This window comes from Marmota flaviventris, chromosome 15 (genome assembly GCF_047511675.1).
Source record: "Marmota flaviventris isolate mMarFla1 chromosome 15, mMarFla1.hap1, whole genome shotgun sequence".
In the NCBI taxonomy this organism is placed as follows: Eukaryota; Metazoa; Chordata; class Mammalia; order Rodentia; family Sciuridae; genus Marmota; species Marmota flaviventris.
This window is the reverse complement of record NC_092512.1, coordinates 36,378,527-36,439,474: the sequence shown is the minus strand read 5'-3', so window position 1 is coordinate 36,439,474 and position 60,948 is coordinate 36,378,527. Positions and strand designations below refer to the sequence as shown.

Below are 60,948 nucleotides of genomic sequence, written 5' to 3'. Positions count from 1 at the left end.
CATGCTCAGCCCAGATGCCATAACAGAGATCAAAACTTGGCAAGCCTCTTTTAGATGGTGGTATCACAGTATTCTGTCCTCTGGGTTCTCTAGGTATCACCTCTTTGGGCTCCAGCAAAATCCCCATTCCTACTCTTTCACTCCCAAGGAATGCTAGAGATGCTTCCAAAGAGCTTTGCCAATATTTGGCAGATGAAAATAATAAATGCCAGCCAGGACTCCATTTCGCATGAACTCAGACTTGAGATAATTTTATCATTTCAACACTGTTGCTGTGTGTGTGTGTGTGTGTGTGTGTGTTTTCTAATTAGTGCTTTTCTATTGCCTGTTCTTCCCTGTTTTCTTGTACAGCCAGGAAGCTGAGCAGGGCAGCCTGAAGGAAGGCCTGCTTCCTGCCTTGAGTGCTTTTGGTAAGGAAAAACCTTGTTCCCAAGTTCCTGAGTGCCTTGGGGGCTTCCAAAGGAGAGTCTGTGAGAGAATGACTGCTTGGTGATTGAGCCAGCAGATGTTCTCCAGCGCAGGAAAGACCCTGTCCGGAGCTTTGTCACCTTGTTAAGAGGCAGCTGTCTGGTGAGGGACAGAAGGAAGGAAGGAACACTGTTCTCCTTCCCCAACTGCACCACAACGTGTCCCAGGCAGGGCTTTCTCCCGATGTCCAGAGGTCCAGAGTGACCTGATTTCAGGAGTCAAATGCATTTATCTCATGCTTGTTAATTTCAAATTAGACAAATGATTATGGAGAGAGGAATACTTTTCTCATCAATAATATTGATTAGGAATGTAATGTCCTAAACTACAATGCAGGTGTTTATAAAATAGCAGCTAGAGTTGGAGGCACCAATGATGTTTGACATAGTCCCAAGGCAGACACACCTGGATTTAAGTCTAATGTTACATGAAAGCACACAACGTGGACTCTGGCACATATTAGATTTGGAATAAATAACAACTCAAACATGGTACTAACTGTGGATCTAGTGTTTAGCTTGTATCAATTTATTTAATTCTCACAATAACTCAATGATGCAGGGAGTACTATGATCCTCAATGTGCAGATGAGGAACTAAGGCACAAAACCATTAAAGAAGTATGCTGAGGTTCCACAGCCCTGAGTGGCAGACAGGTTTGAGCCTGGGATAACTAGTCTGAGACTGTGCTGTTAACCATTGTTCATGCACTTCTGATATGTGTTTTCTTCGTAATCTTCACCTTTGCCCAAGTGACTACAAAATGCAAATTTTCAGGCCCTTTCAGGACACAAAAAAGCAGATGCTGCCTCATGAGCATATCTTTTGCTCACATGTTCTATAACTCTGACAGTATGTCACACAGCCATTTGGCAGCAGCAGGAGCCCCAGGATGAATGAACCATTTGTTCTGGTCTGTATGTATCTGGTCAGGTCAAATGGCCAAGGTCAAGATGATATAGCCCAAGATAAAGGAAGCTCTTGTTCTCCTGTTTGGGGCTTCAGACTCTGCCCATTTGCCTTCCCCATACCTGTTTCAGGCTACCCTCTTGAAAAGTATAGTCCTTAATCACAAAGGTACAGTAGTGTATGGATGGGTTCATTCAGACTCCTCAGCACCAGAGACTTCTCTATGAATCAAGAACTCCATAATCTTGGTAAGATATCCTAACTCCAACCTCTGCTTACAAAGAAGGGTTTCAGGAAAAGCTCTGACTACCTCATCTTCTGATTTCCTGTTATTTTGTTTTGATGTGTGTGTTTTTTTCCCGTTCCTGCCCCTCTATTATAATTTTTGTTTAGGGATTTGGCATCTGTGTCTATGATTTATGAAATGGTGAAGAAAACCCTGGTGTTTATTCCAAGGTTACATAATGGCTATCAGAATCCAGTGGGGATAAAACAGGAAAGGACTTAGCAACTCAAAAGACAGCACGTCTGAGTATTCCTGACTTGGTGTCTAAAATTAGGTGTCATGAAAAGCTTCCTCCTTTGTAAAATGTTATTATAGAAAATTATCCTAATACAGAAATCTCCTGGGGAATGGACAGGACTGAAACAAAGCATGTCAGAATCAGGCAACTATAAACTTCTCAAGTTGTATTGTGAAAGTAATCCCACGATCTGAAATTCAATGATAGAAAATAATAATATGCATACAATACTTATAACAACTGTTTAATGTCTAAGCATTTGAGCGTTGTATAGACAAAAACATGACTCTAAGGGAAAATTCTGACTAATGCCAGGTTCAAGTATGATAAAGTGTCTTCACTAGCTGCCTAAGTTATTAAAACTTAAATTTAATCTATGAATCTCTGACTATATTTTTATCTTACATAGCATGAGTAGGGAATTTCTCTACTCATGCTATGTAAGATAAAAATGAATTTTTGTTTTATTTTATATTTTCCTATTTGTACACATAGGAAATTATAAAAACAAATTGATGAAGTTTTAGTTTGTAAAATAGGGCTTACAGTTTTTGTAAAACTAAAATTTATAGTTTCCAGATGGAAATTCTGTGATTGTTTTTAAAAATCTTTTTACTCCCTGAGGTCTTGGTCTTCTAGGCCGTGCCTCTGTGATGTTTTTGCCCTAACTCACTGTTGGCTCCTGAAGGATGGCACTGAGCTTCACTCTGCCCCATTATTAAAGGGACTGGATTTCCTAAAGTGCCAAAATCCATCTTCTCTGAAATGCCCTAATGGATATTACTGGGAATGAATCCATTTCTTTAGAACACTTTAAAAAGCATTTGCAGGATCCAGCAGAACTCTTAAGGATAGTGTCCCCAATTGTTTGCAATTTGTTGCTCAGTGAGATAAGGAGGAGATGCTCTTATGCAGAACACCAGCAGGGTCTATGAAGGTGGGAAAGCAGATAGAGTAAGCATCAGATCTCAGTTTTAAAAAATCCTTCATGTGTCACTGATCCTATATACAAAATGAACTGCCCCCATGATATTTTCTAGGAATGGAAAACAGAAGAACATGTATTTTCTTTGATCACACTTGCATATTTTTCAAAGAATTTCTTCCAAGGAAATTATCAAGTCAAATTCATTCACAAAGGGATTCTCCATTCAAATCTGAATCTGCGGTAGGCCTGAGATTCCTTAAACTTGAGTTATAAACCTATTTCTTAATTTCTAGTTTTGGGAATCATGATAAACCTTTTCTTTTTTATCCTTCCAGCTGGAACTAAACAATTATTCTCTTCATACTAAGATTTTAGACCCTGCCAAGGTGGTTGGATGAGGTGTTGGGGAGATGGAGGGAGGAGGACCAAATCAAATAGGTTGCAAGTGGTCCAGCGAGGATGTCCCAACTAAATTACTGCTGTTAGGCAACACCATTGGGAGACAATGAGATTTACTTACATCTCAGATACTTACATCTTGCTATCTTTCTGCTTCATGCAGGAAAAAAAAGAAAAGAAAAGAAAAAAAGCCAATACTCAGATCCAGGCCCTAAAAGATGGCCTATGAATAAAATATATTCACTTAAGTGCATAAAGTCGATGCTGTGTGTACTTTAGCTGTCTTTACAGGATTTCCTGGTACTTGGCACCACTCTGGATTCTCCAAGCTACTGCCTAAGTGTTGGGCAAATAGCCTTGGGTGTAGTTAGATAAAGGTCAGCCCTGTTTCGGATGTCATGGAGGGAGCTGGGGTGAGTTTCTTCTTATCAATATCTTTCCTGTACACTTGGGATGGTGAGATTGTAGCTACAGACCCTGCTGGTGGGCTGTGTGGATTTCACAAGACACCATATGGGGAAGCACAGGGAATCTCAACCCTCCTCCCAGCGTTATTTTACCTGAACAAATGCGGAAAACACGTGTTTGAAGTCTAGATGCAAAGAAGCTGATTGACAAAAGGCTACAATTGGTGTTAACATACTCACACTGGTGCTTGTTTTTCCCTATTCAGTCAGGTTTACAACAGAGGCAAAGGCCAGGTAGTGTCCATTCCTGAACTGCAGTAGGCTAGTCACTGTGCAAATATGAATGTCCACCTGCTTCGGTCCCTCTCTCCCACCCGGGCAGAGCACAGCTGGAGATGCAGTTTGGAGTTCTGAGACGTGTCCCTTCATCTTTCACCTAACTTGCATGGGTGGCCTGGAGAAGTCATCAGAACCTTCTTCCCTGGGGTGGACACTGGGGGGACAGAGTTGCAGGAATAAAACCCTGAAGATCGTCCCATAGACCCTCAGGGGTATTCACTATGTATCCCCCCACCACTACCACAGGGTGAGAGACTTCCTGACCTTATGTCACTCAAGTCATTCTCTCAAGAATTATTTGGGGAGCCAGGAGCGGTAGCATTGAAATCCCAGTGTCTTGGCAGGAGGATCAGGAGTTCAAAGCCAGCCTCTGCAACTTAGCAAGGTCCTAAGCAACTCAGTGAGACCCTGTTTCTAAATAACGTGTGGAAAAAAAAAAGGCTGGGGATGTGGCTCAGTGGTTAAATGCCCCTGAATTCAATCCCCAGTTGAAGAACCCTCTGGAGAAGGTGGGTTCAGAAACTCCCAGTAATTTTTTCATTGTCCATAATAAGTAAGTGGGTTCCAGGTCTGAGCTGGCTGATTCTAGGAGGCTGCGCTCTTGACGCAAGAACTGGAAGAATCAAGGAGTGCCATGCGAAAGCTTTCCATAGCTTCCCTCTGCTGTATTCATTTCTTTTCCTTTTTTTCTCCCTTGTTTGGCTGTCTTCTCATTTTGCATCTATCAAAGTACTCTGCATTTTGGTACCTTTATTATTTGTTCATATTTTTTTCTCAAAACCATCTGCTGGATTTTTGGACAGCCAGAATCCATGCACAGTATCAGTTATTTAGGCAACTTACACAAATGCATTTTTTTCCTTGTGTTAAGAAGAACTTGACTGGCAGGGTGTGATGTTGTGCATCTGTAATCCCAGCTACTCAGGAGGCTGAGGCAGGAAGATTGCAAGTTCAAGGCAGGAGGATTGCAGGTTCAAGGGCAGCCTGCGCAACTGAAGGAGACTGTTTCAAAATAAAATAATAATAATAATAAAAAGGTCTGGAGATGTAGCTGAGTGAGAGAGTTCTTACCTAGCATATGTAAGGCCCTGGGCACCAATTCCCCAGTACAAGATATGTGTGAAAACACACACACACACACACACACACACACACACCCTACACAATTTTTTTTTCCTACTGTAAGAACATTATCAGTTTATTGCAGAAATTTTGGAAAACTCAAGGAAGAAAAAAAAAATCCAGATTTTTACCCTCCTGAGAAAGACACTGTTATCAGTTGGGGAATTTCTTGACAGTTTTTGCATAATATATTATAACAAAATATGAATCATACTGCAAACATGGCCTTGCAGACAGCTGATGCAGTATTTTTAGGTAACTAAGCTCATCTCTGGTAGACACAGTACAGATGTTCTACTACACTAGATGGAGAGCTCCATCCTGGGGGTTTGGACAGGAGAAGGGAAAGCTGAAGCATCCAGTCAAGGTCTTTGATCCCAGTCTAAACAAGAGCTTCTCTGGGTGACTTCACATTTATGGTATAACTCAAGTTCCCCAGAAGTGGCAGTGGTTTTAGAAAGGATAAGAGCTGACTTGAAAAAGAGCTCCAAGGAATAGATAATAACAAACATTTTAGCTCATACAGACCCATGGGAAAACCAGATCCCTTCCTGCCAGATGCTGGGATGCAATCTACAGAGCCTCTTCTCAGAGGTTGATATAGCCTTTCAGCACTGAGGGCTGAGTTGAGAAAAATTGAACATTATGTGGTTTGGAACTCGTGTCTCTGAAATGCACACTGTTGACAATGGTTTCTTCCCACAGTCGACAGAAATAAGCTTGTACAAAGAAGCGGCTGGCCTAGTTTATTAAGTGCAAGGTTGGAAGCCAGAAGCTGGGATGGACGCCTCTCCTGAGTCTGCTTTTGCCTTCCTCACTTAGCCTGTTCCCAGTCTCCTTTCCAGGAAAGCTGTAAGAGTTGATAAAATGATCCCCCGTGGGTGGCTTGGCTCTGGGAAGGTAAAGTTCTGTGAGGGGGTTCAGAATCCTACGGCATGGGTTCCTCAAGGCTGTGTCCAGATGGTGTGTGGTTTTGCACTAACACAAGATCTGGACAAATGAAGCCCGTGGCTGTGCCTTGGAGGTGGTTTTGGCCAAGGCCTAAGTCATAAGACTGCTAAGGTTCAACGCAGCAGCCCTCAGCTTTCTGGAGCCTTTCTCTGAGAAATCCGTACTCAGTGTTATCTCGAGGGGAGGGTTTGCATAAACAAAAAGGCCCCTGGAGCCTCAGCCCATGAGCAGTTCCTATAAGCAAAGGGGGAAGAATTCTCTTGGGTCCTGCCAACTCCTCCACTTGCTGGTGGAGACCTCAGAGTCTCCTTTCCCAGTGATTGCTTGAAGCAATGTCCACAGATGAGAAACGCAAGAAAAGCATCTGCCCCGAGCCAGCCTTTCAGTCAGTTACCGATGACGGAAAATGTGCTTGAGGTTTAAAGCTGGGGAAATGTGTTTTCGTTCCCATGATAACCACATCTGTTATCAGCGGGGCGGGCTGTGTATTAATAGGCACAACTTTCCTGCGTCTTGAGTGTGATGTGTGAGAGCATTAAACAGAGAAGGCTGAGAAAAGCCAAGTCTCTGGGCCTGCTGATCCTGCCCCTTGTATTCTTCTAGAAGGCCTGACTCTGGGGCCTAAGTGTGTTTATATTCTCTCCACTTTAGAAGCTAATCTGAATCAGGAAAAAGAGCTGTCTTATCTTTTGTTCCTGGCTTCTCAGAAACACTACCAAGTTTGATCTGTTCAAGATGCCCCACTTTTTAAACTTCTTTCTCCCCAGATGAGCTGAGGGTTCCTTTGACGTTTCTTTCTCTAGCATTTTATGGCCCAGTGCAATACGATCATCTGGTGTGAGAGCTGGACAAGACCCCAGGGATCCTCCAGATTGTGTCTGTCACACTCTGTTTTTTGGAGGAAGTGACTCTGGGGCCACCAGGGGAGGGGAACATGAGAATGAACCAAAAGCCCAGACCTATCACAACACACCAGGCACCTCCACTCAGCCACCTTAGGCGTTGAACTTCCAAGTAGTGCTTCATTTGCACAAGGGGCGATATGGCTAAATAAACTTTGAAACCCTAACAAAACTGACCCCTTAATTTTACTGGTTAAGAACTAAATCCCAGGGAGTTTAACTGACCTGCCTAAGGCACTTGGTTACCTTTGTGAAAAGCCAAGACCAGAACTCAAAGTATCTGCACTAATTTTGAGTCAATGATTTCATTGATTCACCAGAGTTCCCTGCCCAGCCTCTGAGGAAATTGCTATACTCCCCTCCCCAAGAATCTTATTTAATGATTTAAATAAGTCATATCTATTTGAAAAAAAATTGCTTTCCACTAACTTGAGCATTAGGTTACATAAAACCTTGTCTTCCATCAACTTATTGAAAGGCCTTTCCTCATTAAATATCACTTTTCTTCTGATTGCAACAGAGGAATTTGTGGTCAAGTCATATTACCATTTAAAATATGTGGGATATATTAACATTTGCAAGTTGCATTCATTTTTGTAGTTTATGTTAATGGGGCTCTGGTTGGCATATATTCAACTGTATAATACTGTTTGGTATTAAGTTTCTTTCAATAAGAACCACATTAAAAAAATTTCTTTTCTGACCCTTTTTGCTTTTCTGGGTTCATATCTTATAGTCACCCTGTTTCACGAATGCGCATCCCATGGCCACAGTATCTTACAACTATTTATGTCTATTTCTCCCAGTTAGATATGAGCTACTTGAGGGTGGTGACAGGGTCTCACACATCTCTGTCTTTCCAGAACAACTCAGAACAGGTCCTCAATAAATGCTGGAGAACAGGGGGTCCTGGGGGTTGGGGAAAGAATAAATTGTGTATGGTGCCTCTCTATGGAGAGATTTTTTTTTTCTAACAAGGAAAACTTTATGACAGATTGAAGCCCTGTTGAAGCCAATCCTTTTAAAGTTCTTGAACAAAAGAGTCTTATAATTAGCTCTTTTAGATGGAGATCAACCTTGTGAGCCAAGCCTGTTAGCTTAGGGGGAGAAGAGGGAAGGAACCTCCAGAGGGTTCTCTTCCCCCTTCCTCTGTGCTCCAGGCATTCCAACCTCAAAAAAGAGAATGTAGCAGTCTGTTCTCCTCTCAAAAAGCGATAATATATACATAAAAGCCTTTTTATGGTGGCTATATTTAAACAGGCACAGAAGTAGAGATAATAGTATAATGAATCCCCTTGTACATACGACTTCAACAATTATCAACCATTCAACAACTTCGCCACCCTGACTTCACCCCTCCCCCTCCACTGCTTAAAAATGCCAAATTAATGTGATAGAATATCAAGTGGATATGAAAAACTACAAAAATGTGAATGAGGGCTGAATATGGCCATGCTTATTAGATGTAGACTTTAATTACTTCCACTCAAATAGCAAATGGACATTATTCCTACCACTATAAAATGATACATTTAACATACAGGAAGAAGACTTGGAATATTTAAATTTGTTAAATTGTTCAGGATTTATTTGGTCTGTGTCTGGTATTCTTTATTCTCTCTCTCTCTTCTTTTTAATCTCTTATCTCTGGGTGTGTGGCATTACATACCTGTAATCCCAGCGACTCAAGAGACTGAGGCAGGGGATTGCTGGGGTTGGAGGCCAGTCTTAGCAATATAGTGAGGCCCTGTTTCAAAAAAAAAAAAAAAAAGAAAGAAAGAAAAAAGGTTGGGGATGTGGCTTAGTGGTTAAGTGCCCTTGGGTTCAATCCTCAGTATAAAAAAAAAAAATTTGTCAAGATATTTCAATGTTTCAATCTTATTATAATATGAAGCTTTCCAATTGTCTGTGGTGCTAAGATTTCCATTTGCTCCCAATTTCCTTCCTTCTTTCCTTTATTCTTCCTTCTTTTCACCCTCCCTTTTTTTCTTTCTTCCTCAAATAACCCACAATTTTTAACTGCTTAAAAAGCCACCAGTCTGCATTTCCCTGCTTCTCTTGCTGATATATGTGGACACATAATTAAGTTTTGGTCAACAGAACATAAATGAAGTATCATGTATAAATTTCAGGAAATGTTCTTATAGTGCAGAAGCAGGTACTTTGCCCTTCCTCCTTCCGGATAGCTATAATGCAGATATGATGGCTGAAGGTGAAGCAGCCATTTTGGACCAGGAGGCAGAATATGCCAAGAATAAAAAAGCAGTGATAAGGGGTGATTCCTGAAGCCTTTGTGAAGACATTTTTTTCAGCTCTGAGCTACATTCCCTGAGATCTCTTCTACATGAAAGAGAAATGAGCATCTATCTTGTTTCTTAGGCCTTTAGTCTTTTTTTTTTTTAATTTGAAGAAAAACACTAACTAGGATACATAGTGTCATTTGAAACTAAGATAATTAAATGATTCGTTTCTTTGTTTAGCTCTGCTTGTAGACTCTTTATTGGACCACTTTCTATTCTTCCACATTTGATTTTTAAAAGAAGCAATCCTTTAGACAATAGCATTAAAAAATACTTAACAAAGCTGGGGAAATCCCTGGATGTGAGTAAAACTCAGGTTAAACACTAACAGCATCCTGAGCCATTTGCCATTGCAAATGATTCACAGAAAAGCCATCTGGTGGGCCACGAGTCCCTGGGTCACTGGACATTCTGATTTCCTATCAGCAGGGTCACGTGATAATGAAGTTGTATATTCATTCTACCAACAGGCATGTGGTGCAATAGGTAGGAAGTGAGAAGAGCTTAGCTGCTAACTCTGGGAGCAATGGATGGCCCCAGGTGGATGAGCTATTCGAGAAGGGGATACCTTCCTCTGTGCTGCCTCTGTCCTGCCATCTGCGCCCTCTCACCAGTCCCTGTGCTCATTCGGTGTGAGTAGAGAATGCACACTGCTGGCCTTCCCACTTCCTGTTCTTCATCAGTGTCTCGCAGGTCCACCTGTGGCCTCTCATCCATGTGGTCTGGGTGGCAGGTGGCCCTTGGGTGTGCATCTGGGTCCTGCCTAAGCCAATCAGTGCATCTCACTTCCTTGGCCACAAGTTTTGGTTGGGTGCTGGCTAAGCCACCAAAGCTGATCTCATCGGAGTGAAACTTCATCGTTTTGTGGGAGAATTGGGAAAAACAACTCTTCCTGCTTTGCCAACTCAGGCTTTAAAGAACACGAGGCTGGAGGCTGCAGCCACCCGGTCAGCTGAACCTCATCTAAGAATACAGGCAATCCAGAGGAGGCTGACCAGATGCAGGGAAGGAGGGAGTCGTGTTCTTGGCCACAGTACTTGGGCCCCAGCGTCAGGTGTGCCGACGCCAGTCCAGCCTGCACAAGTCTCAGACACCTGTCAATAAGTTGCAGTTGATTGTTGTCGTCACTGTGTGCTGTAGATAAGTTCTGAGGATGTGTTCCATACATACAAAGTTTAGTCATTGCTGATCTGAAATTGAAATTCAACTGGATGGTTGTATTTTTATTTGCTAAATCTGGCAATCCTCCTTTTAAAAAACTTGTTCTTTTTAGTGATACATGACAGTAAAATGTATTTTGACATATTAAAAATACTTGGAATATAGCTTCCCATTCTCGAGGTTGTGCATGATGTGGAGTTACACTGGTTGTGTATTCATATAAGAACATAGGGAAGTTATGTATGATTCATTCCACTGTCTTTCCTATTCTCATCCCCCCTCCCTTCCCTTCCTTCCCCTTTGTCTAATCCAATGAACTTCTTCTTCTTTTTTTTTTTTAAGAGAGAGAGAGAGAGAAAGAGAGAATTTTTAATATTTATATTTTAGTTTTCGGCGGACACAACATCTTTGTTTGTATGTGGTGCTGAGGATCGAACCCGGGCTGCACGCGTGCCAGGCAAGTGCGCTACCGCTTGAGCCACATCCCAAGCCCAAAGAGAAAACATTCAGCCTTTGCTTTGATTGGCTTATTTCACTTAGAATGATAGTCTCCAGTTCCATCCATTTACCAGCAAATGCCATAATTTCATTCTTTTCTATGGCTGGCTAAAATTCCATTATATATATATATATATATACAATGGAATATATATATTGTATATATATACACCATATTTTGCTTATCCATTCATCTGTTGTAAGGCACCTAGTTTAGTTCAATAGTTTAGCTATTGTGAATTGAGCCACATTGATGTGGCTGTGTCACTTTAGTATGCTGATTTTAACTCCTTTGGGTATAGACCAAGGCATGGGATAGCTGGGTCAAATGGTGGTTCTATTTCTAGTTTTCTGAGGAATCTCCATACTGCTTTCCAGATTGGTTGCACCAATTTTACATTCCCACCAGTAATGTATGAGTGTGCCTTTCCCCCCACATCCTTGCCAACATTTATTGTTACTTGTATTCTTGATAATTGCCATTTTGACTTGACTGTGATAGAATCTCAGTGTGGTTTTAATTTACCTTTCTCTAGTTGTTAGTGACGTTGAATATTTTTTTGATATATTTGTTGAGTGATTGTATTTCTTCTTCTGTGAAGTGCCTGTTCAGCTCCTTTGGCGACCCTACTAGTAAACAAAATGTATCAGTGATTGATAGTAAAGTACAGTGTCCATGAGAGGATCAGAAAATTCATCCAGGTAGATGGGAGATTGAGTCCTCGGCTGGGCCCAGATGGGACAGAATGACAAAGCCTAGGGATGTTTCTGCTATCAAAGTTTCCAAAACAGGGAGCCACATCTGGGTGTTAACCGTGCAGAGAGCGGGTGGCCGAATGGTTAGAACAATTGCTTATCCATTCAGCTCAAGGTCTGAGCTGAACTAAGAATCAGCAACCTGAATACCACAGGGGTAAAAAGATAAGGTGAAATTTAGGGCAGACACACCCAAAGTGTACTTAATGTACTCTGTATTCTGTAGTGTAGTCAAGGAAGGGGGTGGGGAGAAGGAGAGAGAACAATAAACAGGAAAAACACTTGAAGTAATGTGGGTGATGGCAAAGTGAGAGGTCCTGATGCGAATTTACAGGGTGGCCTGAGTGACCTGGTCCCTCACTGACTTTCACACAGTGAGCATCCCTCTGGGGTGAGTGTGATTCAAAGGTCACCGGGGTGATGGTCAAAATGTTTAACAACCAGTACCAGCAGACTGATGTGGACCCACCAAATATGAGCTCAGGCTTTTGGTCTGAGCAACTGACATCAGCGCTTCACTTGGGCACAAAGTTCACACCACTTGGGAGTCTACAGAGAGCAGAGGTCACACAACCTAGCAGCATGGGAGGGCCAGGAAGGCAATGTCCAAGTGCAGGGTCTGGCACTCTCACAGGGCTGGGCCGACGGGCACTCTTTGGCAGTGATGTGCCCACCCACATTGCCTTCCCTGTCACAATCTGAAACAGCTCTCTGAGCGAGCTCCTGGGGGCCTGGGGACGTCCCCTTAGCATGAATGTTCCTGCTGTGCCAAGTGTCCCTGCCCCAGCTCTGGTTCCTGGGCACCTTGGCTCAGGTGGCTCCCTTCGCTGCCCAGCCCTGTCAGCACTGTTAACACCCTACGTGAGCCACCCTGCCTTGGAAGCTCAAGTGTGATCAACCCTTTCATTATAGTTGTGGATTCCCTCACCAAAAACCCTTTCCAAACCCTCCATGTCATGCTGGGTGAGAAAACCCATCTCGCTCTTCAGAAGTAAACTGAGAACTTTATGAAGAAATCATAAAGCAAGCCTGTTGCTTGTGCCCAAAGCACAACTGTGGAGTGGACCCCCAGTTGCTGCTCATCGCTGAGTGGCAGATGGTTGTCAGCAGTGAACCGCGATGGTGATGGGTTGAACCTGGCAAGCCTGGCACTGAGGCTCCCGGAGCAGAGGGGTTCACATCCGCAAGTGTGGGCGGAGGGACAGCAAGGTGACTGCTTGCCAGGCTGGGCTCTTACCCTCGTGTGTGTGTGTGAGGTGTGTGCAGGCTGCAAAAGATCAGGGAACACGCTTCAGGTTGTAAAATAGCAAGACAAAGTCATGCGTATTTAGGTTTGGTGTGTTACCTAATGTCCCCAGACCTCGCTAGCCTGTGGGTACCAAAGAGCCCACAGGAACAGCAGACCTAGAACACTCCTAGGCTTGAGAAGGGTGTGGCTGGGAGGACAGGAGGGTCTTGGCTACATGGAGCCAATATTCCTAAGAAGTCCCTGGTGTCTGATGATGCTGAAGTGCTGGAGCCTGACAGAGACTTATGCAAGAAGGACCTGGCAGGGTTACCGCAGCAGCAATGGTGGCCTCCCTCCTCTCTGGCTTTCAGAGGCACGAGGCATTCTTTCTGGAGAACCTTTTTATTGGTGCTGGGGGATTGAATCCAGGTGCTGGGGGATTGAATCCAGGAGCACTTAACCACTGAGCCCCATCCCCAGACCTTTTAATATTTTATTTACAGTTCGGGTCTCACTGAGTTTCTTAGGCCTTGCTAAGTTGCTGAGGCTGGCTTTGAACTTGTGATACTCCTGCCTCAGCCTCCCAAGCTGCTGGAGATTACAGGCGTGCCCCACCCACCATGCCCGGCCTGGCTGGAGCACCTTCTTCACCTAGCTAACTCTATCTCCTTCAGAGAGGAATGGCCACTTTCCCAGAAGTATTGTTCCAATACACTATAAGTGTGTGTGTGTGTGTGTGTGTGTGCGCGCACACACACACATGGGGTTTCCTGGATAAGGAAAATGTGGCAGTAGATGTCTTACCCACCAATGTCCACTGCCACTGCCCTCCTCCGGAATCCCACACACCCGGAGACCCCTGTTGGAATTCACCATCAGGAATTCTTCAGGGCTAACAATTATGCTTTATTTGGGGGCATGATATACTTCCTGGGTAAGAGATAAGTCTACAGACTGTTCTTCCTTGATCTCATTATCCTTCATCACACCTCAGCTGAGCACAGAGGAGGGAGACAGGAAATGAAGAAGTGGAGAAAGAAGAAGAGAAGGAGGTGTCAAGAGAGCCAACGCCATGCGACCGTGAGGCAGCCCCATTCCTTTCTCAGGGGTGTCTTCTTTCCCTCCACATCTAGCCTCTCTCCATTTAGGATGAATTCTGGAAAAATCCCTACTCACAGGGTTCCTTCCTGATGGCAGAACAGACAAGCTCTCTGGCTTGAGATTCATTTCAGACTTTTGTCACCATCTCGGGTTGGAATTTTTTGTCCCCCAGTCCAGTCTGTCCGGCTCTTTTTCTCTCTGTAGTCTCTCTTGCCAAGGCAACCTGACTCCTCCTGAGGTGTCCCAGCCACAGCCCACACATCTTGGGCTCTAGATTACCTTCTTCCCAGTTCTACTGCACCTCTCTCCTAGGTGCCTTGCCTGATGAGTCCTGGGTCAGGATTATGAGCACATTAGAAGGTGATGAGTAAGGTTGAAAACACACAGAGAAAAGGGGGTGTCCAGATGAGGGGGACTGTTAAAACTTAAGATCACAGTCTCCCTAGGGAACTGGGTGTCAACTGTCTCCTCTTCGAGTTCCTTCCCTAGAAAAAAACCCAGTTTGCAAATGCAGAAATGAACACAGTAGACTTTCCGTCTAGGTCAAAGAGGAGAGCATTTAGGCCCTCTAACTCCAGAGTCATATATGGTGTATGACTCCCAACACCTTTCCCAGTGTTTCTTCCCTGTCTCCCTGGCACCCACCTGCTACCAGACATGCCACCTGTTCAGTTTTGTGCCAGCTCCCATTTTTAAAAATTTATTTATTTATTCTAATTTGTTATACATGACAGCAGAATGCATTTAAATTCATACTACCATATAGAGCACAATTTTTTTATGTGTCTGGTTGTACACAAAATAGTCACACCATTCGTGTCTTCATATACGTACTTAGGGTAATGATGTCCATCCCAATCTACCATCTTTCCACGCCCCCTCCCCTTTGTCCTATCTAAAGTTCCTCCATTCCTCCCATGCTTTCTCCCAGCCCCCATCCCCATTATGGATCAGCATCCACATATCAGAGAAAACATTTGGCATTTGATTTTGGGGGATTGGCTTACTTCATTTAGCATAATATTCTCCAACATCCATTTACCTGCAAACACCATGATTTTATTCTCTTTTATGGTCAGCTCCCATTTTTAAACAGATCCTCATCCCTCCTGACAATGCCCCAGAAGACAAAGTCCCGCATGTTACATTTCAGATGGGTTGAAAAGTAGTGGTTGTTTAAAAGCAGAAGTTCTGGACCCAGTTTGCCTGGAACAAGTCCTAGTTCAAATACTAAGTAGCTGGATGAATTTAGACAACTGTTTAACCTCTCTGTTTTCTCATCATTAAAATGAAGATAATAGTATCTGCCTTAGAGCATTGATCAAAGGAGATAATATAAAAAACTGAAGGCAGAGCTTGGCACATGGTAAATGCCACATACAATACATATTGAGTGTCCATTATTTGAAATGCTGGAGACCACAAGTGTTTCAGATTTGTTTTTTTTTTTCTGGGTTTGCAGATATTTGCATATTCATACTAAGGCATCTTGAGTATGGAACCCAAGTCTAACCACCACAGTCACTTGCTTTTCATAGATTCCTTATACAGAGCAAGAAGGTAATTTTATAGCATAATTTTAATAATCTTGTGCATGAAACAAAGTTTTATGGTGTAGAATTTTCCACTTGTAAGTAAATGTTGGTGCTCGAAACATATTCTGTATTTTGTATATTCGGATTAAGAATACTCAACCTGTAGTAGAGTTCTTCCTTCAAGGTCTCTTGGGAAATAACTTAGAAACTGTCTTTGTTCTTTTGAGCACACCCTTTCGGGTTGAACCTCCTCTGGAACACATTCCTTCTAAGAAGAGTTATAATGAATAAAATTTTCTTTATTGCAATATCTTTAAGTCAACCTTAGTTCATTTATTAACTAATCCATTCGCTCATTTAGGGTTAGAGATTCTTCCTCACCACGACTTCTTAATTTTTTTTTTAACCTTACTAACTTCAATTCAATTAACATACTCTGTTTAGGCTGCCCTAAAGCCCTTCACCAGCATCAAATCATAGCACGTCATTCCATGGTTTTTCCATACAACTTCCCCAATTTTTTTTCAGCACAACCCCCAGATCAATTGACGCATCGTTGATCTAGTTCCTGGCTCACACTGAGTTCCCTCCTGACAAATGATGGTCACCGTGACATCAGCACATCACAAAAAGCACATTTACAATTTTTTTAAAAAAAATCTACGGGGAAACAGGCACAATACAACACATAATAAATTGTAAAGCCAGATTGTTCTAAAGATAGATCTCAACCTACGTCTCCAAGGCCCAGTTGTAGGGTTTCGTCAAGCTTTTCGTTCCCATGGCAACCAACATACGTGCAAAGCTTATGAACATATATTCAGGGAGGCTGTGAGTGGAAAATGTGCTGTGCTGGTGAGAGCCAGGTCTGACCCCAGCTCTGTGGCCCTGATCAGCTGGGTGGGCTGGGCCAGCTATTTATATCTGAGCCATTGTTTTGACTAAATGTGTGCTTCAGCTCACCTGCATCAAAATCAACAGTTATGTATTTCTGAAGCATATATTCTTGGGCTCCCTCAAGGACTACTGAATCAGAATCTCTGGATCAGGAAACCAAGAGCTGTATTTTTAACAAGATTCCCCAGGTGATTTTTGAACACTCAGAAGCCTGAGAATCACAGGGCTCCCTGATCCCCCTCTAACATGTTGTGGTTTCCTGCTTATTCATACAGGTCAGAATTTGGTTTCTTTGGACACAAAGAATAATTGCAAAAATCTTTGAGCAATACCAATACCCTGGCCAGAATATATTCATCAGAATCCTCTTTCATCCAACAAATATTTACCCAGTACTTTCTACATGTCAGGCACTATTCTAGGGATACATCAGGTAAAGTAAATCAGGTAAAAATGCCTGCCCTCACAGGGCTTATATACTAATGTGTAGGAGAAGAGATAATAAAGTGTTGACCAACATAAAAATAGGCCAATTATTAGCATTTGAGAAGGTAATGGATGTGGTAGGAAGAAAAAAAAGTCAGAATAGAGAGTTGGTAAATTTCTCTTAAATTATATGCACCCACAGAAATCAGCTTGTACATTTATTTTTTTTATTTTTATTTTTTAGAGAGAGAGAATTTTTTAATATTTATTTTTTAGTTTTCGGTAGACACAACATCTTTTTATTTTATTTATTTTTTATGTGGTGCTGAGGATCGAACCCAGCGCCTGGTGCATGCCAGTGAGCGCGATACCGCTTGAGCCACATCCCCAGCCCAGCTTGTACATTTATTGCAGAGGCCTGACTGGCAGGCCCAACTACATCTTGAAGTGGACTTAAGAATATAGTAGGACCTTCTGGTGAGCTGGCCAAATCTCCATGAGGCTTGTACATGGCCCTTCCTTCCCCTTCAAACTTCAAATTCCCCTCACCCTTCCACCTCCTGCCATGGCTCAATGCCTGGTCACTGATGGCCCCTTGCCTCATGGTGAAGTCAACTCAGTTGGCTCGGTTGACTCGGTGGTATCATTTATGCTCTTGGAGCTCTCAGGGAGGCCACATCCCTGCTTGTTTTTCCTGTTTCCTTCCCTCCCCTTGTCCTGGTAGCCCTCTCTTAAAAAAAAAAAAAATCACTTGAATACCACTTGAATAAGAATAGAGAGTTCTGTTCTCCAGTTCTGTTCTTCTAAGGAATCCAGCCTCAGATGTGTCCCTAGCAAAAGGAAAGGATCCTTCAGGGTGGTCTACAGACCAGGAGGCCTGAAGGGTTCATTCTCACCCAAGTCTTCATTGTTCCATTTTTATCCTCAATTTCTTTTTAACTCTTCTGGGGCAACTGACATTACCCCACAGAAGAAAGCAGACAGGCAAGGCCCTCTGAGAGCCACCTGCTATCTTGTTTGATATTTCTCTTTCCTTTCTCCCTCGGCCACAGACATTTCCATAGTGCCTATTAGGTAGATAAGTGGCCACCCCCAAAATGTTTCTTTGGCATAATTTGTGTTGGTTCTTCGGAAACTCTGCAGGCCTCTGCAGACACAGCAATGGCCCCCAAAAGCTGCCCTTTTGTAAAAATGAATGTACATTCAACTACGCTAGTAAACAGCAGACATGGGCACCGGACTTTCTACCCATGTACCTGGAATCTCTCTTTTCAAGGAGAGAAGAGATGGGGCGGTCTGACATCTGGCCCAAGCAGAAATGACAACAGGTGGCCTGATGGCTGTTACCTGGGCGACATATCCGCATCATGGAACATTTGCCTCCCCTCACACTTCCAGAACCTGTCTTCCACCTCCCTCTAGGAGACCCATATTTCCTTCTGTAGGGTCACAAGCTTCAACTCTCTGCCCTTTTCCTGAGGCTAGTCCTATTTTGTGTAGGTCTCCCTGTTTCTTCATATTAATTAATTTTTATGCTTCCCTGTCCCCACCATTATTCATTTCATATGCTAAAATATCAGACCTTCAGAGGGTCTGATAAATAAGCTCCTCAACATCATACCCGAGTACACACCTGATTTTCTGTCTAAAGCTGTTAATATCTAACACTCGGAAATGACCTCACTTTGTGAGTAATCAGATTAGCTGCTGAAAGATAATGATTGTGTAACTTCCTTATCGGAATTACTTTTTTATTAAAAAAAAAAAATTTGACACATCTTTGCTCAAAGAAGTGAACAAGCAATCTTGGTGGCCTCCTAGAAGCACTAAGAGAAGGGCAGATGGGGGCAGAAGCAACGGGGACCAGAACATGTTCTATAGTAACAGGAGATGAATATGCATACCCCATGGTTGTTTATCACAAAGAGAGATGCTGTCCTTTTCCTTAATATGTTCGATTTTGCTCCCCAAGTCAGAGATTGATGGATTTCTTTCATCATGCTGATGGATGCTGAAGCAGACATCCTTCACGGGCTTGACAGCTCACATTCTTGAAATATTTGCAAGATTAAGAAGAAAATGCTTGGGAGGTTTCTCTTTCAAATAAATTTTGTAATGCAATCTTTCTGTGCTTCTAGCATCTGGTGTTGGGGTGGAGGGCATCATGGGAAATATTAAGTGGGGCCCATCTGTGGAAGTTGCCAAGGCTTCTCAGTGCTCAAGGCCACCCTGCCTGCTAGTCCTGGGGAGTGCCTGAGCTGCTCTAAAGAGGGCTAAGCTTTAGAGGAACTTTTTAGACTTCACCGTGAGGCAAGGGGCCATCAGTGGTCAGGCCTTGAGCCAGGGCAGGAGGTGGAAGGGTGAGGGGAATTTGAAGTTTGAAGGGGAATGAAGGGCCATGTACAAGTCTCATGGAGGTCTGGCCAGCTCACCAGAAGCTCCTACTATATTCTTAAGGCCACTTCGAGATGCAGTTGGGCCTGCCAGTCAGGCCTCTGCAATAAATGTACAAGCTGATTTCTGTGGGTGCATATAATAATGCCTGAGCTGCCCTAAAGAGGGCTGAGCTCCCTCGCTTTGATGCTGTCATAGGCTCCATGAGCGCTTGACAGACTTGGTTGCCAACAGGCAAAAGAGAATCAGCCATTTTCATAGATAGGGGGTGAGGCCATTGCACCCTGCTGTTTTACCTGTCTGGAGGGAGGAGGGACCCAGTGGAACTTAGAAGAGTCAAGTGACAGTGACTCACTGCTGAAGGTTCCCAGCAGGCAGGAAGAGCTGCTTATTACTCACTTTCCCCCTGGGCTATTCACAGGCCCACAAAAGAAAGTGGTGGCTCCTCTCCTGGGTCTGTACCCCACATCTCTCTCCTCACAACCTAGAGGGAGGCCTGGGCCGCCCACTCAGCTGGCTTTGCAGAATCACCAGGGGAGGGTGTTAACATGCAGACTGTGGCACAGTAGCTCCCTGGAGGGACCCCCCAGTCTGCATTTCTAGTAAGCTCCAGGCTACTCCAATGCTAACTCTTGGATAGCAGTGGCTTAGCTGATTCAGAACCACCTCACGCAGAGGGGAGGAGAGTTGGCTCCTGAGCTGTTAAATTGATAAAGGTGGAGTATTTTCCTGGTGACAGCAAATCCCCAATCTTATTTCTGGAAACGATTCCAGGGATGAGAACTGCAATCAAATGTCTCTTTCTCCATCCCCTCTCCATCTCGTTGCTCCCTTTCTTTGCACACAGGAGGCAATAACTGATGCTCCTATGGGCATCCTTCCCACTCCAGTGGCTGAGCTCAGGATAGGCCCCAGGAAGAAAACATTCCAGAAACACACAGAAGAAAATGCAATCTTGCATTCATCAGGGATGCTGGGCTCCTTCCCTCCTCCGCCTCCAGCTGCTTTTACCAGAGGGCCCAGCCAGGCAGCCTTTGCTCTGCAGCTGCTACAGAGCTCACTCCTTACTGGAGCCCGCTGGCCCCTCCCAGGCAGAGTGTGCTTTTCATTAGACAGCCACTCCAGATGAAAGGGCCATTTGCTTCTAAATTGCATAAATTGCTATTTCTTTATTGCTCTCCTAACAGGGGCTGCCCTAAAATCCCCGTGAAGGGCTTCCAGTTTGCAGCTTTTCTCATTTCCCAAGCACCCCCGCCCAGTTCTCAACTCTCCCTGTCAGCCCTAGCCTGCCTGAGTAGGTGGCAGAACTGAGACTGGGTGGGGGTGGAGGGTGCTAATTAACACTGGCTAAGAGCAGCCTTGGCAAGAAGCCAGGAGGGGAGGCCTGGTGGGGTGGAGCTGGCACCCGGCTTATGCAGAAGATGCCCCAGGGACCGTAGGAAAGAACCCGAGTAGGGTATAGTTTAGGTAGCAACAAATATCTGATTTGAGTCATGGATGGATGTTTACCTACTATTTGGAAGGAAAGTTGGAGCCATATGATTCCTAACTAGGGAAAGCTATCTTGATGCAGACAAGTCAGAATAGGCGACCCTGCCAGGTAACTTGCCATCTGGCTTTTTAGTCCTTTAATTCATGCCACAGAGGATGCAGCAGTACACAGACTGATGCCCAGAAGCATCCTAGCATCAAGGGACTTGGAGAGTGAGCTACTGGGTGTGGAGGGGAGAAGGCCAATTGCTTTGAGAGGAGTAATGACATTCTCCCCCTCTTTGAAGCCACCTCAGCTCACTAGCACTGCTTTGGACATGAATTCTGAGGTACAGCTAGGTGGGGCTTACAGGTCCTTCAAGAAACTGGGATAAGCCTCATTTTCTTAACTGGATCCTGCAGGATATCTTGGGGGCATTCTCAGGAGAACAGGTTTGGACTGGGATCTGTCCAGGGAACAGGGCTCTATGAGTAGATGGGGGAGTTAATTATTTAAAGAGCTTAGCTCATCATCCATGATGGGTATCCATCCATATGGTTAACCCTATAAAAACAGGAGCTATTAGCCTGGTATGGTGGCACATGTCTGTAATCCCAGTGGCTTGGGATACGGAGGCAGGAGGAGCACAAGTTCAAAGCCAGCCACAGCTACTTAGCAAGGCCCTAAGCAACTCAGTGAGACACTATCTCTAAATAAAATACAAAATAGGGCTAGGGATATGGCTCAGTTGTTGAGTGCCCCTGGGTTTAATCCTCAGTACCCACCCCCAACAACAAAAATCCCCCAAACCCAGCAGCCATTATTGTTAGGCAATTTGATTCACCCCAGAGGTGCTCTACAACATACCTGGAATTGAACAGCATTAGCTGGTCAGAAGTAGGCATCTGTAGCTCAGTGTGTGAGTGCTTACCTAGCATGTGCAAGACCTTGAGTTTAATCTCCAGTATCACAAAAACAAAAACAAAACCCAAGTATCCTTCTTGAGACGTCTCTGCCAGCCTATCATGATCAATGTCATTTATGCTGCAACAAATTTTTTTCCTGATGAAAGAATAAACATTTTGCATTAATTTATGCCTTTTAACAAAATAATTAAGTTAGGATGGATTTAAAGTTCTCTCTGAATGGTAGAAAAATTCATCTTAGCTGACTCTCTGGGAATTACCCATTTGCCAGTTATAGTTTGCAGAGTGTTTTTCTCAGAACACGCACTGAAGCCACACCACCTGGGTTTTGCTTCTGAATCCACCAGTTACTCTCTGTGACCTTGGGAAACCAACTTTACCTTCTTGACCTCAGTTTCCTTATTGAGGGAATGAGTGCCTCCCTTGATGGTGGACTAAACTGGTTCATGAGTATAGAGTGCTTACCACAATGTCTGGGAAATCATTAGTGCTACTAGACCAGCACACTGCTAGGGGTGTTAGGTGTCACTTGTTGTGTGTCTACCAGTAGAAAGACCAGGAACCACTGCATTGGAATGTATATAGGTCATTCAAGCACACATTGGTCAGTATATATCCAGGACTTTCTTGATGAAAACTCTGTTTTTCTTCTAGGAAACTAATTCTTCATCTTCAGGCTTTCAAAGATAATGATTTGGGGATTAAATGGGTACCAAAGGCTTATCCGCTCATTTTACAAAGATGTAATGTAATGTCCTTTCTAAATCCAGCTCTTATGCATTCTAAATGTAACTCAATTAAAGCATTGACTTCATGGAATGCACACAAGTATCCCCAAAATCTATTCTTTCTTTTCCCCATAAACTAAATTTCAGAGCAATCAAACCCTAGGCAGATAAAGGAGAAGTTCTTCTGTATCAACATTATGGATAAATGTGAATTATGGAGGAAATGACAGTATTGGAAAATTGCCATTTTGCCATCCTTTATGAAAAGGCTAGAATAGGTAGTTACTAATGAAGGATGAAACCATATGACCTCATTACAAGGGAGAGAACAGGCTTTTGGCATCGAAAGCTGCTGGTCAATCTTAGCATGAATTAAAATGCACCCAGATGTATCTCCAGATATGATGCCAAATGAAGTAAACAGCATCATCAATGAAGTATGCTGGGAGAAAAGCTGAACTTGAATCAAGTCAAAGTATTAATTCTAATTTCTGGTCTACAGAAAATATAGCAGAGAGAGGTCCTTGCCAAAGGACATCACATAAAGGAATCAGGGAAAATTCAGCTGTGGGCATTCTATAGAAACTGACTTGTAAGAGGAAAATTTAAGAAAGACACTTCTAGATTAAAGGAGACTTATAGAAGACATAAGAAGATGTAACAGCCGAACAATGAATGGACCATTTGGATCCTGATTTATACAAAAAATAGTGAAAATAATTTTACTATGGACTGGCATTAGACATTCCTGAAGAATTTTTAATTTAGGTAGGTGGGATAGTGGCATTAGAGTTATAAAAGAAAATGTTATCTTTTTTTGGAGGTACGCGTTGAAGTTTTTAGGGCTAGAATGACATGATTCTGGAAACTCTTGAAAACATATTCTAGCAGCAAATAAAACACAGAGAAGGCAGGCAGAAGGCAAATGTATTATGAGACTGGGTTTTGTACTTTTGAACAGGTTTAGAAATTTCCATAATAAAGAATATATCCCAAAATTAACAGTAATAAGACAAAATTAGATAGAATTGTGACATCTGATTCTCTTGTGCTTCCTCTTCCTATTATGGGTTGAATTTTGTCCCGCTGCAATTCATATGTCAAAGTCCTGACCCCCAGAACCTCAGATGGGTCCTTTTAAGAGGTAACTGAAGTAAAATGAGGTTATATGGTTGGGCCACAATCCAATATGACTGGTGAAGAAGAGATTAGGACATGACACACAAAGGGACATCGGCTGGCTCTCCAACACCTGTAACAGGGCCTGACCATGGATCATTGTGCTACGTACATCCATGTGAGAACCTGATTCTCAGGTACTTCATGAACACCTGCTAGGTGGACAGTATCCAGGGTGAGATTGTCACCCAGCTCACCCCATTTCTGTTACTCCATGCTACTATGGTCTGTCCCAAGTGTCAGAACTTTACCAGGGGATTAAGCATCAGAGGAGTTTGTCCACTCTGTGTTCTGATTCTCTTCCAGCTAAAGTGAGCCTCATATGCCTCTGTGCATCTAGACATAGAGAAATTTGTGGGAGGCTCCAAACTGTTCTGGTGTCTAAAGAAGTGTGGCATAAATGGAGCTTTGGAGAAGAAAAATGTGACTAGGAGGAAAAAAGGAAGGAGCAAAATCAGGGAGTATCCATAGGGGACATTTGTCATATTTCCTGGCTGCATGGTACCTACTGAAAATGCTTCCTGTGTTTGGAGAAAGCCCTGTCTTAGGACCTCTGGCCCCCTAAGATAGAACAGATTGACGGATAAAGAATCTGTGGTATATATACACAATGGGATATTACTCAGCATTAAAAGAGAATAAAACTATGGCATTTGCAGGTAAATGGATGGAGTTGGAAAATATCATGCTAAGTAAGCCAATCCCAAAAAAAACAAAGGCTGAATATTCTCTCTAATAAGTAGATGCTGATCCATAATGGAGTGGGGGTGGGGATGGGGAGAATGGAGAAACTTTGATTGGGTAAAGGGGAGGGGGCATAGGAGCAGGAAAGATGGTGGAATGAGATGAACATCATTACCGTAGGTACTGCACATATGCATTGTATACAACCAGAGAAATAAAAAGTTGTGCTCCATTTGTGTGCAATGAATAGAAGTGCATTCTGCTGTCATAACTAATTGGAACTGAGAGAGAGAGAGAGAGAGAGAGAGAGAGAGAGAGAGAGAGAGAGAGAACGAACAAACTAACTCTGAACACATTTTCCAAGACTCCCAGACCAGGTGCCTGATCTGGGCTGCGCCAATCTAATTCACTCACATAAGATCTCAAGAAAGAGACTTAATACTGAAAGTGCACACTGTAAGCCACACAGTGACACTGTAAGAATACCAGTGCTATCCAGAATCTATTTGCTGGTGAGGAGATTTTTGGCAGTGGCTGTAGCTAAAAGGTCAAGTTCTTATGCAGAAGTACTACTGGTGCTGAGGGCAGCAGCAATTATGGTAAAGTAAGATACTGACTTAAGTAGGGAATTGCAAACTGTAGCAACTGGTGACTGGTGGCAATGGTGACAAAGTAGTTCTGTAGCATGGTTGTGAATATTATTTCTCAAAACGCAGCCCTTGGCCTATTTCTCCATCTTCATTACCGTAGGTACTAATAATTCTGTGGGTTAATCAACACGCTTTACATAAACTTCTTTTCTACTTAGCCAAATAGGTTTTAGTGAAAGAGGTGCAGGTTGGTGAATCACAAAATATATATTTAAGGAAAGAGAATGAAAGCAAAGTTTTTGTGTAGTAATATATACATAAAATTTACCAATTTAACCATTTTTAAGTGTATAATTTAATAGCACTAAGTACAGTCACAATGCTGCACAGCCATCCCACTACCCATTTCTAGAACTTAAAGAAAAATTTAGCATGGTTCATATCTTTGAAGATTTTAGGTTTCTTGGTCAAATTTCTTTTTTTGGGGGGGGGGCGGGGGGAGAAGTGGTTTACCAGGGATTGAACTCAGGGGCACTCAACCACTGAACCACATCCCCAGCCCTATTTTGTATTTTATTTGAAGACAGGATCTCACTGAGTTGCTTAGGGCCTTCCTTTTGCTGAGGCTGGCTTTGAACTTGTGATCCTCCTGCCTGAGCTCCTGAGCTGCTGGGATTACAGGTGTGTGCCACTGTACCCGGCTCTAGGTCAATTTTAATGCCAACAAATAAACATAAAAAATTATAGTTTTTTAAATTTTTACAATGTTATTTTTTATTATTTTTACAATGTTAAGAAACACTTTTTTTTTGTTTATTGCTGCATAGCCAGAATAATACATTAGGTGCCTGAAAAATATCTCTTTGATATTGAATGATCAAGTGTAATATTCTTTAAAAAAAAAAACCCTAAACTGTAGGGAATTGAACCAAGGATCTTACACATGCTAGGCAAGTGCTCTACCACTGAGCTACATCCCCTGGCCCTTTTTAAAATTTTTATTTTGAGACAGGTTCTCGCTAAGTTGCCAAACTGGCCTGGAACTTGTGATCCTTCTGCTTCAACCTCCCATGATATGGAACATTCTTGAGTCCAGTACTTGGGCAGTGCCTGAGCATCTGGATGGGTGTCCACAGGTGTATACATACATCATGTGTGAATACATGCTCCTTTAGGGAAGAAGTGGTTGAAGAAGACTCCAAGAAGCAAAGTCTCAATTGTCTCACACTTGTACCCTGTGTGGGGGCTGGAAAGACTAATGTAAATTAAATGTCTACTTTAGATGACACTAACAAGGGTCAGTATAAAGACCTCTGTGGCTGGAATTGCAAGAAGTTAGTGAGGGGACATGGTATAGTTCAGACTGGCTTTCAGTGATATAATAAGAGTGTCTTAAGGTTTTAGGTACAAAAATTAATAATAAAACAAAATTTGTTGGTGAAAGAATTGATGAACCATTCAATCATTCCTTCAACAATATTTGTTGAACATCTGTTTTGGGTCAAGTTCTTTTCTGGATACTGGGGTCTCTGCAGCAAAGAAAATAGTCATTTGCCTGTTGTCTAGACTTGATATAATGGGAAGAGACAGAAAATAAACCTTAGAAATGTCTTGGTGGGGAAAGTGCTAGAAAGGGAAATTAGGTTGGGTAAAGTTGTAGCAAGTAACTAGAGATATATGTTAGTTTTGATAGGGTCTTCATGGAAGATCCCTGAGAAGGTGACATTTGAGTAGGGACCCCAGGGAAGAAAGGGAGGATGCCACATGGATATCTGGAGTGATCCAGACAAAAAGAGCAGAAGGTGCAGAGTTCTAGGGTAAGAATGTACTTGGCAAATCCCAGCATCAGCAAGGAAGCCCATGTGGCCAGAGCCAATGGAAGAGAGTCATGGGCAAGAAGATCAGGGAGGAAGCAGAAGAGACCCTGGGCTCTGAAATATCCTGAATGAGTCCTGTGTGGCAGACATACCTCCAGGTCTCAGATGAGACATTTTCCAGAAAGCATTCACCATCATCATGTTGGATGAGGGGCTTGAGGGGACCACCCACTCTTTCTTCCCAGGCTTTTTGAGTGCTCTCTGTCTTACATCCTAGTTATCATGGTGACTTGCCATTTTCTCAGACACAATTTGGCTTTTTCATTCTCTGGCCTCCCGGATACAATCTGGTTTTTCCACAGTGAGATGGGCATCATTTGTCTATCTGTAGCAAGCCCTGAGCAGAATCCGACCCTCTCCTCAGTGAGTAGGATGGGAGTCTTATCCTTCAGGCAAAGATGGGCAGAAAAAGAAAGATCCAAGGTGGAAGGACATAGGGAGCGGGGAAAACTGCAGAACAGAAAGGCCACGAGAATGTGAGAAAGGAAAACAGAACTGTATCCCGCACCACCTCCCAACAGCATTGGGCCTCGTGAAAATGATCACTTTTATTTCCGCCTCATAGCTTCCCACTAATTTTCCTGATATGAAGAGAAAACACTGCTGGGGCTGAGTGGGGAGTCTAATAAACACAGCGGTGCCCTGTGTTCCTTCCTAGGTCGCCCAGGCTGTAGGTTGCTGTAGAATGTGTCAGATTTGAAGCTAGCATGGGAGCGCCAGCTGCAGTCCTGCATACCCCCTGCGCAGCTGAACATCTGATTAAACACAAGCAGATTGTGCTGTTTTCTTTCAGCCTGCTCTCCATTCACACGAATAATTCTTTGATACAAAATTAAATCTATCAGAATTAGCAGACCCTGGATGGGAAGGGCCATGAATTCTTTCTTTCTAAGATGTGATCTCAGTTCTTTTAATATCCAGCTTTTTAAAAAATGACATGCATTAAAAAAACTTTTTTATATATGTTTTTAGTCGTTGGACCTTTATTTTATTCACTTATTTATATGCAGTGCTGAGAATCGAACCCAGTGCTTCACACATGCTAGGCAAGCGCTTTACCCTGAGCCACAATCTTAGCTCTTAACATCCAGCTTTCATAGACCATATCCTTCCTCTTCATGAGTTCAGGACCCTAGTGTCCTCTGGGTGGCTCAGAAGATGTTTGGCAAGTGCTTATATGCCCTGATGCGGCCTGTTACCAACCCCCCCCCCCATCTGTTCCAACTGCCCCTTCTCTGTCCCATATTATATCTCCTCACCCTTTTCCATACTACTGACTTCTCTCTGCTCTGCTTCAGTCCAAGTGTGAACACGGCCTTTTCCTCTATTCCCTGATTACCTCTCAAACCAAGCCGAAGTGTTTGAGGCAGCAGTGAGGGCAGAAATATTTAACAGCTACCATGGCCAGAAAATGGCCAATGAATGCTAAAAGATTCCTGCTGGGTCAGGTATAACCCATAAGTGTCTGAGTCACTGGAAAGTGAATGGGTCCTGACATTAGTCTGGGCTACTCAAGGTGATGGTGGGTCACCTAGAAGAAAAAGCCTCAGATCAACCAGAATGAACTGTTTTAATATTTTAATACCTAGAACAACTACACCTAGCATAGCTACACAGTAGGTGCTTACTAACCAGCCTTTTGTAACTATTTGATGCATTGCTGGCACAACTTAAAATGAAACTTCATCATCGTAAGTCTCTCAGTGGTGCCATTAGGAGCCACCTTCCTGCTCCCCATTTGGCCACCATGATTCTATGGTCTTTTCCCTTCTCAAATCTGCGTTCACTCTCAAGCCCAACATTCCCCTGGGATCCAACTCAAACCAGACTTTTGTATTTTACATTCGTCAGGGAAAACTGACAGTCCCTTCAAAGACACAACCCAAAACACTGCCTAACAAAGTCATAGTCAAGATTTTACTTCATTTATAAAGAGCAATCTCAGCCCATCTTCCCCTCATTTTCTGTATAGCCAAATTCCATTACATGTTTTCTTAAACAGTAGAGCAGTTTTATCCTCAGGGTGGATTCTGTCCCTTACTCTTTAGAGCAAAGGGGACAACCTGCAGTCATCTTTTAAAACAACATTTCGACTTCTCTCTTTGACATGAAAAGCCCTTATCTGGTTGATAAAAGAGGGTGGATAATGTTTAAAGATATACCCAGGGAGAGACCTAACACAGTTTTAGACACATTTTTTTTACTTTATGCAAGATGGTGCACAAGATGGTATACAGGCTACATAAGAGATTGCAACATAGTCTTGACTATTGCTGCAAAACCTATGAATATGCAAATTCCTGATCCACAACCGTATAATTGTTCACCCACTGCCTTCCTTGTCACTCTGTGGAATGGCTGTTTTGCTGCCTGGCTACTCTGTGTATGGGGTAGCCACTACTAATCAATGCAATAAATGAGTCTTTCAAAAAAAAAAAAAGAGCTAGGTAAATGATATTTTCCTCCATCACGACTTAGTCTCACCCCTGAGTAGTTTCCGGATAACTTTAAGAAATGGATTCATTCTTTCATCCATCATTCATTCAGTCATCTGTTCAATTAGTATGTGTTGAGAGCCAACTATGTGCTCAGCAATGTGCTTGTTTGAGGAAACAGGAGAAAACAAAAAAGACAAAGACTGTTGTTCTCACAGAGCTTATATTTTAACAGAGCAGACAATGATAACACGATAAATAAGCAGCAGACAGATTATGTGAAATGGCAATGAATTCTAGGAAGATAAAAAGCAGGAAAGACATACAGGTAGCATGGAGGGGAGTGTGTGATTCAGATAGAGAGCTAGGCAGAGTGCCACAGACAAGGTGACAGATGAGTGAAGACCTGAAGGAGGGCAGGGTGAGCCGTGCTGATACCTGTGAGTAGGGAATAGAAACCCATTACCACATGGTGGACAAAACCAATGACCTTGAGAAAGCCCAGTTTGTAAAAATGGCTAAACTGAAATATGCACAAATGTTTCAGGTAGTCCTTGGCTGTCTTGTTCATTGAATAGGATTTTTTTTTGTTTTTTTGGTACCAGGGATTGAACCCAAGGGTACTCAACCACTGAGCCACATCTTCAGCCCTTTTTGTATTTCATTTAGACACAGAGTCTCATTGAATTGCTTAAGGCCTCGCTAAGTTGCTAAGTCTGGCTTTGAACTTGTGATCCTCCTGCCTCAGCCTCCTGAGCCTCTGGGATTAGAGGCATGAGTCATTGTGCCTGGCAAGATCTTATTTTTTATTTTTATTTTTAAAAGAAGGAACTCCTTTCCTTGCTTAGCAGTGTTTTTGGCAATCATTGCACTTTTCCTTTCCTCTCATTCATCTATAGAAGGACAAATACATCGGTCAAATTAGTGTCAGACTATTGAACTTCTGGTTTGCTTACGGCAGGATATAAAAACTAAGCTTGACATTTACACTCCTAGCAGCCTACATTTTTCCTATAAATGAATCACAGAAGGTAAACTAATTGTGAGCTGCATTTATGGACCTGAACCAGGTACAGCTGTTCCAAATAGGTTCACACTGAAACAACCAAATATGTATGTTTGCTGTCACATTTCCAGAAGTACATCTGCTTTGGGTGGTTTTGTTGGCCCACAGACTCTGTTGCCTCTACAACAGTGTGGAGAGATTTAGTTTGATAGGAACCTGTGAGAGGTGATCAATATTTAGAGAGTTTCAAGGTTGAAAAACAGTCTGTTCTTTTGAGATGTCATTTTGAATGACAGATACACATGTGTGCCTCTGGCAAAACAGCCCAGTGCCTGTTTGGTGATCTGTGAACACAGCCCTTTGTGGAGAGTGTTGCTCTGTGGAGCTCCCCTTCATGCCTTGTTGTTCTGCAGAGGGGGCATCTTCAGAGGGTCTGGTGAGCACATTCCCAACAGCCATGTACCTGGCCCGGCCAGCCAGCCTGCTTCCCTTCTTCTACAGACATGCCCTTCAACAATTTAATTCAGTCATCTGCTGGAGGAAAGTATTGTCTAAATGATTATTTCTGGGGGAAAAGCCAATAAAATTCACTAGTGAACGGGGTTCTAATTCCAGCTTCCCTGTGTACTTGGGTGAATCATTTTATCTCCCTGGGCCACAGTTTCCTCATCTGTAAAATGAGAAGAATAATGATACTGACCTCATAGGTCTCTGATGTCAATTAAATGAAATAATGGATATTACATATCTCATATGATAGCTATCTTGGCCCTAAATGATGACCACTGTTATGTCAGTTATTTTGAAAGTCAAATGAGATTGTAGTCATCGAAGTACTTTTTTTCTTCATAATCACCACCATCATCACTGCCATTACCATATCACCACCATCATCACACCACCAGCATCAAGAATTCCTGTCTTCTGCAGAAAATTATAAGCCCCTCCTCAGTTTAACACAGGGCTGAATACACACATACATACACACACACACAAAAAAAAAACCAATGAATTAAGATTATTTCATGATGGTGATGCAGTCTGTTAATATTCAACTTAAAATAAAATAAGGACATAAGAATAAAATTAGAAATCATACCTTCTAGGTGCCATTTTCTATTAATCTATACATCTGAGAGAAGTCACCTAAATGCTCTGAGCCTCATTTGACCATCTGTAAAATGGAGACATTGGGCCTCAATGTCTCCATTTTACAGATGCTCAAAAAACTTCACAATATCATGCAAAGTGAAGGAAAGAACTGTGGATTTCTGTGAAATGGGGGTTGGCTCCCTTGTTCTCCCATTTTCAGCCTTACCCTAGCCAATTAATTTTCCACATTGGGCCAGAAGGTCTTTCTTTAAGGAGACTTGATGATGTTCACTCACCTGCTTAAAGACAGGAATTGCCCATTGCCCTCGGAATGAAATCTAAATTCTATGGCATAGCGTGCCAATGGCAGCTCACAACCATAAGCATATATGTTCCCTATTGAGGACACAGTAGAAGTTGAGCTGCAATATTTCACTAGATAGAATATTATTTGCTTGTGGAAATAATGTGCAGACTAAGAACACGGAAAGCCAGATGCGGTGGCACATATCTGGAATCCCAGATGCTCCAGAGGCTGAGAAAGAAGGATTGTGAGTTCAAATCCAGTTGGTTAGAGAGGCCCTAACCAACTCAGTGAGACCCTATCTCTAAATAAAATATAAAAAACAGGCTGGGGATGTGACTCAGTGGTAAATCACGCTGGGTTCAATTCCTGATTAAGAAGAAAAAAAATCCATATTTAAAAAATGCAAGAAAATACTATGTATATGTAATATGATTATAACTAGGTTAAATAAGACAAAGTAGTTCACTGTTTTAAAAAAAAAGCTGCATTTTTTAAAAACTCAAAATGTGAATAGTAATTGATTTGAATAATTTTTCCTTCTTTGTAACTCTACTGTATTTTGCAATATTTTTTCTTTGATGGGAACATATTATTTTCAAATATTGAGTTGGGGGGTATAGCTCAGTAGTAGGACACTTACTTAAGCATGTATGAGGCCTTGGATTCAATCCTCAGTATTGCAAAATATATATATTTATTTCTTTTTTTCAGTGCTGGGGATTGAAATAACATGGCCTTGTGCATGATAGGCAAGCACTGTGGCATTGAGGTCTAACCCCAAGACCCTTTTATTTATTCATTCATTCATTTTAATTTTAAACAAATCTTTATTATACAAAAGTTGCCATATAATTGAATATTTCTCTACTTTATATACAGCCATTTTCCTCAGAAAAGCTGCTTCTGTGCGTCTTATCTGGGGATAGCAAGCACTAAAATTCTGATTTTAGCACATAGTTTTGTAAAGTTTTTGAGTGCTCTGGAAAATTTGAGGTCCAACGTCCCCATTTTATCGTCATTTAGTAGGAATGCCTGTGATTTAAGTTGAAAGTAGTACATTGATACGTGGCTCTTGAACCCCATATCAGAAATGCACAGATGTCTTTTTATTAAATAAAAATTATCTGTAGGCATGGACAATGACAGCAGTAAACCATTATAAACTGTCAACTGAATCCTGTATCTGAGAGTGATAGTGATTTTCTTAAATACCAAATATTATGTATATTACATATACATAATATTTTCTTGCATTTTTTAAATATGGATTTTTTTCTTCTTAATCAGGGATTGAACCCAGCGTGGTTTACCACTGAGCCACATCCCCAGCCTGTTTTTTATATGATATATATATTTTATATATAATGATCTTTTCTTTGGTCATTTTCTTTAACTGACTTCTCTGAAGCTTTGATGTGGAACCCTGCCTAGAGCTTCCTGTCACTGTTTGCTAATAATGTGCTATTCTGAGAATTAGTACATGTCACCTCCCATCATGCCCATTCCAGGGTCCTTGTCTTCTTAGGTATTTCTGTGACTATAGTGTCTACTGTAGTTAACAGAGAAGTCACCCCAACAACATTCAATTTGTGTGTGTGTATGTGTGTGTGTGTGTTGCTACGGATTGAACTCAAGGGCCTTGTGCATGTGAGGCAAGCACTCTATCAACTGAGCTATATCCCCAACTCACCCACTCCAACAGCATTCAATAAAACAGTTTTCATAACATTTGTTGGATCAATATTTTTTTCCACACTCACAAAATCTCCAAGCATAGCATTGTAATTAAATTTTGAGGAACTTTGCAAAATGTTTTGCACTATTAATGATCCTTCAACACCTGCATTCTTAGCTATGGTTATTGCAAGAATTTTGAGTGTTCTTTTAATAATTTCTATACCATTTTTTTTAAAAATCTTCATTAGCTGGAGTCAGGGAGTCCAAGCCTGGAAATCCCTGAAGCAGAGTACAACCCCCACCCAGAACAATGCCTTCTTCAAAAGCAGCTCTGCATCACTGAGGGCATCTGCAACTCTGTTTTTCTTTTCATTCACTTCAGACATCTCTTGTCCCCACAATCTGCATCACAGCTAATCCATTTGAAGATTTTGCTAGTTGATCATTCATTTTTTCCCTTTCAAATTCACTAGGTGTGATTTCTAATTGCTGAGTGATTTCTTGAATTTCTTTCAATTTCAGCTTTGTCACCTTTTCCTTTCAAGAGCATGGCATCATCTTTGGTGACAATGACCTCTCCAAATCTTCCTACGTCCTGAAGTTGAACATCTTCAATATCTTCTCCAAACACTGCACCAACAGTGGCAATAGCCACATCTTTAAGTTGGTTCTATTTTTACCCAAAACTGGAACTTTGTCGCAATTTGAAGACAAACTTTTAGCCTATTCAAAACATATATACTTAGAGCCTCAATATCTTCAGCAATTATGACCAAGGGTTTGCAGTGGGGATTGGTAATTTCAAGGGCAGGTACAGTGGCCTGGACATGAGAAATTTTCTTTTCACTCAATTAGAACATAGGCATCCTAGAATTCACACTTTATGATCTTTTGATATATTCATGCAATTGGGAGAAATATAGCCTTGATCCAACATCATGCCTCCTGCAATTTCGAATTCATCATTTAGTGTTTTTCCACTCCTAACTGTGATGACAGCCTTTCTTCTGACCTTCTTTGATGCATCAGAAATGATATTGCCAATTTTTTGGTCTCCATTTGCAGAAATTTTGGCAATTTGAGCCATTTCTTTAGGGATTTTCACAGGTTTAGACAGCTTCTCCCCCCCCCACCCCGCCTTTGGTGTGTGTGTGAGTGGTATCAGGGATTGAACTCCGGGGCACTCAACCACTGAGCTACACCCCCAGCCGTTTTTTTTTTTTTTTGTATTATATTTGAGACAAGGTCTACTGAGTTGCTTAGGGCCTCACTGTTGCTGAGGCTGACTGGCTTTGAACTCAAGATCCTCCTGCCTCAGTCTCCCAAGCCTCTGGGATTGTAGGTGTGCATCACTGTGCCTGGCTAAACTGCTTCTTAAATTCAGTAATGGCTACATCCATAGCTAATCTCACACCTCTCCTGATCTCCACAGGATTAGCACATTGAAGCTTTCCTTGGCAAGAGAGCCTGCTAGTACAATCACAGTAGTGGTGCCATTCCCAGCCTTTTCATTGGTTACCAGCAACAAATTTAGTTACAATATTTTTGTATTTGTTGTTTAGTTAATTGACTGCAATAGTCACACAATCTTTTGTTACTTTGGGATCTCTCCAACTCTGCTCAATAATTGCTGTTCTTCCCTTTGGTTCCATTGTAATGACTACAACATTAGCTAAAAGTTCTACATCTTGAAGCATGAAGGCTCAGGAATCTGCACCAAATTTTATGCCTTTAGCATAAGCCTGAGCCAAGCCCTGGACACTGGTCTCATCTGACAATGGACTGTGGGTATTCAAAGTATTTCTAAGGGGCATTGACATAATGCTCTCAGTGAGGCAGGCCATCAGGGGTGAGTGAGGGCTTACTTTTTATTTTTGAGACAGCGTTTCACTGAGTTGCCCAAATTGACCTCCAATTTTTGATTCTCCTGCCTCAACCTCCTGAACAGCTGGGATTACAGGCACGTACCACATACATAGTTGCTTTTTTTTTTCTTATTCCAAAAGTAAAGCATATTTATTGAAGAAACTTCAGAAAATTCAATTAAGAGAAAGAATGAAAACTACCTTTACTCCTTGTCTCTCAGAAATAATCACCGTGAAATCTCAATATTCTTATTTTTGTATAATTTATGTATATGAAAATTTAAAACATAAAAATTCCAGTACTTGGAATGACTCAAACCATGTGAGCAGTACCCTTCATGGATTCTCTCTTCACAAGGCTTACTCCTAGCTGAGTGTTAGATGTCTTACCCGAGATCCATTTGGATTTGGGGTTTGTTTGTCTTTTTGTTGTGTTGGGGTTTCTGATGGGGTGGTTCCTGTTGTCCCTAAGGCTGAAGGAAAGAACAGTGAGTGTAGGCTGAGATTCTTCCGTGGACCTGGCCCACATGGCCCATAGCTGGGTAATTGGGGATGTGATTCAAGTACAGTCATTCGTGCCCACAAAGATAGTTTCACCCAAACTGGAACCTAGTAGGGAGACTTTTATAGAAACTCAGCCCACTCATATGGCCTGATCCTACCGGGAACCAAACTGTGGGGCTTGCCAGTCAGCAGTGGAACAAGCTTATGTATTCAACGTCTGCTTGCCTGGAGATGTACCTAGTAGAGATGCTGGCTGTCAGGGTGCAATGGCTACCAAGACAGCAAGATCCCACTTAGGGGTGGAAATGCTCCCTCCTCAATGAAAAAGAGGACTGAGGAGTTGGTTCTGTAATGGGCAACAGGAAGGAATTTCCAGAGAGAGGCTAGAAAAAAATGGTGCAGAGTTTATAATGTTCCAGGGAATGGAATAAGACCAGAGGGACTTCCAAGTAATGAACAGGAAACAGCAAAAGATGGGGTGGAATTCTCAGGGGGTTGAATGCATGGTGAACAAGGCCAATATCATTCCACAGGCAGTGGAGAGACGCAGAGGGAGTTTAAGTAGAGTGGAGATGTTGGGTTGGATTTGGGCAACTCTGGCCTCCCTTTCACCCCTCTCCAAGGTACCCCTACAGTCCCCTTCCCCAACTTTCAGACCCTTTCCTCAGACCCCTAGATTTCTTTATTTTTTTTTACTTGTTGTTAGACCTTTATTTATTTTATTTATTTATATGTGGTGCTGAGAATTGAACCCAGTGCCTCACACATGCTAGGCAAGTGCTCTACCACTGAGCCACAACCCCAGCCCAGACCTTTAGAATTCTAAGGTAACTTTAAATCATAAAGGGTAAATGACAGAAGACAGCCTCAGGATGGTGTGCTGTAATAATAATCAAAACCTCCATCACCAGGGCTAATCATCTGACTATAGAATTATTGATGACGGCCAAGAGGTAGGAGAAAATCAGCCAGACATACTTTAACCATGGATTGTTCTCTCAATGGTCGCACCCACTTCACAAATGACCAGCTTGGTCTCAAAGGAAACTGAACAAGCACCTGGACGCTGTGTTCCACGAACACAGAGCTATTGCCGCACAGAGGGACTCAACTATGGAATGAAAGTATCCTTGGGTTCCCAGAGCCCACGGGTCACCCAGGCTCTTCTGGAAAGCAAACTAGAATGATTTCCTTTATTCTTATCACATTTTGGCATCTCCTCTTGTCCCTCATCTTATGACCAACTTCTGAGAAGGACTAATGATTGGAGAAAGAGCCAGGAGTATCCAGGTTATTCATAAATTGGACACCGAGTCTTGGTGTCATCAGAAGCGGTCTTTGTTTCGTTTTCATGACAAATAGACCTAAACCTTGAACAGCTGGGCAGAAATTAATTGCATTGTCTCTGAGTCTCATCCTGCAGGGCTTCCAGTATTTTTTTTTAACTCCCCTAAAATATATTTGTCTTCTCCAAATCTTTGAAATCTCATCAATGCAGCTACTATAATAAATCTTTTGAATTATGGAAATGTTAATGCAACAAAGCAATCACTTCTTGCCAAAAGGCAGTGTCAAATATTATCAAGTAAATCTCTGATAACCCAAGAAAGAAATTTCTATTCTTTCTATGCCTTTTCCCCACCAACACACCACCCACACCCTTTCCCTTTGGCCTCCCTGCCACCAACACACACATCACATTTCCCCCTAAACATCGCCTCAACTGGCACCGTGGGACTCCTGAAGGCCCATTTCCTGCAGGGCCAGCACTGTGATGTTCCATGATGTTCTGTTTGCTCTGTAAAAAGTTCAGTGTCATCCTCTGATGTTTGAAGTCCCCCCTGCTATGGTACATGGGCAAACTTACCTGCCTCCGTCATCTCCTCCCCCCGCTGTTCTGTGGGCAGATGGGCCTCTCTTGTTGTGATTGCTCATTTCTGCCCTCATCTCCTTTCAGTGGTGGGGTTTCTTATTGTTCTAACTAACAAAAATAGCAACAATACTTGCCCGGAACTTAAGGTGAGTGAGGCCCTCTTCTAAGCACATTTGGAGATGTTGACGCACTGAACCCTCCCCACAAACATTGGAGGTTGATAAACCTGACTCACAAACAAGGAAATGGAGGCACTGAAAGTTTAGGTCACCCAGCCACCAAGAGGCAATATCTTGTAATCACCCCCCCCCCAAATTTTACTTCTTTGAGTCTCATTTTCTTCTCTTCTATTTGGTCCCTATTTAATTGAATTCAACTGAGTTCAAACAACAATTACTACTTTGCTTCAAAAATGCTTTGTCAGGCACTTGGGATTCAAGGGTGAAGGAGTCGAAACCCCATAAGCAAGCACTTGGCAGACCAGAGTGGGTTGGGTGGGGAAGGGGGAGGCTGGACAAGGTGCCTGAGAACTTGGAAGGGCAAGTGAGAGCCGGGGGCGCCTCATCTGTGACATTTCAGTGGGTGTATGTGATAGCACCTGGGAGTCCCCGGCCACTAGTTCCACTAGAATATTATTATTTGGTTTCCTTCCTCTGTTTCTTTCTTTAGTTTTGGTAACTTCGATTTCTTTCCCCTTTGTCCCAGGAGAGCAGTTTTTGAACTTAGCTATGCATTAAAATCATCCTTTGTGGCATTAGCTGGCTGGTTTGCCTCTAGGCTATGGGTCAACCCATTTCTCCACCCGTTATTTAAAGGTGGCATATTAGTGAGTCTGGCTAATGGAATGGGGATGGAAATAGCACCTGTCACCTCCAATCCTGGTCCATAAAAATTCTCTCCAGTCCTTCTCTCCTGCCTCCCCTTTCCTAGCTGAATTCTAGCATTCAGTGGAGGACTCCAGGGGGATTCCAGCACTCATGCCAGTTTGAGAATCATGATCAACACTTCTGCTTTAAGCATGCTGCCTCCCAACCTTTGCAGGCCCACTGGGCTCGATGTTTCTTGGGTAGCTTACCAATGCACATTCTTTAATTCTTTCTCCTTAGGAGACATTCCCTTCACAGAGTTTGCTATTAGCTTTTTTTTTTTTTGTATCGGGGATTGAACTCAGGGGCACTTAACCACTGAGCCACATCCCCAGCCCTTTTTTTATATGTGTGTTTAGTTTAGTTAGAGCCAGGGTCTTACTGAGCTGCTTAGGGCTCTCTAAGTTGCTGAGGCTGGCTTTGAATTTGCAATCCTCCTGCCTCAGGGATTACAGATGTGTGCCACCACACCCAAGTGCTATTGGCTTTGTAAGCAGTTAAAAGCTGTGGCTGTCTGAGGGTCCTAACATGCACTGGAGCTACCCCTAAAAACATTTTCCTCTCCCTTGGAGTCATATGGTACTATATAAAGGCAGACACTGAGAGTGATTTTGGTGACCTGTGAAATTTGCTATCTGTAAAAAAAAATATAGCTATTATTTTGAAAAAAATACAATAAACATATAGGAATCTAGTAATACATGAGCATCTAATATGTGCCAAGCCTTGTGCAAAGGCCCTGAAATTGCAATAGCTCATTTAATCTTTGCAGCAGCTGTAGGTGGCAGACATTATTATTATTAGTCTATGATATGAATGAAGGACAGGCACAGAGATGTAAAGTTATTCACCCAGGGTCCCCCCTGAGGAGCAGCAGAGCCAGGATTGAAAGGCCATATGACCACTTTGCAGAGAGGCTTTGGCCCTGGGCCCCTGGATCTACCACCTCCCTGTCACATGCACTCTTTCCTCTCACTCAGTGGTCTTTTTCCATCCAGACTGCTCCGCATGATTCCGCTCCTTTTGCCCACTGCTCACCACACTTTCTGTAATGAAAATTTAGTCAATTTGAACAAAGCCCCTGACCTGATGATTCTGCCTAGTTTTCTCCAGTTTGAGATTCTTCATCACCATGGCAACCAGATTCTTGGCTGAAACCGGATCCCTGGAGGTAAGAAAATGCTGGAAGGAAGCAAAGTGTGGTGAAGACTCCTAGAGCTGGAACACGATTCCTTCCTGCAGCAGTCACCATTGCCCTGCTCCCAGTCTGCCTCTCCCTCCCTCATTCAAGACCTGTTTAGCCATTAATGCCCTCATGGGCCTACAGAAATGTTTGTTTGTCAGGAACTCCAAAGTAAGAAGAGAAAACTACACGACTGAAATTAAAGAAGGTTTGATTGAATGCCTACAAAAATGGCATGCTAATTTCATGCATAAATTGGAAATTCATAAAAAATTCATGACGCTTAAAAACAATAAGGCTTGCATTTCTTCCTTTGCAAAGATTTTTGTTTGCATACTGATGGTGTAGAAAGCACAGCCCATTGTAAATTGAATGTATTCCTTGTAGGCGAATTATCTCAAAAGCAGAATTATAAAAGTCATTACCATTTTTTTTTACAGCCAAAATACGAACAAATACTACTTGCTCACGTTGGCTAAATACTTACTACATGAGACTTGGATGTTTTTTTAATATGCTTGACATGATGTGAGGTGTAGCCTTTAAAAAGAATTCTGTAAAACACTTGGAATCAGTAAACTCAAGAAAGCTCAGTATGGGCAAGAAGCAGGGCTTGGATACAAGAGGTCAAGGGTGGGCTTTGAGAGGGCACCTCTCAGCCCTGAGCTGGGAGGCCCAAGAGGGAAGACAGCATTCTTGAATGAAATGGCAGCCTTTACCCAGGAGGGTATCTCAGGAGAGGGCGAGTGTCTGAACATGTCCAATGGATTCCAGCTGCCCAACTGGAATGAAGCCAGGAAGGTCTGCTTTCCATTTTCCCTTCGCTGTAGGAGACGGTGAGGCTTTTATTTTTAAAGGGGAATGGAGTAAGAGGGGCTGAAAACATCCAGTGTTAACCTTTTTGCCCTTCAGTGAGGTGAGAGTGTGACTTCCTTGTCATTCAGGGCTGGCCCAAGAGCTCACTGCACTCGGAGGCACCGCCAATTCACATCTATTTTCTTATCAAAGTCCTGGACTGGAAGGAGACCAAGCAGCAATCACCCCACATCGTCATCCCCACATTGAGGTGGTGCAGGCAGGGCTCTGTGGCTCTGTGATAAAACTTGCCTATGGGAGTTCATCAGGGAGCCGCCTGTCCTTGGTCACAGCCTGCTTCTCTTGATAAAGCAGGAAAGGCACAAGGTTTCCCCCCCACCCCCGCCCCTTGGGGTCCCAAGACTTAATGTGCCACTGCAAGCCTAGAATTTCATTTTCTCACGTGCATTGAGGATAATCTATGCCACTTGTTCCTGTCAGAAATTGCCTTCTACAATGGGATAAGAGATACAAGATTATATTAAGAGATTTAAAGTGTTACAACTCGTCGCATGGTCCTCAGACCTGCAGCCTTCATCACAGAGAGCCTATCAGAAATACAGACCCACAGGCCCTGTCCCAGCCCTGCTGAATCAGAATCCGCCTGTTAACAAGCTCCCAGGGGATTTGTATGAAAATTAAGGGTTCAGAAGCAATGGCTTTAAAAACTGCACATCAGACCTTGAAAGGTATCATTAGCTAATGATTTGTTGAATGTCTGACTTCTCTGTTAGCTCCTGAGGTCAGGATCCAATGTGGCTTGTGTCCCATTGTTCCCACATTTTGACCCAGTGGCAGACAAATGGTGGGCACTCCATTAATATTTGTTAACTTAATAAGTCTTACATCCTGTGTGACTGACCCCAGAGGGTGGGAAGAATAGACAGAATACTAAACTTCTACCCCAGTGAGAAGTGCCCCCTGCATTTGGTACTTGTAAAAAAGCTTAGCCCTGGGGTACAGAAGCTCTCAAACTTGAGGGTGTATCAGGATTCCCTGGAGGTCTTGTGAAAACGTAGATTGTGGGACCCCGCCCCCAGGGTTTTGGACCAGGAGGGCTGGATCTGGATGAAGAATGTGTATTTCTAAGGAGTTCCAGATGCTGCTGGTCCACTAACCTCATCTGGAGAACACAGCCCCCTACCTCGGTGATGTCTGAATATGTGCCTTTATATTTTAAAGGCAGAATATGAGGCATTCACAGTGACAAAAATATCAACTTGGCAAGAAAAAGCATTTCCAGACCAAGGGATTTGAATGCTATTTCGGGTCCTAGAGTGCTTTTCAGATGGCTGTGCAGTCTGACATGGGGTGTAGATAGATGCACTCGGAGCCCCATCATTTGGGGCTCCAAGATAGGGTCGTACACGAGAGTCACTCATATAACTTTTAAATTTTCCTCCCCATTCCCAGACTCCCGAATCACCAGGGGCAGGCCTCAGGTGTCTGCACCTTGTATTAATCAGACCAGTCCCCTCAGGTTATACTTATCCCAAATAGTAACTATAATAAACCCATTTCCTCCATGTCAGGCCTGAGCTAAGTACTTCACACATGTTATCGTATAAAACTGTCACAATAGCCTGTGAGGTTAGTTTTCTATTGCTGCAATAACAAAATACCAAAAACTTAGGGGCTTAAAGTAACACAAATGGGATAGTTTTCCTCATTTTCTTCTCAGAGGATTTGTCACTGATGTACAGAAATGCCTCTCCTTGGTCTATACCCAAAAGTCTTAAAATCAGCATACTACAGGGACACAGCCACATCAATGTTTATAGCAGTACAATTCACAATAGCTAAACTGTGGAACCAAACTAGATGCCCTTCAGTAGATGAATGCATAAAAAATGTGGCATATTTACACAATGGAATATTACTCAGTAATAAAAGAGAATAAAATCATGGCATTTGCAGGTAAATGGATGGCATTGGAGAAGATAATGCTAAGTGAAGTTAGCCAATCCCCAAAAAACAAATGCCGAATGTTTTCTCTGATGTAAGGAGGCTGACTCATAGTGGGGTAGGGAGGGGGAACATGGGAGGAATAGATGAATTCTAGATAGGGCAGAGGGGTGGGAGGGAAAGGGAGGGGACAGGGGATCTGCAAGGATGGTGGAATGTGATAGACATCATTATTCAACATACATGTATGAAGACACGAATTGGTGTCAACATATTTTATATAGAACTGGAGACATGTAAAATTGTGCTGTATATGCATAATAAGAATTGTAATGCATTATGCTGTCATTGTTTTAAAAAATCAATAAAAAATAATAACACAAATGTTTTCCTACAGTTTTGAATGTCAGAAGTCTGGCATTGGTCTCATTGGCCTAAATTCATGGTTCTGGCAGAACACCATTCCTCCCCTGGACACTGTATGTGTCTGCTTTGGAGCACTTTCTAGCTTCTAAAGGCTGCTCACCTTCCTTGGTTTCCTTCCTCCTCAAAGCCAGCAAGTAATGCTGCATTTCTCTGGGTCTCTCTTCAGTAGTCACATCTCTCTTCTGATTCCTCCTTCCACTGTTCAGTATTCTTTGATTTTATTGGGCCTACCTGGATGATTCAGAAGATTCCTTCTATTTTCAGATTGACTAATAAACAATCTTAATTCTATCTGCAACTTTAATTTCCCTTTGCCATGAAACCTACATATCTCTAGATTCCAATGATTGGGATGTGGACATCTTTGGGAGTCCACTATTCTACTTACCACAGTAAGAACTCCTATTTTCCACCATTTTGGAGATAAGTATATTGAGATTGAGAGAGATTGGGCATTTTCCTAAGGCCACCACAAGAACTGACTCTCTTTGCCTAGGTTTTCCACAGCAGAGCCTAACAGAAAAGCATAAAAGTGAACCCATTATTGGTGAGCGTGATCTCATGAGTGGGAGACATGGGGGCCAAAGCAAAGGAGGTGGGGGAATTACAATTCAGGGTCCACCTGGCTATCTCCTGGGAGCAGACGGTGAGGTGAGAAAGGGAAGACTTTTGGTAGCAGGTTGCCTCCATGTCCCAGATTGCACTTGCTGAAGCACCAAGAAGGTCTCTCACATTGTGATCTCGGAAGCCCCAGGTGCGGTGCTGTCAGGTTGTACCTGTGTGAAGCTGGTTGGCTCCAGCTTGGTACTGGTCACTAACCCCACCCCACCCTCCCCTGGGAAGGGACTGGAATAAGAGATAGCTGAGGTTGAGAGGCCCTGATGGTTGGTATACTAAACCCACAGAACTCTCCCTGACCCTGGACATCTGAGTTCAAACTGTGTGTCTTAGCCCCATCACAACAGTTATGTGTACTCACCTGTACTAAGGTAAGTGCCATTCATCTGGTAGCCCTGACCTCCTTGAGAGGGTCAGCTCTATTCCTGATGACACTCTTGAGAGCATGGTGGTATCCGAAAGTTCCTCATTCAAGCATGAGCCCTGGAGCCTTTCTCTGAGACTACTCCCCATCCTAGCCCCCTGGATTTCCCCAACCCTGGGGTAGTGGTAGGGGGTAGGGAGGACCTTCCCCTGAGTACTTTTCATGGTCCACACCTACAGCTTCATAATCAGACTCGACCATACTGCAATGTGGTGTCAGTGATCAAAAGTCACTAAAAACACAAATTTCTGATTTTCTGGGCATTTCTCCAATTGTGTTGATAAGACTTTCATCACCGTGCTGAAAATTTGGAGAAGAAAATGTTTATTTCGGGGTTATGGTGTCAGAGGTGCAATCCATGGTCAGCAGATTCCAATGGTCTGGGTTTGAGGTGAAGCAGAACATCAGAGCGGAAGGGTGTAGTGGAGAAAAGCTGCTCAGCACACAGAAGCCAGGAAACAGAGAGAGAAAGAAAGGGGCTGTGACTGATATACTTCAGCAATGTCCCCAGTGACCTATTTCCTTTAGTCATACCCCACCTGACTCTAGTTACCACCCACTAATCCAAATTATTAATCCAGCTAATGGATGAACTCACTTATTAGGTTAGAGCTCTCCTAATTTAATCACTTCATCTCTAAACATTCCTGAATTGTCTAATACATGAGCTTTTGGGAGACATTAAAGATCCAGATCCCTGTCCCCCAAAAGCTCATGTCCATTTCATAGTGCAAAATGTATTTAGTTCATCTCCCAGGATCTCCAATAGTCTCAGTATTTCTTAAAAGTCCAAGTCTAATGTCTCCTCTGAGACTCAAGGCAAATTCTTAGTTGTGAGCCTCTATAAGAATCAACAGTGAGTTATACACATCTAATTTGCAATGTCTTATACATTCCCATTCCAAAAGAGTGGATTAGGGACATAAAAAGAAGGGCTGGGACCAAAGCAAGATTAATACCCACCTGGGCAAATATTAGGTCCTATAGCTCCATGTCTACCATCCAGGGAGTATGGTGGTGACATGTGGGTCTCAAAAAGCTTGAGCATCCTGACCCCTTTGACCTTGCTGGCTATAACCCATGTGGCCTCTTTCTGCTTCCTGCTTGCAACTTTCCTCAACAGATGATCCATATTCCTGGCATCTCTTAATTCCAAGGGTCTCCATTATAGATTTGGCTTCCCTCTCACAGGTTCACACATCACCCTCTCAGGGGCTGCCCACAGGGATACAGACCCTGCTACATTTTTCCTGGACTCTCAGGTCTTCCTTTGAAATCTCAGTGGAAGTTTTCACGAGCACTTAATTCCAGCATCTTACATTCCTGCAGAACCAGCACAACTCTATCAAGGTCTTCTGCCAGCTCAAACAGTAGCTGGGTCCCTTTGGACCATAGATGTAGTGGCTTTAGCATAGTGAAACAAATCCTGGGGAATCAACTTCCTAGGTATCCTTGTGTGTACAGGGTGCCTGGCTTCAAGATCTCTTAAAGGAGTTTTAACTTTTATACCCTTGAGCCTAAGATGTGTGTGACCTGGCTGATTTTTGAGATGCCCTTGAGACATCTTTCCTATTGTCTTAAGTAAACTACTTAACTTCTCTTTAGACGCTATAATCTCTTTAGCAATCATACCTTCCTTGTCTCAAATTTTACATGTGCTTCTTTTCTGGCCAAATTACAATTTTTTTTTTATATCTTTCCTCTGTGTTCTTCTGATTCTCATAGTAAACCTGGCTAAAAGCTACCTAATTAATTTTGGCTTACCATTTGATGTCCTGCACAGTGCCCTCCCACCCCAAATTTGTGTTCATCTAGAACCTCAAACTATGAGCTTTTTTTTTTTTTTTTTTAAAAAAAAATAAGGTCTATAGTTTTAAGACACCAAAGATATTTCTCTTTCCTTCCTTCCTTTTCTCCCTCTCCCTCTCCTCTCCCTCTTCTCTCCCTCTCTCATAATTATACAGTTAGGGGCTGGGGTTGTGGCTCAGTGGTAGAGCACTTGCCTCGAATGCATGAGGCCCTGGGTTTCATCCTCAGCACCACATAAAAATACACAAACAAAAATAAATATATTGAAGGGGGAAGGAAGATGGCGGCGAGGGGAGTGCATTGTCCCCGTGTGCTGCTTCACTGTGTGGGAGTATGACAAGTCAGGACGGCTAAAGGATATTTTGTTAGGAATTTCCAGCAATAGTGGGGTGCTCCGGAACCTGGAGGAAGGATTTCCATCGCACGAGGATCGGCTACGGGGACTCAAACGCGAGAGGTTTGTCGCACGGAGGGTAACACTGCTTATTCAGCAAATCGCCCCGCGGCTAAAGTCTGGGATAGAGACGCAGGGTTACAGCGCTGCAGTTTCTGCCAGCCGCGCAAGCACCGTACTCAGGGCTGAATTCTGGGTTCGAGACGGGGGAAGGAAGCGGTCCATCTCGGTTCTCCACACCGGTCAGACCACAGAGGAGGCCAGCAGCCACCATGTTGGTAAACTGACGTCACCACCCCTGTTTTTGACTGACCGCAGCTCATTCAGCCATAGAACAGGTAATTTCAGGCTGCAATTCGCCTGCGGCTTGCAGACAGATTGCTAGGGCTCAGCGCCTGGGTGCCTCTTAGAACCTGATCTTATCGGTACCGAGCGCGGGGCGGCCGAGTTCCGGCTCCCGGAACTGAGCCCGCGGGGACTGCTTCTTGGAGCTTACATTTATAGGAGCTTACACCGAGCACGGAGTGGCCGAGTTCCGGCTCCCGGAACTTCCCTGGCCCGGGGCTAGGAGCCCGCGGAAACTGCTTCTCGGTCCGGGTCCTGCTGAGGGCCGGTCAGGACTCACCCAGTGCTTTGGTTGCCCGGCAAGGGGAACGAAATGCTGCCATTCGCATAGGATACCAACATGGCAGAGATCTGACGTCTGCAGAAAGCGGCGGAGGAGGGAACTTCATCAATACCAGTGGTGACATAAGCAGTTGGTCTCCTGGTAGGGGGGGTGAGGCACATTCACCCGAGTCTCCTCAATTTGTCGTCGAGCCAGAGGGAAGGAGCCGGGCCGCCGCCAGCGCCCGGAGCAGGCCCAGCGGCTCGCCAGCGTGGTGACCGCGTGACCCCAATTGGAGAGGGGGCGGAGCGGAGCCGCCACCCGCAACCACAAGGTGGGCAGACCCGCGACCCAGTGGTACATGGGCGTGGTAGGAGGGGCAGGGCAGAGCCGCGGTTCGCGCTTGCAAGGTAAACAGACCTGTGTCAGCCTGGCGGGTCAGGCCCAGTGGCCTGCCAGTGTGGTACACATGTCACCCCAACTGGAGTAGGGGCAGAGCAGATCCTTCTCCCACGCCCGGATCAGGCCCTGCTGGTGTGGTGGTCACGTGACCCCAATTGGAGTGGGGGCGGAGCGGAACTGCCACCCGTGCCCGCAGGGTGAGCAGACCAGTGATCAACCTGCAGATCAGGCCCAGGGGTCCGCAGGCGTGGTAGGAGGGGCAGGGCAGATCCGCCGCCCGCGCCTCCAAGGTAGGCAGACCTACAACAGACCGGCGGATCAGGCCCAGGAGCCTGCCGGCGTGGTACAAACACCACCCTAATTGGAGTAGTGGCAGAGCAGAGTCGCCGCCCGAGCCAGGAACAGGCCCAGCGTCCTGCAGGCGGGGTAGGCATGACACCCTAATTGGAGTAGGGGCAGAGCAGAGCCTCCACCCGTGCCCGAAAGGTGGGCAGATCTGCGACCGACCAGCAGGACAGGCCCAGTGGCCTGCCGGTACGACAGACATGTCACCCCATTTGCAGTAGGGGCAGAGTAGAGCCGCCGCCCGCGCCTGCAGGGTAGGCAAACCTGCAACCGACCGGCGGATCAGGCCCGGTGGCCTGCCGGCGTGGTACACTCGTCACCCCAATTGGAGTAGGGGCAGAACAGAGCCGCCGCCAGCTCCCAGAACAGGCCCAGTGACCTGCCGGCGTGGTAGCCACGACACCCCAATTGGAATAAGGAGAGAGCAGAGCCGCCGCCCGCACCTGCAGGAAAGATACGCAAGCAGTATGAAAAGACAAGGAAAGAAAGGACCACAAGCAATGCAGGTCAACGCAACTTTAGAAGAGGTAACAGCTGCAGCAGATGGAATGTCAGATAAAGAATTCAGGATATACATGCTTCAGATGATCTGGAGTATCAAGGAAGACATTAAACAGCAAAATCAGACAATGAAAGATCACTTCGACAACGAATTACGCAAACAAATCCAGGAAGCAAAGGATCAACTATACAGGGAGATAGAGGTTATAAAAAACAAACAAACAGAAATCCTAGAAATGCAGGAAGCAATAAACCAACTTAAAAACTCAATGGAGAATACTACCAGCAGAGTAGAACACTTAGAAGATAGAACATCAGACAATGAAGACAAAGTATTTCAACTGGAAAAGAACATAGACAGCTCAGCAAGACTGTTAAGAAACCATGAGCAGAACATCCAAGAAATATGGGATAACATTAAGAGACCAAACTTAAGAGTCATTGGGATACAGGAAGGTACAGAGCTCCAAACCAAAGGAATGAGAAGTCTATTCAATGAAATAATACAAGAAAACTTCCCAGACTTGAAGAATGAGACAGAACCCCAAATCCTAGAAGCCTACAGGACGCCGAATGTGCAAAATCATAAGAGATCCACACCTAGACACATCATAATGAAGATGCCCAACATACAGAATAAGGAGAGAATTTTAAAAGCTACAAGAGAAAGGAAGCAGATTACATTTAGGGGTAAGCCAATCAGGATAACAGCTGATCTGTCAACACAGACTCTGAAAGCTAGAAGATCCTGGAATAACATATTTCAAACACTGAAAGAAAATGGGTTCCAACCAAGAATTGTGTATCCAGCGAAATTAAGCTTCAGGATGGAGGATGAAATTAAAACCTTCCACGATAAACAAAAGTTTAAAGAATTCGCAGCTAGAAAACCATCTCTTCAAAACATCCTCGCCAAAGCATTACAGGAAGAGGAAATGGAAAATAACAATGAAAACCAACAGTGGGAGGTAGGACAGTAAAGGGGGGGGGAATAATCAAAGAGGAAAACAAACCATGTTTAGTAACAGAAATAAACAAATATGGCTGGAAGAACAACCCATATCTCAATAATAACCCTAAATGTTAATGGCTTAAACTCACCAATTAAGAGACACAGGCTAGTAGAATGGATCACAAAACAAGACCCAACAATATGCTGCCTACAGGAGACGCATTTGATAGGAAAAGACATACATAGGCTGAAGGTGAAAGGTTGGGAAAAATCATATCACTCATATGGACTTCGGAAACAAGCAGGAGTGTCCATACTCATATCAAATAAAATCGATTTCAAGCCAAAGTTAATCAAAAGAGATAAAGAGGGACACTACATACTGCTTAAGGGAACCATACACCAACAAGACATAACAATCATAAATATTTATGCCCCAAACAATGGTGCAGCTATGTTCGTCAAACAAACTCTTCTCAAGTTCAAGAGTCTAATAGATCACCATACCATAATCATGGGAGACTTCAACACACCTCTCTCGCCACTGGACAGATCTTCCAAACAAAAGTTGAATAAGGTAACTATAGAACTCAATAACACTATTAATAACCTAGACCTAATTGACATATATAGAATATACCACCCAACATCAAGCAGTTACACTTTTTTCTCAGCAGCACATGGATCCTTCTCAAAAATAGATCACATATTATGTCACAGGGCAACTCTTAGACAATATAAAGGAGTAGAGATAATACCATGCATCTTATCTGATCATAATGGAATGAAACTGAAAATCAACGATAAAAGAAGGAAGGAAAAAGCATACATCACTTGGAGAATGAACAATAGGTTACTGAATGATCAATGGGTTATAGAAGATATCAAGAAGGAAATTAAAAAATTCTTAGAGATAAATGAAAACACAGACACAACATATCGGAATCTATGGGACACATTGAAAGCAGTTCTAAGAGGAAAATTCATTGCTTGGAGTTCATTCCTTAAAAAAAGAAAAAACCAACAAATAAATGATCTCATACTTCATCTCAAAATCCTTGAAAAAGAAGAGCAAAACAACAGCAAAAGAAGTAGAAGGCAAGAAATAATTAAAATCAGAGCTGAAATTAATGAAATCGAAACAAAAGAAACAATTGAAAAAATTGACAAAACTAAAAGTTGGTTCTTTGAAAAAATAAACAAAATCGACAGACCCTTAGCGATGCTAGCGAAGAGAAGAAGAGAGAGAACTCAAATTACTAGCATACGGGATGAAAAAGGCAATATCACAACAGACACTTCAGAAATACAGAAGATAATCAAAAACTATTTTGAATCCTTATACTCCAACAAATTAGAAGATAGTGAAGGCATAGATAAATTTCTTAAGTCATATGATCTGCCCAGATTGAGTCAGGAGGATATAGAAAACCTAAACAGACCAATATCAATTGAGGAAATAGAAGAAACCATAAAAAGACTTCCAACTAAGAAAAGCCCAGGTCCAGATGGGTATACAGCAGAATTTTACAAAACCTTTAAAGAAGAACTAATACCAATACTTTTCAAGCTACTTCAGGAAATAGAAAAGGAGGGAGAACTTCCAAATTCATTCTATGAGGCCAACATCACCCTGATACCTAAACCAGACAAAGACACTTCAAAGAAAGAAAACTACAGACCAATATCTCTAATGAACCTAGATGCAAAAATCCTCAATAAAATTCTGGCGAATCGGATACAAAAACATATCAAAAAAATTGTACACCATGATCAAGTAGGATTCATCCCAGGGATGCAAGGCTGGTTCAATATACGGAAATCAATAAATGTTATTCACCACATCAATAGACTTAAAAATAAGAACCATATGATCATTTCGATAGATGCGGAAAAAGCATTTGACAAAGTACAGCATCCCTTTATGTTCAAAACTCTAGAAAAACTAGGGATAACAGGAACATACCTCAATATTGTAAAAGCAATCTATGCTAAGCCTCAGGCTAGCATCACTCTGAATGGAGAAAAACTGAAGGCATTCCCTCTAAAATCTGGAACTAGACAGGGATGCCCTCTCTCACCACTTCTGTTCAACATAGTTCTCGAAACACTGGCCAGAGCAATTAGACAGACGAAAGAAATTAAAGGCATAAAAATAGGAAAAGAAGAACTTAAATTATCACTATTTGCAGATGATATGATTCTATACCTAGCAGACCCAAAAGGCTCTACAAAGAAACTATTAGAGCTAATAAATGAATTCAGCAAAGTGGCAGGATATAAAATCAACACGCATAAATCAAAGGCATTCCTGTATATCAGCGACAAATCCTCTGAAATGGAAATGAGGACAACCACTCCATTCAAAATATCTTCAAAAAAAATAAAATACTTGGGAATCAACCTAACAAAAGAGGTGAAAGACTTATACAATGAAAACTACAGAACCCTAAAGAGAGAAATAGAAGAAGATCTTAGAAGATGGAAAAATATACCCTGTTCATGGATAGGCAGAACTAACATCATCAAAATGGCGATATTACCAAAAGTTCTCTATAGGTTTAATGCAATGCCAATCAAAATCCCAACGGCATTTCTTGTAGAAATAGAGAAAGCAATCATGAAATTCATATGGAAAAATAAAAGACCCAGAATAGCAAAAACAATGCTAAGCAGGAAGTGTGAATCAGGCAGTATAGCGATACCAGACTTCAAACTATACTACAGAGCAATAGTAACAAAAACAGCATGGTACTGGTACCAAAACAGGTGGGTGGACCAATGGTACAGAATAGAGGACACAGAAACCAATCCACAAAACTACAACTATCTTATATTTGATAAAGGGGCTAAAAGCATGCAATGGAGGAAGGATAGCATCTTCAACAAATGGTGCTGGGAAAACTGGAAATCCATATGCAGCAAAATGAAACTGAATCCCTTTCTCTCGCCATGCACAAAAGTGAATTCAAAATGGATCAAGGAGCTTGATATCAAATCAGAGACACGGCGTCTGATAGAAGAAAAAGTTGGCTACGATCTACATACTGTGGGGTCGGGCTCCAAATTCCTCAATAGGACACCCATAGCACAAAAGTTAATAACTAGAATCAACAAATGGGACTTACTCAAACTAAAAAGTTTTTTCTCAGCAAAAGAAACAATAAGAGAGGTAAATAGGGAGCCTACACCCTGGGAACAAATCTTTACTCCTCACACTTCAGATAGAGCCCTAATATCCAGAGTATACAAAGAACTCAAAAAATTAGACAATAAGAAAACAAACAACCCAATCAACAAATGGGCCAAGGACCTGAACAGACACTTCTCAGAGGAGGACATACAGTCAATCAACAAGTACATGAAAAAATGCTCAACATCTCTAGCTGTCAGAGAAATGCAAATCAAAACCACCCTAAGATACCATCTCACTCCAGTAAGATTGGCAGCCATTAGGAAGTCAAACAACAACAAGTGCTGGCGAGGATGTGGGGAAAAGGGTACACTTGTACATTGCTGGTGGGACTGCAGATTGGTGCAGCCAATTTGGAAAGCAGTATGGAGATTTCTTGGAAAGCTGGGAATGGAGCCACCATTTGACCCAGCTATTCCCCTTCTTGGTCTATTCCCTAAAGACCTAAAAAGAGCATGCTACAGGGACACTGCTACATCGATGTTCATAGCAGCACAGTTCACAATAGCAAGACTGTGGAACCAACCTAGATGCCCTTCAATAGACGAATGGATAAAAAAAATGTGGCATTTATACACAATGGAGTATTACTCTGCATTAAAAAATGACAAAATCATAGAATTTACAGGGAAATGGATGGCATTAGAGCAGATTATTCTAAGTGAAGCTAGCCAATCCCTAAAAAACAAATGCCAAATGTCTTCTTTGATATAAGGAGAGTAACTAAGAACAGTGTAGGGACGAAGAACAGGAGAAGAAGATTAACATTTAACAGGGATGAGAGGTGGGAGGGAAAGGGAGAGAGAAGGGAAATTGCATGGTAATGGAAGGAGACCCTCAGGGTTATACAGTGGAGGAGGTAGAGAGAGAGGAGGGGAGGGGAGGGGAGAGGTGGGGAGGGGGGAGGGTGGAGGATGGGAAAGGCAGCGGAGCACAACAGACACTAGTATGGCAATTTGTAAATCAATGGATGTGTAACTGATGTGATTCTGCAATCTGTGTATGGGGTGAAGGTGGGAGTTCATAACCCACTTGAATCAAAGTGTGGAATATGATATGTCAAGAAATTTGTAATGTTTTGAACAACCCACAATAAAAATTTAAAAAAAAAAAAAAAAAAAAAATAAGGTCTTTGTAGATGTAATTAGTTAAGATGAGGTCACACTGGATTAGTGTGGGCCTGAAACTAATACTACTGGTGTACTTATAAAAAGAGGGAAATTTTGACACTTAAACATAGACACAGGGGAGAAGGCCATGTGAAGACAGAGGCAAAAACAAGGGAGAGGAATGCCAAGGAATGTCAAGGTTGCTGGCAGCCACTAGAAGCTGAAAGAGGCAAGGAAGAATTCTCCCCTGGAGCCTTTGGAAGGAGTGTGATCCTGCTGTCACTTGATTTCAGCTTCTAGTTTCCAGATTGTGTGAAGATAAATTTCTGTTATTTTAAGCTATCTAGTTAGTGGCCCTATATTAGAAGAGCCACAAGACTTTAAGATCCTTGAGGGCAGGGCCCAGGATTTTTTTGTCCACTATTGAATCTTGGAGTCCAACAGAGTCTCTAATGCATAAATGGTCCTCAATATATTTTTGTTGAAGGAAGGTAACAAGGACCACATTGATCTGCTTGGAGGAGAGCAACAGCAAGAGAGTGAGAAATTGAACTTGGCTCTTTCTTCCCAGTCTCACTCTCAGATGCTGAAATGGCTATTTTGGGTGAATGCAAATTGTGGCTGTGGCCAGTGTCTTCGGTCCAAGGCCACAAATGCACGCGCTGAGCCAGGATTATAGTCCCAAGAGTTTATTTTTAAAGTGGCCACGCCTGACCTTCAGGCTCAGAGGACTGTAGGCTCAGACTTTTCCAGTCAGGGTCACCGACTGTCACCCCAGAAAAGCCACATGTTCCAAAATGGAAGAGGCCCTCACCTTCCTCCTCTATAGCTAAGGAATACCTTCCCCTCCCATCTGGCGCCTACACATTGACCACTTTTTGGCGTGGTTTGGACACCCACAAATCACAAGCTGTTGCTCTTGGCTTGAAGCTCTACTTTCTTGAATTAAATTATAAGTTTGAGTGGTATGCAGCCCACGGGGTGCGGCGGCTGGGCCAGTGTGCTCTCCCACGAAGGCAGAGGGCTTTCTCTGACCCCTGGATCTTCCTGAGAAGGGACAGGACAACATTCTCCAGAACTGCTAGATCTCTGTTTAATTTTCCTTTAATTGAGCCACAAGACAGCAGCAGTCAGCTGGCCACTGGGGAGACATTGGTTGCCAAGGATCAGGATTCTCTTTGTCTCAGAGGCCTCCCTGGGTTCCACCTTCAAAACACTTCAGCCAGGATCCCAAAAACAATAAGGGAAAATAGTATCAACCCAATGGGACTCAAAGTAACTTTTTTTTTCATTTTCACAAATTATATTTTTCTTATTTATTCTTTGTGTCAATAAAGAATGACTTGACACCCTCTAAACAAACACACACACACACACACACACACACACATATGTTACTGTTTGTCCCCAAGTTGGACTTCCTTGGAAGTCTGCTTACTCACCCTGCACCCACCATGAGAATTACTGCACCTGTCAACTCATGGAAGTAATGAGCTGAAGACGTCACAGGGCTGATTTGGAAAATACCAAGGAACCAAGCAGACTTCCTGAAGTTCCCTAAGGGGGGCAAGGAGGAGGGTGTACACCAAGCCACGGGCGCTAAGTACCTCTGACAATGGCCATTCCTCCTCTCCTTCCTCATTCCCACCTTCCCCATCCCCCTCCTCTCTCTTCTTGCGCTTATAGTCAAAGGGGCTCTCCCGCCAGATCCCTCTTCTCTCAGCCCCTTCTGCTGTATGAGACATATGTGAATCTCCCGTATCTCCCTCACCTTTTCTTAATCAAGGTGATTTTGCCTTTGCCCAGCTTCTCCCTACATCACACTGTACAATCCAATAGCTGAGCCGGCTGAATGAATAAGATGCCCTTCCTCCCTAGGAAGCACCTGGCTTCCCCATCACAAGCCGAGATCTTTAGCAGCTAGAAATAACCATGCCTTTTGTTGACATACACAATCTCGGAAAGTTCAGGGTTGGCCTCTGTGCCTTCTCCCCACTTCCCGGTGATGCCAGAGAACTAGAAAGCACGTGGTACAGGGGGTGGGAGAAGGCCAGCATTTCAATTCTGGACTGAGGCTGGTTGATTGAATCTGGGCATGTATTTTTTTTTTCCCTTGGAGAGAGATATGTGGTGATTGGCACAGGTATAGTAAAACTAAAGTATGTGAGCTGGAGATGGGGTGAGGGGGTGGTGCGGGTTGTGGCAGGTGTCCTTAAGCAAGTAAGAAACTTCATGGAAAATGAAGATTTTTCACATGAGTCATTTAAAAAAAAACAAAAAACAACATTATAGAAATGTCACATTTCTAAGATGCCCTGTGGGAAGTTGGTGAGAAGTGATCCCAGGATGCCTCAGTGAGAGCTGAGCTCCTGGATGATCCCAGAAGGACTGGTAGTGGACCTGGGCCTCTCTTCCTTGGAGTCCAGGATCAGAGGCATGAGGCCTTCTGGGGCCTCAGCCACTCAGCAGTGGAGAGCCCTGTGGCCTCACAAGTTGGGACCTGTGTGTCCAATGTGTTCATGGCGTGGACTTGGCTGAGGTTGAAGGTGGGAGGCTAATCCAGAGGATGGAGCTTAACAGTGAAGATCCAGGTGGGAGGAAAGAAGGAAAGGCAGGCTGGAGGCTGGGGCCTGGTTCTAGGAATTGAGCTTCAGCTGGGCAAGACCTCAGGTAGTGCCTGCTGGGTTTGGAAGTAGCATCTAACCCTCCAAACGAAGGGTCTAGAAGAACATGGTATGATGTTGGGTCCTGCAAAGCTGGCTGAGATCCAGAAATAGACCTCAAGCTATGTTAGCAAATTGATGCACAAGTCCAGCTGATCCACTGAGCTGATCCACTGTGGTAGGGTCTAGAAAAGTATGATTTAGATGGTCTGTATATACCCCAAGTCAAACTCCCCGCCTTCTTCCCTCCCTACTTCCCTCCCTCCCTTCCTTTCCCGGATTCATTCACACTCTGTTGCCAAGCCATCTCTTAGGCAATGAGACCACCACTGTAAACACAACTCCTAGCCTCATGGAGCTTATAGTAGACAAATAAAAAAAAAAGTTAAGTACATAATGATATAATTATAGATAGTACCTTCCAAAGAGGTACAGCATTTAACAGCATTAAGAGAGAACCTAATCAGGTCTGGTGGGGGGAGGGCTCAGCAAGGCTTCCCAGAGAATTGACATCTAAGCTGAGATCTAAAGGATAAGAAGTCTGGCAGAAAAGAAGAAGAGTACAGGAGAGGAAGAAGATTCCAGAGAGATGGCAGCACCTGTGTCAAGTCCCCAAGGCAGAAATGGCATGTTCTGGAAACTCTCTGGAGAGAGGGAACCAAAGGGATGGGGTGGGAGACATGGTGGGCTGCAGCTACCAGTGCCTCTGAGTGGAGCAGAGTCTCTGGGTATAAATAATGATGATAATAGTGATAATAACAACTGCCTTGTCTAAGGCACTGTCTAGGAGCTATGTGTTTTATTATTTTTTTTTTGAGCTATGTGTTTTATATGCCTCTTGTTCAATCCTCATAACCCCCCTATGGGATTAATACAGTTATAATCCCATTTTACAGACAAGGGAAGCAAGAGAGAAATTCACGAGCACATCTAAGGCCACACACCAGCAAGTAAAGGAACTTAAACATGTTCGGTGGCCTGCCCAATTCCAAGGCCGCTGTTCTGATAACTTTGCCTATGGCCTTTGGCATCAGTGGATCTTGCTGAGAGGGGTTGAAGATGGTGTCTTCGATGTGTTAACTCTGAGCCCAGAGAAGGATGGGGAGGAGGAAGTGGGAGGGATAGGGCCCAGGCGGCTCTGGCAGTGGAAGAGCTATTGGGGAGAGCTTGGGCGTCTGGAGGCAATGGGTATGCACCCAGCTCCTTCGTGTGAATGAATCACTGGTAAGTTGAAGATTAGTCAGAGGCCAGGGGTGTTGTTACGGAAGTAGTGGGCTGGTGTGTACTCAACCTGAAGCTGCGAGGGCCGAGTTCTTTCTGTCATGGTAACACTGTGAACAGGGAAGCCAAGTCAATTTTTGACAGTGACTTTTGAATAGAAAAACATCTTTTCCTATGGTGCTTGTGGGTGGCTTTGATGATTGTGGAAGAAAGATACAACTCAGAGGATTTATGAAGACTTTGACCAGATATGCCCAAAGCCAGATGTCTAATTAGCAGAAGAAAACTAACTCCCATTTTGCAGACTATTCATACAGACACCAAGGGCTACCTGGAGAGTTCTGGGTAGGGAGTAACAAAACTGAAAAGCCATTTCCTGGAGAAGATTGTAAATGACCTGGGGAAGGAATTTATCACCAAGACAACTCAGGGACTTCGTGGCAGGTGTTTATGCTTGTGATTTGGAGAAAACTCTCAAGCTCCTTGAGTGTGGTGGAGTGTGGCTTTGGTAAGACAGACATCAAAATGTGAAAAACAAGAACCATTGTAGAATTTAGGAAAAGCAAAGTAACTGGTCCTCTTGGAGTACACCTTAACTGCAGCCTGGTGGTATGTTCCCCTATAATTTTCAGAGTGTCTGAATTTGTGTATGGGATCCTTCCCACACTTGACCTTAACATTAGTGGCCCAGGTTTAATTGCTATTCAAACACCAAGTGGTAGGACAGGGTGGAGCTTTTGACCTGGAAAGAACTTCCATTTATTGGACTACCAAGTTTCTGAGAGCATGTTAGTACCAGGCATTTCTTTAAGCTGGTTATATGTTATCTCTAATGGTCCTTGGAACAGTCCAACCCTTCCAGTTAAGATTAGGAAGTCACTTTGTTCAAGGTGCCCAGTTATTAGCAGCAATTTTTGTGGATGGCAAGAATTGGATCTTCTTCTTTCTTTTGGGAATCATCAGTTCAGCAAGGACTGGGTATAGAATGTTGTAGAAGATTCCTATGAGTGAGTCTCACGTAGGTGGCAATTCTTCGGCATCTACAGCTGGAATCTGAGCTGGAAGAGGCAGTGTGGCCTACAGCTTACTTAGTGCAAATCCACTTCCTAGGTATCATCTCAGTCAACGTCCTTACTCCCTCTCAGAACCTAGCTTTTCTTGACTGGTCAGAGAAATAATTAGGCCTTCCTTACTCGGTTGTTGTGAAGATCACATGAAATAATAAATAAAAATGAGAGAAAAGTTTTAATTATATATAATTTTTGGTACATTGCAAAATTTCCAAAACATGTAAGTATCAAGAATGACATTAGAATTTTTTTTAATTAAAAAAAAATGGAAACTTGTATTTTAAAGCTTTGACTCCAATGCCTGGCACACAGCAAGCCAATATAAACCTTCAAAGATGAAGGGTTGCGGGACACCCCCTAAGACGCAGACTGTCCAACAGGTCTGGGGAACAGAGATGCTAGCCCACAGTGGCTTTATTTTCCTGACAGTCTGCGGCTCTTCTTAGGAGACAAGTAGTGCTAAAGAAAGAGACTGAAGTTCTCAGTTTTGACCAGTGGCACCTGATCAGTTCTGGAGAGGACAGTTGTGTCTGAGCACAGCTCTGTGTCTGTCACATAGATTGACCCCCAACTCCCTCAATCCACCCTGACCTAGTCCTCATGGATTTCAGTGTGAGTTCTGGGGAGGGAGTAACAGAACTAAAAAACCATTTCCTACAATCTCTGCTAGACTTTGAGAACTTTAGGCGTCTAGCTAAGTTTACACAGAGGGGGACAAAAGGGACTTCTCCATTCCAGCTCCCTGGAGGTGTCCCCTGGGGTCTGGAAATCTGGGCACCAGGAACTGAGAAATAGTTGGTGGTATCTTGGTGTAGCCTCCTGTACAACATCTTTTATTCTAGAGAAAAAAGGAGAGGAGGAACCGAGCAGCCGAGTGGGAGCTGAGGGCATTCCCTTACACACCTGGGGCATTTCCTGTGATGTCAGATGTGTTTAGGAGAAACTTGGAGATCTCAGGGTGTTGCTGCACGGCCATCAGAGGCACAGCCAGCCTGGGGATTGGCAGGCAAGCACGTGGCCTCCTGAGGAGGAGAGGCCTGCCCTTTGGGTTGGTGGGTGAGTGACTGTCTTGCGTACCTCTGTTGGGTTTTCCCTGTGACCTTAACAACAGCCATGTCAACAAGTTACCTTAAAAAAATGTTGTCCAGTCAATTGGGGAAATGTGATCAGGAAAAACAAAAGGTCCCTCTCCTCTATCTTAGCTATACCTCTTATTTTTCTTTCTTTCTGCAGAACTGAGAACTGAACCCATGCTGGGCAAGCACTCTACCACTAAGCCACATCCCTAACCCTCAACTGTACTCTAAAAATTTTATTTTAAAAATTGTGATAAAATATCTGCAACATAAAATGTACCATTTTAATCATTTTTCAATGTATGGTTCAGTAGCATTAACTGTGTTGATAAGGTTGTGCAACAATCAATGTGTTCTGTTTTTTCAAAACTTTTTCATTCCAGATGGAATCTCTATACTATCAGACAGTAATTCCCATCCCCCTTTCACAACCACTGCCAACCTTTAATCTACTTTCTGTCTCTATAAATTTGCCTGTATTGGATATTTCATGTAAGTGGATTCACACAATATTAGTTCTTTCTGTGTCTTTCTTACTTTATGTAGCATATTTTTAAAAAAAATGTCATTTGTGGGCCTGGGGTTGTGATTCAGTGGTAGAGCGCTTGCCTAGCATGTGTGAGGCACTGGGTTCAATCCTCAGAACCACATAAAAATAAATAAATGAAACAAAGGTATTTCGTTCATCTACAACTAAATTTTTTTTAAATGATGTAATTTGTATTGTAGTATGTATAAGAACTTCATTCTTTTATATGTCTGAATAATATTCCATTTTATGTATGTACTACACTTTTTTTTTTTGGGGGGGGGGGGTATTAGGGATTGACTCAGGGGCACTTGAACACCAAAATACATCCCCAGCCCTATTTTGTATTTTATTTAGAGACAGAGTCTCACCAAGTTGTTGGATGCCTTGTTTTTGCTGAGGCTGGCTTTGAACTAAGGATCCTCCTGTTCAGTCTCCCAAGCCACTGGAATTACAGGAGTGCGCCACTGTGCCCAGCCATACTGCCACTTATGAGTGCTTGGATGGCTTGGATTGTTTTCAGCTTTTCACTAATGTGAATAATGCTGCAATAAACATTGGTGTGCAAATATCTGTTTGAATTCTATTTTCAATTTTGGGAGGCTTATATTGAGGAATGGAATTGCTGGGTACTATGGTAATTGTATGTGTAACTTTTAGAGGAACTACGAAACTGTTTTCTACAGCAGCTGCACCATTTTACATTCTACCAGCAGTGTAGAAGGGTTCCAATTCCTCCATATTCCTGTCAATGCTTACTACGTGCTTTAAAAAAAAATTATTATTGTAGCCATTCTAGTGAATTTGAAGTGGTATCTCATTGGGGTTTTGATTTTCATTTACCTAATCAATGATGTTGAGCCCTTTGAAAATCTTCTTGAAAGAAATGTTGATTTAATCCTTTCCCCAGTTCTGAAATGAACTGATAGTTGTTAATGAGTTATAGGGTTTCTATATATAGTTATAGGGTTTCTATATATAGTCTGAATATTAATTTATTTGTATTTACATTTTTTTATTCTTTTTAGCTATACATGATAGTAGAATCCATTTTGATATAATTAGACAAGTTTGGAATATATCTTGAATCTTATTCTAATTAGGACCCCAGTCTTGTGGATGTCCATGATAGTGAGATTTCCTATGGTATATGCATATGTGTACAAATGAAATTGAGGTCAGTTCATCCCACTGTCTTTCCTTTTCCCATTCTCCCTCCCTTCACTTAATTCCCCTGTGTCTAATCATTGAACTCTATCTCCCCCAACCCCTTATCATGGGTTGGCCTTGGCATATCAGAGAAAACATTCCACATTTGGATTTTTTTTGGGGGGAAAGATTT

At 43.0% G+C, this 60,948-nt stretch overlaps 1 long non-coding RNA gene and 1 pseudogene across 1 annotated transcript; both read right to left on the bottom strand.

The window, feature by feature from the left end:
* Positions 1 to 4,708: 4,708 nt before the first annotated feature.
* Positions 4,709 to 37,547, bottom strand: LOC139701365 (uncharacterized). The gene is made up of 3 exons (XR_011704721.1): positions 37,453 to 37,547; positions 8,618 to 8,695; positions 4,709 to 4,975 (listed from the first exon to the last, which is right to left on the bottom strand). It is a non-coding gene; the product is annotated as an uncharacterized lncRNA (long non-coding RNA).
* Positions 33,013 to 35,610, bottom strand: LOC114101761 (60 kDa heat shock protein, mitochondrial-like; annotated as a pseudogene).
* Positions 37,548 to 60,948: the final 23,401 nt, after the last annotated feature.